This window comes from Haemaphysalis longicornis, unplaced genomic scaffold, assembly GCF_048455015.1.
Source record: "Haemaphysalis longicornis isolate Haplotype H1 unplaced genomic scaffold, Haemaphysalis longicornis Haplotype H1 scaffold_7, whole genome shotgun sequence".
Lineage (NCBI taxonomy): Eukaryota > Metazoa > Arthropoda > Arachnida > Ixodida > Ixodidae > Haemaphysalis > Haemaphysalis longicornis.
The window spans coordinates 75145763-75217580 of NW_027526422.1; the positions used below are offsets into that span (position 1 = coordinate 75145763).

Consider the following 71818-nt stretch of genomic DNA (forward strand, 5'->3'; position numbering starts at 1 on the left):
TCTTTCCTTTTAATCGGTCAGCGAAATGTCGCCAACGGTGGCTGGTTTTTATTTATTTTTTGACGAAGCTGTTTGAACTGAAACGATTCCGTGCAGTGCACCGCGTAGCTGGTGCACGTCTTCGCGCCCTGGCTGGCCGCGACAACAGCGTATGTCGTACTTGCGCCTCGCGCTTTTGTAGAGTTGACCGGTCACAATCTTGCAGTGCGCCACACAGCCGCCGTACTCGTTCGCGCGCCAATGCACTGACCAGCCGCGCCAAGAACGTATCGTCTCGCATAAGCCACACTCGTGACTCGTCGCGTGCTCTCGGCGTCGACCGAGAGCCTGCCGCCGCCGTAGCAACCACAAAAGCGGCCGTTGCACAACTGCCGTACTCGCTCGTTGACAGTTGATCGCCTCGCGTCGATCGGCCCCGGCACTCTTCGAATTTGCTCTTTTTGTCTCAGCAACCCAGACCTGCTCCAGCTGCTCGCATTTCGGAATTCACGTAAGAGGCATGAATTATAACGCTGCGCGCTTGCGTGAGGCCACATGTGAAAGGGCTGCTGAAGAGAGGCGACGGCTGATAAGCTCAACCATTTCCACTAGTGAAGAATACTAATCACTCAATGCAGAAGCACTAGGAAAGTCTGCACGTGTCCTCTGAAGACCACCACAGTGTTACAGGCCCCCAGAATAGCACACTCGCTGTAAGGTACTGGAAAATGCTTTACAAGCAGGCATGGCTAGAAACATGTTACCAGTAACTAGTAACTTTTTTCAGCAAGTTGTAACTGTCACTAGCAAGTTTTATGTTATTAAAGGAACTTGCGACTGTAACAGCGTTACTTTTTTACAGAGTAACCATTTCAGTTACTTCCTTTTTTATAGAAAAGTATCCAATAGCAACACTCGTTAAAGGCCGATGTACAGTTCGTCTTTCTACTTCTTGTGACTTTTTTCTCTCCACCTTTCCCTTTCCACAACACGGATCCCCTCGCAGTTTAGGAGAGGAGGCTGCTAAGATGATGAATTATCTTTCTTGCAGAAGACCGAGATTTGAGGTCGGTCTTGCAGGGTTTGCACAGGCTTCAAAAGCAAAAATTCAAGGGTTTTCAAGGACTTTCAAGGACAAGAAAACACATTTTCAAGGTCCCCATCTAATGTTTTATCTGAGATTATCTATAGCTTTTTCAACACAATGCAACAGTTTTTTTATTGCACAATACCTAAGCACAATATTGCACATTTAGATAGCCACTAACAGGTGCGTGAATGTTCCCCCAGCTTTATTTTTCATTTCATGGTTGGTATTTAGAGGTTTTTTTTTTTTCATGTTGTTTTGCTGAGGCTGTTTGATTTCAAAACTTCGTTAATGTTGCCTGCATGTCCTGCTTTGTCAGCAAGAGTATCAGTTGAAACTGAATCAGCAAGTGTTGCTCTAAGGCAGGACGAACTGTGTACACGTCCACCATTTGCACGTAAAAGCAAACGTCGATGGAGAGTATGAGGAACAGCAAACATGCAAACGTCCACAGACTTGGAAGATGCAAGATAGAGAACAGAAGCTGGCTTTCACTGGATTGTATTGTGACATGGATTGGATTGAGAAAAGCCTGCTTCCAATGTTGCCTCGTAATAACGAAAATCCACAAAACTTTTTGAAATTTCAAGCAATACACTGAAGCTTGATTGCTACAATGTTTCTTTAGATTTGTTAACACCTAAAATCCACGACAAACGCTTTAAATTCTTGTGAAAAGACAGGGCCATTGATTCTCTCCATAAAAATCAAGGATATTCAAGGACCATTTAAAAATTCCAGGACTTTCCAGGCCTTGAAATTGACACTTCTGAATTCAAGGGTTTTCAAGGTTTTCAAGGACCTGCACGAACCCTGTCTTGAAGGTGATGTCTAAAACTATCATTTCACCTCGAGCGAGCAGAAAGAAGAAAAAAAAATGGCCGCGTATCTGCTCCTTTCGTTGCCAATGCTGACGAAAGACAATAGTTGACTGGCACCCCTGCCGAGTAAATGCCTCCCTTCTCTTTCCCGCTCACCTCTCATGCTGTTCTTCTCCCATGTCGTTCCTCCAAAGATAACACGCTCGAGGTTTGCTCAAGTCAATTAAAATTTACCTTGTTCCACTGCTCCAGGCCGGGTGCCTTGATGCCAGCGCTGCCGTACGGCGGAAACGCGCGTGAATCAAGGCGCGCTACTTCGACGTTTACAGAACTGTGTTGCCCTGCTCCACGTGCATTCCAAGCGGAACGTGGAACCTCTCTAGTGGAACCGTCCGTTACTATTGCCATTTGATTTCTTAAAATCCTGCCAGGAGCTATAGTGGCGCGGGCAGCAGCAGGCGATGGTTATCTGCAGTTGTAGTATTTCATTTGATATCGCAAAAAACAAGCACCCACGAATTTCTTAATAAAGAAACACTGCAAATATCACTTATGAATTAATCTTCTGCCTCACATTTGTGTAATGTTTTGTTCTTGTTCAACAATGTTGGCAAGTATGAGGACTGCCACCGGACTCGGGCGTTTAGGTTTGATTGTGGGTATACTATAAGACTATTGTGCTGATTCAGTTTCACTTTGGCCGGGCGGCTGAATCGAATCACAGACAGACAGGCAGGCAGACAAACAGACAGACCAAAATTTCTGTGTTTAAGTAGCCCAAGAAAGACAACAGTCTTTAAAAAAAATAATCTAGACCTCGGAAATTACACCTCTGAAAAGAGGGAAGCTCTCGGACACCAACTTTGAAAAACAACTTATCCTAAGTTACAACGAGTTTTGCAAACAAATTCCCGGCACCAAGGGAGCATCAACAAAAAAACCTGATGCAACAAAATGAGGCGCTCGCAACAATTGTTGGTGTTGGGCTTGAGTTCCCTTCACCAAGGGTTTTAACTGTAATTGTGACAGAGTTACTTTTTTGGCTTTGGTAACAGCAACTGTAATGCTGTTGTTACTTTTTACTGGTAACATGCCCATGACTGGTAAGAAAGCTGCTTTCACGTATTATTCTGCGGTTAATGCAGCCAAACCGCCTGCCAATTCCTTCCATATCCATTCCCTCAACATAGCATGACTCCAAATTTGTGCCAGCTGCATTGAAAGTTACCCTGACTGCCATGGCAATCATCCAACCCTGGCCTACTGGATCAGCCCTACTCACAGTCGAACTCGTGCTTGTACGGGCCCAGTGTCAGCTGCCTGGTGCTCGTCAGCAGCTGCTGCATCATCATCGTTGGTTCCGAGAATATCTGCACAGGAGGTCGCCGGAAGCAGAACAACGGAGTTACGACTTAGTGCAGCGCATAAATGCAGTAAGCTCAGAGTGAACAGGTGCGCACTACTAGTTATGGGTAGCGCCTTAGAAGCTCGGTCGGCTCTACAGTGAGAAACGTAACAGCTACTGCGCTAGCCCCGTTGAACTCTGAAATAAATGGGCTAACTAGGCACCATGCAACAAGGCCGAAGACCCCCACCACAGGAAAAACACATTGAAGTGCATCTCATCAAGTACAAACTCCCCCCCCTGCGATGGTGGAGAGAAACTACCACATTCACTCGTTTGCAATGTGCCCTCAATTCGAACACGCACACACCTGAATCTTCACATCTGGGAAAAGCGTGAAGTGCAAAAAACTGTCAGCACAGGACAAGCTGTTTATGGAGGCTAAAGATTCACAACCTGCTGTGTGCACTGGTATGTGCATGTCGTATCCCTCCCTCGGCACCGGAATGAGATTCTTCTCAATTCACGTTTTATTCCTCTTAGAAAAGAACTGGTCAGGACACAGCATGTGATGACTCAGATGATATCCCCGCTCTCAAGAAAGAATGCAGTAGCAGCATAAGTGAGCGTCATTAGAAACTCAGTCTAGAACAGTGTGCTCTAGGAGAGTCTGCTACTTCCCTTTTGGCTCTGGCCAGCATGCCACTACAAAGGGCGCACTGTGTGCAAGAAAGTGGACTCAGGGGGACTATGTGACATCTGCAAGAACGTGCACACAACCTCTTCACTAGAGCTCTGCACACACCACATTCTCTGATAAAAAAATTAAAAACATGTTTAGCCAAAGGCTGTCACAAAATGGCAACACCTAAAAAAGGCAACTGTGAACTGCAATGTGAAAGCATTATGTTGACTGTCACTTCTGTGTCAAGGTGAAGCCTGAATACTTAAGGCCTACCTGCCCAGGTTTTATCAACCTTGACGGGCACAGACGGCGCTCGGTAACACCATTGAGCTCGACCGATTCCCACTCTTGGGAAGTGCGCGAAAAATGCAGCAGTGGCTAGCTTAATGCAATGCAGCAGTTGCATGAAATTCCCTTTTCTTTTGTATTTCGGGTTTGAAACAAGCCCTACCATGCAGTTTTTGCCAGTGGTACGGACAGAATGATAAAGCGCGTGTGTACGTTTTGCTGTTCTTGCTGACCACAAGAAAAGCAAACATTGCGAAGTCTGCAAGAACAGCAAAATGCTGTTCTTGCAGACTGCGCATTGTTTGAAATCTTGCTTGTGCACACATGCAGCTGCCCTGCCGCATGTGTCAGAATCGGTGCAAACTGAAACCACACTAGCGGTTTCGGTTTGCACCGATTCTGACACGTCAGCAATTTCTGAACAGATATGTATAAAAAACATTCAGTGCCTTCTACTCTGCGAAGAAGGATGACCAGGAAAGAGCCCAAGGAGTGCACGAAACAAAACACCTTTGTTTATGATCGAGCACACTTCCTAGCCAATTAGCTGAACGAAACTTGGAAAGACTCAAGCTTTATTCTAGCGTACAAACAAGGGGCTGTCCGTTCCCCTCCCGCATCATAGGCATCTAACATCACTGTTACACGGGCATTTCAACGGCCATTTAAGAAAGCGGCACTTGCCGTTAGGCGAAGTTAGGCAGCAGCGCGAGTGTTGTTGAAAACCCAATGCCGATTGAGCCCAACGGAGTGCGCCAGTCTCGGTTCCGCCGCTGTTTACGTCTGTTCCATCACCAGACAGGCAAGATGGCAGCCCCCAGCAGCAATGCGTCCCCGATGCAAGCAAGCACGCTGCCGCAAAAACGCTTCACGTGGACATCGTTGCTGACACATTTGCTAATCAACTTGTGGTAGGACAGTGGCGCTGCGGCCAGTACAAGCGATGGATTGTGAAATGCAGCGCTTCACCTTGCTATGATGTACTGTAAGAAAAAGGCGTGTCGTTCGGGTCTGGTGGGGGATCCCTTTTGCAATGAAAATATCCGCTGTGGAGCTCCTTTTGTAAGCAGCGCCCCTGGTGGCCGTTGCTTACCAGATGGCTTCAGAGGTTTTGTTAGTTCAATTCATCCTTACATATATGGCATAATGTTTTATAAAGCACTTTAACTTTTTTTGTTATGGCGAAAAAAGGCCGACATTGTGTGCTTCCACAAAACTTTCTTTTTTCTCTTGAGCTACTGGACACATTTAGCATTGCTATGCATGAAATTGTAGCTTATAGATTGCTCTTACAAACACACAACAGCAGTTTCGTGAAAGGTGCAATTATTTACCGTTTATCTGGGGTACAACAGCCAGAATAGGATTTGGGGCAATTTTTAAAGCCCGAAAATTTTGGTTTCGGAGCAAAAAAAATCCAAATTTGTAGCAGGTTACAGGAACAAAACACCTTCATTTTGGAGCGCCAAATTCCAAATTTGGGGCAGATCAATACAAAAGATGTGCCAACAATTCAACGACAGTGCACACGTGCCTGAACTTCAGGTCCAGCGAAAGCAACCAACGAGTTCTGCAGAAAGCGAAAAGACGTGGCGTACTATTTGATTTGTGCCAATCACCAAAGCAGGCTCGTCTAACCACTCAAAATATTTACAAAATCAAACAAGGAATGGAATGAAATGGACTTTATTATAGGCGGAGGCCAATAGGCCCTGTTGGGGGACATGGGAAAAAGGGTAGGGGAAGATGGTTCGTATGAAGTCTTTTCACTGCACTGTGAGGGTTCACTTAGCACGGTATGCAGAGCTGAAGTTGTGGCGAGGACACTCTAATACGACCATGATCGGATTGCACGATTGGAGCCGTTCAGGAGCCAGAAAGGGTGTTTTTGGGGGGCCATCTAGAGAGTGGGTGAACGATCCGCCCTCATACTACTTTATAGAGACCTGTTTTGAGACCAAACTCTGTAATTTCCTGCAAAATTTAGGAGGATAATGGTATAAAAACTGCAAACAATATTTTTAATACTAGTACTCTGAATAGTAACCCAGCTGTATACCATATAGCACTCTTACCTGCCTAGAATAGATACAAATAAGACAAAAATGTTCTTCAATACCTCCAGAAGCCAACTGGTAGAAGATACATGACTCGTGCAGACATCACTGACATGATATCAATGCTTTGCCTTCAACGTTTTTGAGTTTGCCGAGCCATCGACGAGTCTGGCCAAGGCTTCCGACTGCTTGCTTGTTTTGTAGAGCGTGTCGCCCACTAAGTGTACGCCACTAAGTGTACGGCTGTAGGTACTGTAGGTACTGTAGGTATGTAGGAGCTGTAGGTACTGTACCAGCGTGCCTTTTGCGACCATTCTGCCCGCGACTGCGTGCACAGATACAGCGAGCTACTCTCATTACAGCAAGCGACACGCACTCCATGCCTCCGCGGTGCACTTGGCAACCAAGCGCAAGAAGGCGACAGCAACCGCCAAATTTGGGTTTCCGCCTATTATATGCGTGCAGTACATTTACAGTAGCGCCTGCAACGCAATGCTACACACACGCTTCCGAGCAGACAGCTGAAGAAGCTTATCGAGATCAGGTTGTTGGCGATAAGCCGTATCAGTGCGCTCGTTCATTTGCACGTTCATTCGAGAGTGCGGTGACCCGTGTACTTAGCAGTGCACGGGTCACCGCACTCGCGCTGAAGTCAAAAATCATTATTCGACCCGTCTCGGCATTTCAGCCGATAGCACTTTTGCGAGACTAGTTTTTTCAAAAATAGCTAGGCAAGCACTCGTGCTTTTTCAGTGACTTTTAGAGACGGAGACTCCAAAACGCTGAGGCTCGGATTTCAACAAAGTCGCAACACCACAACAAAGCAGCATTGCTTTCCACGTGCCTTGCAGTCCAAACAAAGAAAACACTAGTGCTACTTACCAGCTCATCGTAGGACTCCGTCACAAGCTGCTTTTTTCCCAGCATGATGTTGGTCTCACTCTGGAAGAGCTTCAGGATGTGGTACACGGTCACCTAGACCACGAAGGATACGGAGGACCGCCACACATGAAAAGACACACACAGTGTTGTATAGTACCTGGCGTACACATGTAGCTGGCAACCAACATCATGCCAACGGCAATGGGAAACAGTTGAAGGGTAATCTTTTCATTCTCAGTAAGGCTTGTGAAACTTTTAGCACCAACATTCTCTGCTCTGGGGTCTCATTAAAACACTTTTCGTAAAAAAAAAAAAAAAAAAACACGGAACTTCGGCACTTTTTACCCACCTTGGTTTCTAGGCAACAACAACAATAAAATTTTCATATAGTAAAAAAAAAGAAACGAACACACCATCAAGTTTGGCAAAGGCTATTTTGTTTCACTGTGTTTATTTCAGCCCGAAAGGTCATAAACATTGCTGTTTCTTTGAGTGGTTCAATATAATGGACCCACGAGGCGTAATACAGGGTGTCACAACAATAAATAAGCGTTTCTGAAGTTGTTTTTTTTCCCTCAGAGCCAAGCGCTTGTTTGTTCGTGCTCAAAATTTACACAGAGGTCACACTTCACGCCTATTTTGTTTAGCACCAAGAATGGCGGTGGTGTTCGCCCGCTTAGTCAGAAAACTAATACACATGATCACCGCTTGTGGGAGTGCCAGCAGCCATCATGAAAAAAATGGCTACCTCAGGAGTGTGGTGCCGCAAGATGGAGCCACAATAATGAAACGCACGATGCTCAGAAGTGGGAGAAAAAAAAAAGAGAAAGAAAGAATGCACACACTTCACATCCCTTGAGTGAAGGCAATACCTTTTGAAATGCGTGCTGACAATGTTTGACACGTTATGGCAAGAGGATATGTAAACTCCACTAATGCCCAGGCTACAGGCGCTATAGGAAAGTCCCAACAGACAGTCTGTACAAAAATCTGCTGCACAAATATTGGTTTTCCAAGAGTTTAGGAGCTTCTTTATTTCTTTTCCAATCGAATGCAGCATAATGTTACTTCCCTTACAACAAACACAACACGAAAGACTTTCCCAATGAAGCAAACAAAACGTGCCACCTCGGTCAAATTCAGTGCGAAATTCAAGGCAAACAGTCTCCGTCGCTAGCCGTCTGCAGTGTGCTGTACATCGGAAAACCGCCTCTGCCTCACAACTTTCAAAATGTAAAAAACGATGCTAGCAGTCTTCCACGGCCCCATTATGTGCAGCGCAATAGTTGCCACCCATTGGTGGTGGCAGACTGATGCTGAACGTTGCTAATGGGGTGAGAAATTTTTTCGAAACCACCCAGCAATTGTGAACACCATTCATGGAGGCACTGGAGGTTTGACTGATTGTAGGGTTTGACACGCCGAAGCAACGCAAGCGGTGAGGCGCGCCGTAGTGGAGGGCTCCGGATTAATTTTGACCACCTGGGGATCTTTAACGTGCGCCGAAATCTCGTACACACGGGCGTTTTTGCTTTTCGAAAGCCTCCATCAGAAAAGCGGCCGCCGCAGCCGGGAATCGAACCCGCAACCTTGTGCTCAGCAGCACACGGGGGAGGTTTCGACAAGAGAGTGGAGTAATAGATTGCAACGAACCACCAGTTTTCTTGTAAGGGCATTAGACAAACAGGAATTTGTGTTTGAGCCGTCGAAAGCTCCGAGTTGCGGCAGTTGCTCCCCATTTCAGAAAAATGTTTCATTTCACAAAAAGTTTTTATTACTACATAAGTGCCGATTGGATGAGCGAGGCACTTGCACTTCACGCCACTCAGCTTACAACGTGCCCCACGACACACCATCTGTGCCAGCCACGCTTACGACAGCGTTCTCTTATTAATCGTAATACAATGAAGTGTGATCTATCACTGTACATGCATCCACATCTCTTTGAATTCTTTGCCTCTATGTATAGCAGAATCAAAACACCTAAACAGTTGCGCTTAAATTACACATAAAGAGAGCACATGGGCCTTTGATCAAAAACTTTATTTTTACAGTTGTGATGATGAAAATTGGGGGACAGATGCAGTTTTTCATTTTTATTGTAGCTATTAAAGTCGTTTTTTTTTGTGTATAAAATGACTACGTTCATATTTATATGGATTTTTATATTTAATTGTTTGACAGCTTTTGTAAAAAAACTGCTGGAGTGATGCATCTGAATAAGGCAATGGTGAACTGTGCACAAATCAAGGGGTGCTATAAGAGTAACATCATCATTCTATCTGGTCTGTAGCAGAAGTTACAACTGTTTGAAGTTTGGGCTTGGAAGACAAAACCAGTTTTTCTGGTTCCCACTTTCGAAGCCCAAAGTGTACCGTAATCATTGGTGCATATGACAAGTCTTCCCGCCTTTCCATCACATGTTCGAAGTTAGCGAAAATCAGCTGACCCGAATTGATATCCCGTGGCCAATGTTCCTTGCCCAGTACTCAAAACTGCCAGACACTACAGAAAATGCAAAAGATTTCACCTGCTCGGCATTTTATTGCAACAGTGGGAAGCTCAGCATGTCGAACTCCAACTCACCGGCCTTTCTGTTGTGTCCACAAAGTATATTTTGATGACGATTTCAAATTCACCCCAGCCTGTTTCTGTCACTTCGTATGGAGGCTTCGTCACCACTGTAACAAAGGGAATGGAAAGAAAAAGATAATGTCGACATAGAATACAAAAAATATGAATTTTAAACCTTGTACAGCTTTGCAACACTCTGAAAATAGCCAAACATACAAAAATCTCTTCACAAGTTTCCCGTGAAAAATTAGCCGCTAGACACTAAGTTGCAATTGCAAAGTCCACTACTCATCAATGCTTGTTGCCCCAAAATGCACCCTATGTTGCATCCTACGTAACCAAAAAAACATTTTGTCAAGGACTGAATTTGTATTACAGCCAGCACAATATTTGGGACAAGCACGCGATGCGGAATAACATCCACGAAGTTGAAAACGAAACTCCGTAGTTGATGCTTGTTGACGTTCGCGGTCAGTTAGCTCTCAAAAACATAAAGTTGAGCTTTATTATCATCTTCTGACTCCCAATTGTAGCCTTGCTTGCAGGAATGAGGTGCAATGCGCTAGAATCGTGCCCTGCAAACTTCGGCCGAGTACCTGTGGCGCGATAAAAAAGATCAACACAACGAGCCTCCTCCACTGCAGTGCAGTGCCACCTAACATTTTTGAAATGAAACAGTACAAAAACTTATCGGAGACTCCATCCGAATAGACAGTTCAAATAAGCAGCAACACTAGACCCCCGGAGGTACCCTCATATGGAAACGAAACTGGCAGACGAACAGCTGGCAGTGTGTAAGGCCGGTTTGAAGTGCTGTCCTTGTTGGAACAGATATCTGGCGACTGGGTGTGATCTTTTGACTTGCATCTGAAGTTCTTATCACAGAAATCGGGTTAGGGTTGGGTGAAATTAGGAGCTGCATGCTTTGTCCGAGGATCAGTCGCGTACACTCAAGGCGCCATGGCAGGTAGCCTTGCAGTTGGGTAACTGCGTAGTAGCGGTAAATATGGTCTTGTGGTAAGTAGAACTACAACACAACTTGGAACAACGTGCGCAAAGGCAACAAAACTGCCTAAAATCATGAAGTAGCTTCGCAAACAAGCACTGCTTGGCTATTTCAGCCGATTTGTGGGATTATTACTGTCAGAGTGCAAACCTGACGATTGTAAATCGTTTGCTGGTTCACCATTCATGCGCTGGTTCAGCTGATGCAGTGGTTCAGTTGATAAGAGTGGCACGCACTCTTCTTTGGTAGCAGTGACACGCGATAACCGCGCCCCTTTTTCACACCCAGCTGATTCAAACGCGTGCCAAAAATCACCTTTTTGTTGCAAAATTGAAAACAAAACTGATTTTGAAAGGCCATTTTTTGATCTAACACCAAGCAGATTTACTTGTTTGAGCAACACCTGGAACGCTATGAAAAGGTGCTCCCGAAGTACCGTTCAAACTGAACGATTTTGACTAGGTGCGGTCGCGAAAGAGTTAAACTGCACTCCATTGCCATCGAAGTTTTGATAGTCAAAGAAAGTGGTTCAGCAGATGCAGTCCACTGAGCCAGTCCGACATCCTGCTTCTCACCAACCAGGAAGTGCAGCCTTCTTGACAAGGTGACCTGAACCTTCGCCACACACAGATGAGTTCGATCTAGTCTGCTTTTCACTGCTTGCATTTGCTCTCTGTTGCTCGTGAAAGCGCAACTCATCTGGTTCAAATCCTGTCAGGTGTAGTCCACGTGCTGACCGTGGTAGGAAGAGCTGGTCCGGCTGTACATAACTGCTCGCACAAACTTCATTTATGCGACCTCGGGTAGGCTTTACCAATTGTAAAAGTAACGTCCTTTTGCAATTTTTCCCTCCCCACCTACAAAACTAGTCACCTTCAGGCTACAAACTGCAAGCGAAAAGGTTTCCCGGCATCTGCTACAGCAAGCGAGTATGCCCAGAAAACTGCACGTTTCTGGATTGTGGCAATCTCTGGCTTACAAAACGGGTAACATCACTTTTCAGCAATTATCCCCACGGACAATAAGAACTGTTCCTATACTCGGTTACAACTCAAGAACGGCACCACCTCATGTAGTGTATCACTCCGCCAAAGTGCCAGACCCGTGACGTCAGTGCGCGCGCGTTTTGAAAGGGGTTTGCTATGAATGCGTGGTATCGTCTGCCTTTTCCCACGCAGTTTGTTTGTCATCACTGGAGTCGTTTATAAGCATATGAAGTCCAAAAAATTGCGGGAACGGCTCACGCCATGTTCAAAATATTCCCAGTAACGCCCTACTTGCGCCGCGCGGAGAAACATCCGGCTATGGTGATAAGGCACAGCGGCAACTTCCGGTGCCATTCTTAAGTTGTCACCGAGTATAGTACAGCATTACCTGCCCCTCAAAATGCCGAGGACAGTTCACTAGGGCACATTGTGCAGTCGTCTGCACAGAGGCTTGAAAAAGAAGAACCAAAATTGCAACCACGTAGCACGCTGCTACCAAAACACCCCAATCAATACTACTATCCTTCAGCAGAGTTCTAAGCTGTTGACAATTAACAAAAAAGTAACAAGTAACAAAAAAGTAAAAAAGTAACAGGCACACGCTCACCCCGGTTCTGTATTGGGTAGCTCTCGTGCAGCTTGAAGTGCACCTTCTTGACATAGGTCGACATGTCCTACGAGGAGGAATAAAGACACAACAGTTACAGCAAGCATGCAAGAGGGACAGAGAACTGGGAGAATTCTTCTCACTGCTCTCACGCCCAGCACCAAACAACAAGGTCTCCTCCCTCTCAGTATTTGTCTATTTGCACACTGGCCTTACAGCGAACGCTGATGCCCCTAGAAAAATAGCGTGCACTGGAGAAACTCCACTCTCGTGCACTTGCACTAATAGGCACAGTAACACTAAAGCTGCAGAAAAGCCAGCGTTCCGATGATTGTGCACCCTTTAGAACGAACAGCTAACATCAGGCTCTGGACCCACCCTGCTTTCAAGAGGGCCTAGTGTGGGCTGAAGCAGGCAACACGGGTGGGCTGGTTAGCACAGTTTTTTAAGTGCAGAGCACTTTAGGGGCACGCATTGTCACCGTAGCTTGCTCGCTAACCCAAGTAGAGCCACACGGCCTTCTGTCGTCGCAGCGTCCCACAGAAGCTTCGAAAACCAAGCGGTTTATATAGTGGTAAGCGCTCGAAACTCTTGAACCTCTGGCGCTTGCAATACATCTCCCTGTTGTTTAGCACAAATAAAACTGCAGGTACATTTGAGGCAAAGTATACGTAATTAACGGGCAGCGCCCGCATCCATTTAGTTCGGAATGCTCGTTGGGTTGGTTCTTACGTAAGCAAAAAAAAAAGTGGCAGTGCAACGCCGGCACGTGTGGGAGGAAAAGCAAGAACAAAAAGAACAGAACTCCCGCTGGCACAGTTTCAGGCAGGGGGCACGCAAGCACTGCGAAGGTGGGAAATCTGAAAGGCGTTGGTCAAACCTCTGTTGATTTCATCAGGAGAAGAATGAGACAGGGCGGCGAAGGTGGTAAGAGTGAGCGGATAACGGCACCACAGCCCATTGTGGCGCATCACTGCTCTGCACTTCCGACAGCTGTCACATTGAGTGGAACGGCTTGAATATTTTCTGTGTGCACGCAGAGGGAGGACACATCGATGCGCCATTGTGGCCAAGGCCGTACGCAGTGCAATCTTGATGAGGACACGAATTTCAAGACGATACAAATATGAAGAATTTATGGGCCAAAGCGTGTTGCATCCAACAATCTAAATTTCAGCCGTTAAAAACAAATTCTGAAGCCGCAATGAATGATGTCAATCGGCAGGGCTTGTGCAGTACTGATGCGGTCTCAAAAAGCAGCTACAACTCAGTCGCCCCCGCAAACAAATCTTTGGGCTTTTTTAAAGCATCATTTGTGTCCATCTGTGTCATTTTTAACTATAACATGCAGCTCCCACCAGGTACACTTAATTAATCAGAATGCATGCGAAATTGAGTCTCAAGGTTAGCACACTCTTCATATTCCTATGACTCAAGCATACACTCCCTCAAACTTGTATGAGCTAAACTTGTATCTTGTCTGTATGGCCCCTTTAACTCTCTCCTTAAAACGCGCTAGGCCATCTAACACGGAGTTCCCATGATTTCAAACGTCCCGCGAAAGCTGAAAACGGTGCCTTGCAGACAACTAGCGCCATTCTAGAATATTTATGGACAACTCCTTTTTCGATTTTGTTATCTCTTGTTGACATTTCCCGTGCGGAGACGACGCCGAGAGTGAAATTTGAACCCGCGATGGTGGCGGGTAGCGCGAAAGTGGCGTCCACTTCATGGCACGCTCCTCAACCGCAGACAGCTGTGGCAGGGACTTTTGCAGCTGCTGCTGCTTATTTTTGCTACCCAAGCAGCAGTGATGACTCCACCAACGACGTGGATTCGTCGGATTTTAGTTTTGATGAAGACGCTCCCATTCAATGGCCTCAGACTTTGACGGGTGTTGCAGGCAAGGTTCGTTTTTGACTTCGCGCTGTAATAATACACAAAACAAACTTCCTATTTGATGACTGCGGTTCTGGACAACGTGCGGAGGGGATACTTAGCCAAATACACTACAGTGTTATCACGTTCAAGATAGCCCGGCGCTCATGTCAGATTAGCGCTGCGGAGAGACATGTGCTGCATCTCAAGAGTGCTGAATTTTTTTTTATCTGGTTTTTTTCCACCGCAGTGATAAGGATTTTGTGTGAGAACACAAAGTAGTATGCTTAGATGCATATTTTAGAGAGACCGACTTACTCTCAAGTGGCTTCGCAGAGTGGCACAACCGCCGGGGCCGCTAGGTTGACGGGACCGCAAAAATTCAAAACTTGGTGCACAGCATAGATGTATACAGTTGAACCCCTTTATAAGAGACACGTATCAGGGAGCAGTTTCTGTCTCTTATACGAGATGTCTCTTATAAGCAGGGAACCATGTTTTCACTTACAAATCAGACCCTAGTTCCATGTGGGCACCGTATGACTAAGATAAGCTCAAAAGAACGCTACAGCATGTTTCAAAAGATTCATTCTAATTATTGTTTGGCCCCAGAATTTATGAAACTTTGTTTGCTTCATGACTGTATTTACTGTTTTTTACAACCAATTCTACAAGCTTTTTTTTCTTTCCTTGTTTGTGGAAGATGAATCGTATATGTTGAGTTCACAAGCCTGATGAATAGCCAGAGTGCACAGCTTCTTCCGCTGTGTGCTCAGACTATTCATAGCTGACTGAACCACTTTGTGTTTGCTGAAGTTATAATAAATAGCGACTGCAGGTGTCTGTCATCCCCCTGTGTTTCCACAATGGAAGCAACTGCAATTAGTTGCGCTGCTGAGCACGAGGTCGCGGGTTCGATTCCCGGCCGCGGCGGCCGCTTTTCTGATGGAGGCGAAAAGCAAAAACGCCCGTGTGTACGAGATTTCGGCGCACGATAAAGATCCCCAGGTGGTCAAAATTAATCCGGAGCCCTCCACTACGGCGCGCCTCATCGCCTGCGTTGCGTCGGCGCGTTAAACCCTACAATCAATCAATCAATCAATCAGCAACTGCAATTAGTGACTGGTGGCACTGCATCTGAAGTTCATTTGTCTGTTACAAGCAAGATTATTGATTAAACTTCAAGGATGACTTGTCTCTTATAACCAATCTCCTACATCCAATGTCTGTTATAAAAGAGGTCGATTTAATGGGAAAGATAGGGCAGCCAACCATGTGGGTCAATAGCGTCTCTTATACCCATTTGTCTCTTACATCAGTGTCTCTTATAACGAGGTTCAACTGTACATTGAATCATAGCTTAGGAATGTAGGAACAACTTAAATATAAGGCTCGGTACATTTGCCTATATGCATTGCATGTATACTTTTTTGCACATTTTTGCATGTATACTTGCATGTATACTTTGTATACATTGCATGTATACTTGCATGTATACTTTTTTGCACTTTTTGCACATTTTGAAGGAGCGATCTAAAGCTACAATTTCATGCATAGCAATGCTAAATGTGTCCAGTAGCTCATGAGAAAAAAAAAAAAAAAAAAAAAACAGTGTTGTGGAAGCACTCAAAATCAGCCGTTTTTCCGCCGTAACGGAAGAGTTAAACATGCCCCCATGCCCAGCACTGTAGCCACAGCCAATCCCTTGAATGGCCATTTGTTAAGCCATTCAAATCGCAATTTTTCAATATGCCGAACCTATAAACTTTACAACTGTTCTGCTATTGGCCACTCAAGAAGTCAGGCACCTCAGGGAATACAACAAAAGAAGGGCAGGTCAATTGGGTCCCACTACTATGGGCTCAAACCTAGAAATTCACAGTAGTACTCCCTTTGAATGCTAATTCGCCCATCCTTCTGACGACAGCCAGCTTTCACACTGCCGGCCCCAGGGTGGCCCCATATTATTTTTCCAGGAACTGGAACTGCACTTTGTTCTCCCTTTGGCGGCCCCGAACTGCTCGAATTCCGATATGGTATTTACACGAGAGACACAACAGAGCGACAACGCCATCGACATTGTTAATGCTCCCGAATGGGTGGTCTCACAAGATTAAAATTGAAACGAATGAAAAAGACAGGAGCAGAGTGATGGCGATATTTGAAACGCCAAGATTACAGGCACATTCCTACTTGCGACTCGGGGTAGGTCACATGACGGTGCACAACGCGTGTCGTGAGACGAGGCAGTGTTCGCCCTTGCAACGAGCGACTGTGCGACTGCATTTCGCGGAGTTGTTGCCCGACTTGCACGACTTTCTTGGTGCTTCCACTATTGCGCTCGGAGAAAAACAGGTTACACTACCGCGACAAGAACACGCAGAAATCCCCACAGAACAAATGCTGCTAACCTGGAACAGTGCCGAAAGCACTGCGGGTAGCGGGGTGTGCTGAAAATAATGAACACAAGCAGACCCTTTTCAGCGTATTATTTCGGGAAGAAATACACACAACTGCTTTCACGCCACAACATTCGTGTCCCGGCACGAAACGTCCGCTTCTTTTCAGACATAGAAGTTCTGGCCCCTCTGAACAGGGCAGAGGTAGGCAAAGGCTGCAAATCAGCCTGCCGCCCTGCTATCCATATAGCTAATACAAATAACTCCTGCTTTTACAATTCAAGCACGTTTCTCCGCACTGATGAGCCCCACGCGGTTCGTTGATTCGTATACGCCGAAGTCACTGACCAAAGAACCGAAGTGCACGGGAAGTTGCTTGCCGGCGAGACGGGCCGGGCAGCAGCAGCTTGCCGCCGTTTGCAATACTGGATGTGAATAAACATTTTGTTTCCGGCTATGTCCGCTGACTCCATGGCCATGATTGGCTATCTGGTTTGGCGATGCCATCGCGCGACCAGAAAATTCGGTTTGAGAGCGATCGGCTACACCGCTGCGAAGTGATGGCCCGTCGCAAGTGGGAATGTGGCTTTTGCGTGTTGCACCTTAGTTACCTGGGTCATAGTGGAGGGCTGTGGATTAGCCTAAGCCCTCTCTTAGACAATGAGTCAATCCAAGCATTGTGGACAGTACTTTGAGCGCATCTGAAAACTTGCCGAAGAAGTTACGTGGCACACTCAACAGATATGTTGTAGAATCAACAAGCATGCACCATGACGAATCTTTCTATACGGTCCCCCTCCTCCTCCCACTGAGAGAGTGACAGTAACCTCGCCCTCACCTCATTCTTGTACGGCTTCACGTAGACGGTCCACTGATGAGTATGACCATCTTCCTCGCGCTTCTTGCCGAAATAACGGGCAACGTTGCCGTACACGATGGGCTTCACAATTGTCAGCCCCTGCAGGTCAGGCATACGGAAAGCAGGGTGATGTGGTTCACTGTCTCTGATACTCAGTCAACTAGATGCACCCAAGGTCCATCCTGATTTGTGATGGGCTACCAAGTAAGCCCCAGCAGTTGTCAAACACAACTATTGCTGTAACTATGTAAATGTAAATGTAACTACCTCTGCCAAATTCAGAAGAGCCCTATCTTTTCATAGACAAGTCAGTGATGCCAGGCACCAAGCTGTTATTACATGCGTTTTTTTTGCGGACCACAGCAACAAGCCAATCAAGGGCAGCCAAACTTTAATCAATGAAATTGTGCATGCTCAACATGCATGGTTCTCTAAATTTTTATTTATTTATTTATTTGCAAGACACTGCAGGCATGAAGCCCAAGCAGGAGTGGTGCAGCAATAAAGAGAAAAAAAGAATAAAAAGGCAATCAAGCTTAACATCACACACATACAACAATGAATTAAGGGGGATTCCGTGAATTACATTTTTTAACAAAAAAAGAAATAGGGGGAAGAGGAACATGGCACTGAAAGAAAGCAATGCAGCAACACAATGGAACAGTGGAGAAGATAACTGCAAATCATTTTCACATCACCAGGAAAACATGCGCGTTAATAGAACTTGTTCCACTCGCAGATCGTGCGTGGAAAAAGCGAAAATTTGAAAAGATTCGTTTTGGCGAAATATGGAGTTAAGGCAAGGGCATGTAAATAACAGCCGCGGCATGTTGCCAGGAGACTAATGTAGGGGGCTGGAATCAAGTGAGAGCTTCTGGTTAACAAATTGCTCAGGGTAACCTTTTAGAGCAACGCCCTAGCAGTGAAAACAAGTTATATCCTCTTAGTGATATCAAGCAATTATCCTAACACTTTACCGCAATATGTGAATACACCCGACAGCAGCGCAGCACGATGTTCATTTGAAAAGCCTCGTGTCTTTTAACAGACCACCTGCTGCTAAACATGACAAAAACAATGCACACTGAATTGCTGTGTTAGGACAACTTTCTCACATCCCACAACACCCCGTGACTATACCAGCGAGGTTCTTTTCTGAACCGTGGCATGTTGCAATGAGCATTCAGCACATTCACTGCAACTGCCCATTCTAGGCCAACCTGTGGAAGAGGTGAGCCACTACATCAGCCCTCTTCGATAAGTTGAGCGTGAGGACGTACTGAGGAGTCCCTGTCCACTCGCAGACAACACACAAAGGCATTCAAGGCTGTGCTCATGTCTTTGCAAAGCACCAGAGTGGCAATTGTAGCATGCAGATATCTAGACACTGAGAAAGGACGCCCTTCTTAGGCCTTGCCTTGCTGAGCTATTCTGCATACCATATGCGGTCGTGCCCTCCCCTCCCGCTTCCATCTCTATTTCTTGCTAAAAGCATGTGGCTTTTGCAGTAGGGCTGTCATGATTCAGTGAACATCAACAGGCTGATGAAAATAACAATCTCGGAACAGTTGCTTCTTACTAATTGATTGATTGTAGGGTTTTAACGCGCCGATGCAAAGCAAGCAATGAGGTGCGACGTAGTGGAGGACTCCAGATTAATTTTGACCACCTGGGGATCATCGTGTGCCGAAATCTCGTACACAAGGGCGTTTTTGCTTTTTGCCTCCATCATAAAAGCGGCAGCCGCCGCAGCCGAAAATCGAACCCGTGTCCTCGTGCTCAAGTTGCTTCTTACTAAGCACAGAACTAAGGACTTGTGTGTCCACCAGCTGTGTCTCGTTTTAGCACTTCGACACTAGTTTTTTTTTAGTGTTAGGGACAAGGAACCTCGTTTTGCCTGTCACATCACCCTCCAGCTTCTGAGGTTACTGCGCACGCTAGCGACTCTTTCAAGCTCGTCACAACGAACAGGAACGGATACAGTACAAGACATTTGTTTGCATACTTGCTCAGAGTGCTAAAGTATGGTTACTTAACGCTGTACCTAACCCATACTCGCAGCATTATAAGGAGTTATTTTACCACAAATATTGGAGCGTGTGCACTTTCTGTCATATATGCGTGTTCCTAATTCGTGTTATACCAGCTGCACATGTGCGGTTGGACAGTATGGGGGCAGTTCCGCGCACTTCCTTTTCACAAGAGTCCTATTTCCAACACTTGCTCCGGTCGTCGTTAAAGGAGCCATGAAGAAAAAATACAACTCCGTTCAATTTGAAAGAACTAGGATTCAGTATCTCACTTAGCTCCATTAAAGCCACAAAAGATGTTTTTTTAACGAAAAAAAAGCAAGATGTATTTAAAAATTTCAAATTTTGCGCCACAGTGACGTGATGAGCAAGAATGACGTTACGGGCCAACAATAAATCATTATTTTCAGTGTGTTAACTGCACGTTAGCATTCAAGTGATGCGGTCAAATGGAACTAGAGGCCCCATTACAGACGTCCAGTCTTGTGTCGTCGCGACAGGTCAGTTAGGCGGCCGCCAATCACACAAACAAGGTTCCGTGACGTCATAGAAAAGTTGCGGGAAATTGGCTAGGTGGTCGCCACGGCTTCACACGTTTTATTCAATAACTCCGTTATTTGTTCAAAGATTGCGATGATATCGGTAACATTGTTATCGGGACTAAGCAGTCTTTCTAACAAACCCAACCTGTATTTTGTCTTCATGGCTCGTTTAATGCAAGAGCAGGCCATGTGTGACCAAAGCCTGCAACGGCACGCAATTAAATCTTGAGAGGATGTTTCTGTAAGGATGCTTCTCTGTATTTCTGCAATACTTACCATAAAGTTCCGAAAGAACAACCACCCAAAGTACAGAGATATGACGCGAAAAGTACGGCATGGGCAATCTTTCGGGTCAGGTGCGAAAAATTAGAAAAAGTGGCCTCACCGCCAACCAAAACTACAGAGATATATATATAAAAAAAAACCAGATGGGCAAACTTTCGGCTCAAGCGCGGAAAGGACGAATAAGTGAACACATCAACACATGAATATCTAGATGATTCGCGTTTACTCTGTTCACTCATCGGCGCTAAAGCCACCGATTTTAGGGGGTGGGTGATCTTTCGGGTCTTTTAGTAAATCGAATGTTTCACCCATAAAAAGGGGTGGGCAAAGTTTCGTGGGTGGCGTTCACTCAGAACTTTATGGTATGGCATAAAACAATCCCAAAACAGCTTTACGAATTGTGGCATTGTGAATCTGAACGAGGTGAGGTATAGCCAAACTAAGTGCGTTATTGACACACACAAGGTGACAAAATCTGCGCATAAAACGCAATCCATTGCGTAGTAGATACGAAGCGGTCTATCTGAATCGGTCGCACCTTCACTCTTCCGCCGGGCTCTTGGACGACTTCTGGTATTAAGCCCGGCATGACGACGGCCATCACACGCCAGCCGGCTGCCCACAGAGAGACCTGGCGCCGTTACTCAGTCCCAGGGTGAAGATAACGAGAGGGTCACAGCTGCAGAGGATTAGCAACACAATTTAACAGCAGAGCGACACCACCAAGTGAACACAAAAATCACCATGTTACTAGTGACTACTATACTGCTAAATGTCCACAGTAAATTATCTGTGGCCGTTATTTCCAGGTATGATGCTGGTTCGTGCTCTGGGAGGAAAAGAAAAAAAAACCGGTTTTCAACAAATGATGGAAAAACACACAGCAAAACGGCAGTAAAAACGAAACATAAATCTAGCCTGCGTTCTTATTTTATTGCTAATACACTGCTTGTTAGAATGGTATAGACATGGTGCCTGAAATTACAATGGCAGTTGCTCTTTGCTACGCCCTGAAAGTGACATTAAGAAAAAGTGGACGCAAATCAAGCATACAGCACTCCACCTGCCCTGCGCTTGCTTGAAGTTACCTAGGCATCCGAAGGACGTACAACATCTTTAAGGTACATTTGTACACACATGCGTTGTTCTTTAAAGATAATTTACTTTTATTCCTTTGCATTACTCGCATAACATTTAACATAAAAAGTTTTGTGTGGTACTTTTGGGCCTGCAGCCCGTTCACGCAGACTGCCATCTGAGAGCAAACGTTTTGAAGTCAACTCGCTGCTAAAAAGAAGACAGGTTTGTGAATTCGGGAATACCTATTAAGTTTGTTTTTAAGCACTGCTCATCAGCTGTTTAACACGACCCGGTACAGCCGTCGACGCGGCGTTTCTTACTTCAGGGTGTCTGTTTACCTTGAACTTTAGAACCGCTACACTTCTGCAGAGTTAACACACACTTACTAACAAAGGTTTGAGGCCGGAGATGTGTTGGGCGCTTTTCAGATGTTGCCAGCTTACGTGCAACTCGGTCGTGTGTAAACAGCGTCGTCTGCAGCACATCCCTGTACTCGGCACTGCATAGTTATTCTCCAAAACCACACTAACAATGGAAGGAACAAACCTTAACTACCCTTAGCATTCAAACTTTATGAAATCAGCGAACAGTGTCGACTACGTTCAATAAATCTTTACTCGACTCCTTACCGGCATAAGCAGCGACAAACTTGGCGCGGCACTGCTCAGACAGCTTAACTTCTTATAATGACACCCAAACCTGTAAAACCTCATTCTTTGCGCCTTCATGGTAGTCCCTAGAGGAAATTTGGAGCTGAGGTATTCAATCACCACAACAAAACAACGAAAAAGTTCAACTCACGCCGACTGCAATTGCTTAGGAATCCATGTTCGGCGCCATTTTACACAATGTTGCCGCTCAAGCTGCAGTGGCTGCAGCATCCAGCGCTAGTTTTAACTATACTGCTTTGCCATGGACGCTTTTATAATATTACAATTAGGATTACGAGCCAGGTTTAATAACACGAACCATAGAGTTTTATACGAAATAATTGTATGAAGCTCTGTGACACGAACCTCATCGACACCTTATCCGTCACGGAAATGACGTCAACAGAAACAGTTCCATTTACGCGGCGCCCGGATTCGAGCCCATGAACGCAACGGGAAGCGAGAAACGCTCTGCCAACTGAGCCACGAGGTCAAGCCCGGATAGCTGTACGAATGCGCCTTATGTCCTTTAATCTAAATTTCTTCATTCAGATGGTGCTGCCGTCTGAGAGACGAGCGCCGATAGTAGGCGCCTCGACAGGGCAGTGTAAGCGGTGTTAGCAGGGGGATGAAACAAAAAAGAAACTCTATTGATACGTAGGGGATGTTGATGTTTTAAATGCAGCGCATTTCTTTAACTCACGATGTCACCCGGCGTTGTCGGCGTTGGCGTTCCTCGGCGTCCGCAACAGCCCAGAGCCTTCTATACAACTACAACAGCCGTTCCAGGTGCGCCCTCTCCCCCACTCCTCCTCTCCCGCATCACGCTACCCTCCTCGCTCTCAACAACAGGTCCACACCCCTCCCCCTACACTGTATAAAAAAATAATACTTACCGGCGCCTGGTTTCAATCCCACGACTCTGCGGGCGGAACGCAAGGTACATGGTGCTCTACCCACTGCGCCACAAAGCCGACACAGAATGGAAGGCTACGAACGCGCCTTATATCCTTGACTCATTCAAACTACGTCAAGAAGCTGCTGATACAACGCATTCACTACCTGTGGGCGGAACGCGAGGTACATGGTGCTCTTCCCACTGCGCCACAAAAGCGACACAGAATGAAAGGCTACGAACCCGCCTTATATCCTTGACTCATTCAAAGTACGTCAAGAAGCTGCTGATACAACGCATTCACTACCACCAACTCCCCAAACACTAAACGTTAACGCAATACACCCACCCCCTATGCGACGCATTTACTCGAGTCCCCCTCGCGGGGAGATGGGCCCTTTTTTTACCAGGGGCGTTGGAAGGTACCCTCTGCCAAGCGGGTACTGCCAGAAAAGGATTTCGAGATCGCATCCGAAAATTGAGAAATCTGTTTCATGGTCCTAAAAAATTCGTCAATTTGTAGATTGTTGTAGCTGGCATCACACAACGAAATAATTAAATCTTGAAGTGCTAATTCTTTTCCTGTTACACCGGCAACTTATGCTTGGCGCGGCGGAAACGAGCATGCGTAATGCCTATTCTATATATGAAGTTTTCAGCAGAGAAAGCAACCGGCGTTGCTCCTGAACGTCACGCTGATCAGCTGGGTGTTGCTAAAATATTTTTTTTTTCACTAAAATGTGAAAAAAAAAAGTGCATGAGACTACCGGGACGACGACTTCATCCTCAGCCTCACCGCGCAGGCCGAATTCATACTGCACCTTATGTGTGGAGTACTCAGCAATTGAGTGGACGGAATGGTGATTGTGCGCGGAAAACTGATCTCGGTATGAAATATCATCGAAATGATTCGATATGAACCACAAAACTGTGCTTCGCCTTGTTATCGCGATGATATGGGCTCACATCAACAAGACCATGAACTTTGATGACTGCCGTTGTGGGCGGGGGCGATGGACGGAGAAGATGGTCGCCCTTGAGGAACTTTGAGGCATTGCGTCTGGCGTCTGATTGACGAAAAAAACAAATCTGGGCCGTAATGGTAATAAACTGCCCCTATTTGTCCTGCACAAATTGTTTCAGTAATGGTAATAAACTGCCCCTATTTGTCCTGTACAAATTATTTCAGTCGCTTACAGCTATGACGGCTTCCCGTAGGCGTCATTATTGTCAATCTTGAGCTACCTCCTTGTCCGCTTTAGGTTGTGAAGTGTGAACAGCGTAAAGCGCATTATGACTAGCTCTTGTCGCTGATGGCGTTCGCTGCTGGTGAGCTCGGGAGTAAACTATACCCCTGTGACCCGTCCCCATGGGCATATGTTGGCGCAATCACTCATGAGTGCACTCATTTGTATTGATTTGTACTCAAACTCTCGAGTTAGTTCAGACCGAGAGAAAAAATTGAATACTATGACTAGTGAGCAACGGCGTGAGTACATGTCCTGAGTGCAGCATGCATGAGTGCAGCGTTCACAAATACTGTACTCGTGACTACGTGCAACCGCAAGTAGACTAGTACTCATGGGTACACTACTCGCGAGTTCAGTACTTGCGAGCGCATTTTGATGACGCCTCCATCTCCATGATAGCGGTATTTACCGCGGTTGTAGCAGGCGTTGCTTGTATGTGAGCGTGTCTAGGCTGTAATTTCTTCATTGCACCCAGAACATTTGGCGAAGTGGAGGAGGCGTGGAGGCAAATTTTGCGACAATTGAACCTATGATAACTACAACAATGCTTGATATGATTTATTTTGATATTCCACGTTTCAAAATACATAGAAAATTTACTGCCATCATTCCAACCACTTCTGAAAGTAGTAAGGGCACAACTTGTAAGATTACACTTGTTCTACTCAGCTGAGTGCATATACGTAGTGTAGCCCGGGAATGCAAGTGGTCGATTGCGGGTATGAATTGGTAGAAACACTTTTGAATGCGAATATAAATGAGAAATTCGTGCACATTGAGTACTAGTACAAGTGAGTAGAGATTGAGTAAAAGTACAGGTTAGTACGAGAGAGTACAACTCAAGTAATTGTTCTTTTAAGTACCGATTTAGTACGAGTACAAGTGAGTACAGATAAGTACGTACACTCGTGGGGATATATGAGTTTGAGTATAGGTGAGTACAATTACAAATGCGTATGATGATGATGCTGATGATTGCTATTGGTTTCTCCTTTGAAGCGGGGTGATGACATGTCATCTTACCAAAAAGGACTAATATAACCATGTTTTACACTCTTGGTTTAATACTAGCGCTGCTTAGGGCAGGCACTAAAGCTTATTAGGCCCGAAATACTTTTTTTTTTCCCTGTTACAGGTGGTAACTGTCCTAGGCAATATTCCCCTCTCTGCTTTTCGTCCACCAGCATTCTAATCTTCTTTTCGTCCCCTCGACAGCCTTGAAGTTAACTTCCTCTCTGATACCCTTAAATCCTAGGGCTTCTGGAAACCAAATATTCCCTTCATGTAGATTTGGATGGATACCCTCGCATTGTAACACTATGTGCCGCATAGTTTCTGTATCTCATGGGTGACTGCGAGTTATTTTTAGTACGAACCAGCTTTTTGAGTGTGCGCAAAACGAAAGAATTGTTATTGACTTTGAGCGAGTTTTCCTGTTTTGCCGACCTAAGCTTCCACGTGGGTTCAAAGTGGTTCAAATGCAAACTGACCAATCAATCCGGTAGGATGGAGCATCATAATCGTAAGGTTTATGTTCTGCAAAAAGTCTGGCTTCCCCAAAAGTTTGCGAATATTCTTGGCCTTCCACCAGACAAACCGTTCCTTGCTTTGTTTTTCTCGGGGCTTCGATGCTTAACGCCGCATCCGAAAGATCAGCTTGCTTTCGACAGTATTACATCGCACTTACAAGCTCTAAAGGCACATCATCAAGTATAGCTTCGGTGGGTCATGCCTACTGCGGTATAACTGGGATCGTCAAAGCGGACATTGCGGCATTGATCGCACATTGATCGCGGCATTGATCGGCATTGATCGTGCGCCCCCGGAAATGCTCTGCATTTGATCGTGCCCCTCGCGAGGGGGATGTTTCACTGCGTCGCCATGCGAACAGTTTGCCACGCTTTAGGTTTACTTGCGCGGATACGTACGCGGCCCGGATAAGCAAGGCACCGGCAGTGCCCTCGGCTCGAGGATCCGGACAGGAACAAACGAAGCCCAGGATGCTGCTCACCGCGGAGCCCGGCCGGGCGACGACAAAAGCAAGGACTTTTTTTCAGAAGGCTCAGAGACCGTAGTCCCGTCACCGAACATTAGGAGAGTGTAATGGGCACACGCGCACACACATACACTGGACTAATGGGCCCTGTACAAGATCACATTGCGGCGGCCATCTACCGCTAGTCTCTTTTAGCGCCGGTTCCCGACATTGGTGTGGTTGGTCGGATGACCCGGTGCCAGTATGGCCCGATGAGCGATTTCTTGAGGTCAATCGCCGACCGGAGTCTTTTCAGCGAACATGAGCCGTAAAGGTACGTCCTCACTTGCGGCGCCGCGCGCGCGCAGCGCCGCGCGCGCAAAAAGCGGCGCCGCAAAAACCCGTTTGCGGCAAGATTCCTCTGCCGCAAAAAAATAGCGCAGGACCCCATTTTTCGCGGCAAGGCGCTTTGCGGCAAACTCGGCGAGCCAATCAGCGCCGGGTCACGTGAGCTGCGAGGTCAGTGCTCTCCTCGGGGAGGTTGGACGGCGTGGAGAGACGGCGAGGCCTCAGATCCGTTCTTCCCTGCTCCCCCGTTAGGAGTGGGTGAGGACCGGTTTGCAGAGCCGCCGCCGCCGCTTTTGCGCGCGCGCGCTCCCAGTAGTGTGGTCTCCAAAAAGCGGCGGCGTTTTGCGCGCGCGGCCCTGCGCGCGCGCGGCGCCGCAAGTGAGGACGTACCTTAATACTCTGAAACCTGCGACGATGATGTGCACGAGTACTTTAGCATTTTTATAATATTGTACACGGTGCCGACCATCACAGAGCTCGCACAGCTGGCTCTCTCGACCGAGAGGATGTCACGGGGCTCATATGTGCACAACGTCCCAATTCGCCTTGTCCCAAGACAGACGACGATAAATAGGTAGCTGGCGCGCACCCTGCGCTGATTCTGTAATGGCAGCATGTGCATTCTGTAAATGCGTCCATCGCATATTTGTAAAAAGACCACTCCCCCCCCCCCACCATGGATTTCCTCTTCGGTTCTGCCATTGTTAAAGAAACCGAAGCGGCGACCGTGGGACATGAATGATCTCTTTAACGGCGAATGGAACTGCAGCATGATGGTGACAATATTGGGCAGGTGCTCAAAGCCACCTCTTCCTCTTGTAATATTTTTTATATCCTCGCGGCCGGCCGATAAGTAAAGCAAGGTTAACTTAATATGAAGAGTTAACGTTTAAAGAAACGACGCGAGCTCCGTGTTAGCAGCACATTGATAGTTTATTCTTCTGCTTCCACTGATGTTCCCACCTTCTGTGGCACATGCGTTTTGTGGAGTTGGGCCAGGACACGCGGCTTGTCTTGACCGCCGTCTGTCCTGGACGACCTGGCAGTGTTCGTGCATGCTTCGTGTGGCGTGAGCGTCGGATCGTTTGTGGAATTTACGTACTGTCTGGCTCTTTCCATGCACAGAACGATCTTTCTTCGTGAGGCTGCTCTTTTCTTTATAGTTGTACCTATCAGTCGGCCTTTGGTCACAAGCTTTGGTGAAGCCGCGTTTGGAAAAGTTGCGCCTGCACATCGTAGGCCCTTTCTGTTTTGCCGTCTTCGCGGCCTTCGTTTGGAGGTAGGGGTTTTCAGGTCTTTTTTACGTTCTACCTTGCTAAACGAAATGCCCTCTGAAGTGGTGCTGCTGTGATGGCATCTATTAGGCGTCTCCATGGGTGAGCCAGAGTTTCTTTTGTGGTTTCGATAACTCTGCTGCGATTCTGCATTAACCTGTGGTTTTTGTCGTCCTTTATTAGTCCGTTTGTTGCGCATTGATCTTGTTGTCTGTTGTCGCTAATACCTCGCACACAAAACGGCTTAGCAGGTTCCTGCACAGTGGTCTCAATGATCTGATTATTCGTCATTTTTGTTTACAGTAATCGAGAAATTTCATCGTTGGGGTCACAGTCGTCTGAGCGAGCCACAGGAATGGGTGCCTCAACTTGGTTATTTCATGAACTAATCCATTGCTTGAAGGAAACAGCTTGTTCGCTGACTTCTGACTCATGGTGAAGTTTTTTCAGAGGCGCCGTCAAATAGCTGTTTTCGTTCAGAAGGTGGCTGTTCTCCAAAGCCGATTTGTTGACGTTTACGACACCATCGTGCTTTATCAGGGCTAGTGTAACAATGCCGTCGGTAGAATAGTTTTGCAATTCCGGGAACAATCGCTCCATTCTAAATTTGGTCAAGAGGATAAAATCTTCGAATTCATAGGCGGCTTCATAATCTTTCTGTAAATCATACAAGTCTATAATTTCTTGAATCTCGTTGTCCAACTTCTCTAGATCGCATGTTTTGCCATTAGGCTTTTCGACAGGAAAATAAGCTCACTGATTGATGGTGTCCGGTTGATCCGTGATTTTGTGTCGTTGATCAGTGTGGTGGCGTCATTGCGTATTTGGCTTCTTCAATCGAAAGGGCCTCCATGTCGTTAAAATCTGTAGGTCGCCGAGAAGATTCATAGTAGACGAAAAACCTAAGCCGTTTCTTCCATTGGTCCCGGCATCCGTCCGCCAAGAGTCGGTAGCGTTGGTGAGGGCGTCTGATCGTTAGTCGCTTGGAAAGCCCTCATTTGTTCCTCGGTTGTGCATCAATTGCGCGAAAAAGTAACGAAGACAGGAGAGAGACGACAAAAGACAGAGCGCACTTTCAACAAACTTTATTAAGAAGAAATCACAGATTTATACTGCCCACTCTCTGTCAAACACACTCATCAAAAAAAAAAAAAAAAACCAAAGAAAAAACTCCTCCTGCCCTCTGTGCATTATCGCACTCTTAGGGCACGTGCCGCTGCTATTGCGGTATCACGATAAATCGTTGTCTTGCCCAAAGAAGTACAGTGCGCAACACCCTTGTCTATAACACTGTGTTCAACTTCAACTAGTTACTTCTCAAAAATACGGCCTCAAACTTTTCACAAAAAACGTTCAGGTCAAAATATATGGTTAAGACTTAAAAATAATAGTTTTCCTCAAAAGCTTTTCAGCCGAGGCAAGATAAGGCTAGAAGTACGAAACCTGTGTTATAGACAAGTGTGTTGCCCTCTGTACATCTCCTTTTCCATAAGGTCGAGGGAGGGAGTGCTTATACAGCTGTCCCCAGCGCGTGCTATTTCATTGGCCTCAATGATCTCGCGGGTCGTTTGGTTCTTGTTCATTGCTACAATATAACACTTATCAAACAGGGGGGTACATTTGCAATCCCGACAGTGGATAGCCAAATGACCTGAGTTGGCATTTTTCACATTGTTGGCATGTTCGCGCAGGCGGTCATTGATGCACCGCTCCGTTTTCCCCACGGATATCTGTTTGCAGTCTAACGGAATGACATACACTACACACGTAGCGCAGTCAACAAACCTAAGCCTGTGCTTGACTTCACAAGGTGGTTTTTTGTATTTACAGTAGCTCCTTTTGCACAAATATCTAAGCTTCAGAATGCGGAAAAATTGACATTAGTTGTCGATCCAATCTTTTTTACCCGTTGCGATAACCCATGCTTGTACGGAATGACTGCATATTTTTGTTTTTGCTGTTCGTTTTCACAGTCCCGCTCACGCAGACCCTTCTTTGATTCTTTGAGGACATCATGCGAAACAGCCGTCAAAATGTGCTCGGGAAAACCTGCTCGCTCAAGGCGGCCAACTTGCACGGTTAGGCTTTCGTTCATTTTGTGAACAGATGATTTTTTTAAGACTGTTTCTGAAGCACAGCTTGGCTACGCCCCGCTTCACCACTTTTGAATGCCCCGAAGAATAAGGAAGTAAAGGTTTTTCACCCGATGCTCATACTGCCAGCACGTACTGCTCGCGAGGAAATGAAGCTTTAAATCTAGGAACTTTATGGTGCTATTGTCCAAAAGTTCGTGTATCACACCAAGCGGTTTCAAACATTGATTAAAATAATTTAGTACGGCGCGCACGCTAGGTTCATACTGCACTCTGCCATCCAGAACAACGAGGTAATCATCAACAAAGCGAAAGATCTTCACTATGTTCAAGCTTTGCTGCAAGGGCTCCAACCGCCTATTCATGCCGGCCAAAAACAGGTCGCTCCACACTGGTGCAACGCACTTACCTATGCACACCCCCTTTTTTGAAGGTAAGTGTCGTCATTCCACTGTACATAGGTCGACTTCAGATAGCACGACCGAAGTTCGATAAACCCTCTCGAGGTTACACCAGCGGAGTTTTGGAATTTCACATTACCAAACCTGTCAATGCTTTCTTCCACACACTGCAACAATTGTTCATGAGGAAGGCTATAGTATAAATCTTTTATATCAACTGAAAAGGCCCTGTATGGAACGTCATGATCGCTCTGAAGAAACGTGGCTATTTCGTCTGATTCCCTTATCAGAAACGGGTCACCCAGGTAAAGTGTTTCTAGCTTGCCTTGAAGAAAGCGGGCAACTTCTTTTTGCCATGTACCCTGCTCTGTAATTATGACCCGAAGAGGCTTATCCACTTTGTGGGTTTTGGCCGAAAAGAACGACCTCAAACTGCTGGTTTTACTGCTTTCAACGGATTTTGCCAGGCTGTCTAAGTTGAGTTCTATGCAGAGCCTTTTGGCAGTAGATTTCACCCTCAGTATAGTGACACATATTTATGCAGATTGAACACACTATTCACAGCCTCCAAAGCCTTCTTTTTTAAAGCGTCATCCGGAAGCACCATAAAGCCTCCCTCCTTATCAGCGGGCAACAAGCAAAGGTTATTCTCTTTTAAAAAATTGGAGACACATCTAACGGGTACACGGTTCTCAGCTGGCTTATTGCGCAAGAGAATATCCACACCTGCTGAAACACATCGGGAACTTTCTGCCTCAGGGCATAAGAGTCTTAAAAAATCATGTTCACAATATGAACAAAAACTTAAAACATGCAAGTTGGCCGCCTTGAGCGAGCAGGTTTTCCCGAGCACGTTTTGACGGCTGTTGCACATAATGTCCTCAAAGAATCAAAGAAGGGTCTGCGTGAGCGGGACTGTGAAAGTTAGCAGCAAAAACAAAAATATGCAGTCATTTCGTACAAGCATGGGTTATCGCACCGGTTTAAAAATATTGGACCCACAACTAATGTCAATGTCGTGTTTTCCGCACCACTGAAGCTTGGATATTTGTGCAAAAGGAGCTACCGTAAATTCAAAAAACCACCTTGTGAAGTCAAGCACAGGGTTAGGTTTGTTGACTGCGGTACGTGTGTAGTGTATGTCATTCCGTTAGACTGCAAAAAGATATACGTGGGGCAAACGGGGAGGTGCATCAATGATCGCCTGCGCGAACATGTCAACAATGTGAAAAATGCCAACTCAGGTCATTTGGCTATCCACCATCGGGATTGCAAATGTACCCCCCTGTTTGATAAGTGTTATATTGTAGCAATGAACAAGAACCAAACGACCCGCGAGATCATTGAGGTCAATGAACAAGAACCAAACGACCCGCGAGATCATTGAGCCCAATGAAATAGCACGTGCTGGGGACAGCTGTGTAAGCACTCCCTCCCTCGCACTTATGGAAAAGGAGATGTACTTTCTTGGGCAAGACAACGATTTATCGTGAAACCGTAGTAGCAGCGGCACGTTCCCTAAGAGTGTGATAATGCACAGAGGGAAGGAGGTGTTTGTTCTTTGGTTTATTTGGATGAGTGTGTTTGAGAGAGTGTGGGCAGTATAAATCTGTGATTTCTTCTAATAAAGTTTGTTGGAAGTGCGCTCTGTCTCGTGTCGTCTCCCTCCTGTCTTCGTTAGTTTTTTGCGCAATTGAAGTACAGCATGGATTACCAACTCGCGCAATCACACAGCCTACTAAGCTTGATCCTCGGGTAGACACGTCCACCTTCGGTCGGTGAGTTAAGTCCCATCGGAGCCGTGTCACTCACGTCATCGTTGATGGTGGTCCACACACTCCGTTCTTCAACTGTGTAGATCTTCCCATCCTGGTCACGGCACCATTTTGTTCAAGAAACTGAAGCGCGGACTGCAGGATATGAACGATTTCTTTGATGGATGGAACTTCACAATGATGGTGATAGCTGAGGGCAGCTGCTAATAGCCACCTCTTCCTCTTGTAATATTTTGAACAGCCACTACGTAACATTTGGGTGGAGGGTGTGGTGTCATCCTCCTTCTGTCCCCAACTTCGCTTCATCCAGGCTACTGAACATCGCTCAAGCGCTCTTGGATCACATCGGCCCACCCCAGCACTGATGAGCCATGGACGCACCATTTCCTAGCCCCGTGTCTCATGCTTATGACTAGAGACCGGAAGTTTAGGCACTAAAAAAAACGGGTTTTAGGCGCCTATTGAAGGCGCTCAAAATTGAAATTTAGGCATATATAGGCACTAAGTACTACCATATAGGCATATATAGGCTCGAATAATATTTACTCAGGCGGCGTATTTCAGTGCAATTTTTCGGTTTAGAGTAAACACAGGCTACAAACATCGGTATTTTGAAAATGCAATTTTATTTTCTTCATAAAACACTCAAGGGTGACGATTTCAAGATATCTAGGGTGACGCAACACTGTGCGAAAGGCTGTGGAAGCAGTGGCAAACAAGCACCATCTCCAGGTTTTCGGGCTTGAAGTTGTGCCTTCTGTCAGTCAATATCGTCTTGTACGCAGAGAAAGAACGCTCCACATCCACTGAGGTTAGCGGAGCGTACTTGTACTTTGGCACGTTGGATGTTTTGATTCCATCTGGAATCGCGGTATGTCCGCCGCTCAAAACCTCAGACAGTTCCGTCAGCGTCGAAAATCCGGGATTTCTGTCCAACACAGACTTAAGCTTCTCTATAGCTCTGTCAGCAACCGGTCCCCTGGGAGCACTAGCGAACCTTTCCTGTGCGTCCAAAATCAGCTGAATATTTTCAGTCAGCGTTGTGCCCGAACTTTCAAGTTTCTGTATTGTTGTTGCCAAGAACGTGAAATGGGCACACAAATAGGCCAAGTCACATGCAAGTGTAACATCATGTAGAACCTTCTGGGCCCTTCTCACGGCGACACTCTCATCTTCAGCAAAGCTGCTTACAACAGCCTTGACACCGTTTAAGTGTTGGTTGTAGTATTCCACTGCCGTCAGCCAAGTTCCCCAGCGGGTAACAACAGGCTCCGGTGGAAGAGGTACACCCGGCAGCTGCTCCCTGAAAGCACGAACGCGGGAAGGAGCCTTGAGGAACACCGCCTTCCCTACAGCTATCAGTTCGTTGACCGAACTGAACGACTTTCGTAGCTCTTCACACACCCGATGAATCCCGTGAGCAAGACAAGTGACGTGCAATAGTTCTGGGTAAAAAACCTTGAGAAGTGCACCAGCCTTAAGCATATAAGCTGCTGCATCTGTGTAGAGCAGCAGTACTCGGTCGTCGTGGGCTCCGGAGGGGTACAGAAGCTTCAATGACGAGTTCACGAAGCGGGCGATGGTCTCTCCGCTAGTTTTTTCTAGCTCTTTTGAGCAAACCAGGAAGGGTGTTGTTTTCTCTTCTGCGTCAAGCTTTCCGACTACAAAGTGACCGAGTACTCGTCCGGTGACATCTGTCGTCTCGTCCACAGAAATCCAAATGTGGAATTCACCGATTTCTCTTCTAATTTCTTGTAGCGTCTTCTCGTACAGTGGTCGCAGGTACTCCTTGCGAAGAGTCGACTCTGATGGTACCTTTTGTTTGCAGTACTTTTGCAAGAAATTCTTGAAAGTCTTGTTTTCGATTTTCGCCCAAGGGATGTTAGCAGCGACTAATGCTTCGCACAGGTCAGCGCTGAATTCACTTTTTTTTCCTTGAGCAATACTTTCAGCCAGGAACGATTGTCTTGATGTCGACGGCTGGTTGCGCAGAGCATTGGCTTGATGCAGTGCTGTTCTTTCATGCTGCTGCAAGTGGAACTTTTTTTCACAGGGTACCTGCGCGAAGAAAACAGTAACGAAAACTAAGATATTGCGTAAGGCACGTGAAACGTTGCTAGTGTACTTTTGCTTTTAGTCATGTAGAGTTGTAAACCTGACAATAGCTCAAGGAATGGCGAAGTTGGCCAGCTGCGCAATAGCAGGTAACCGTTTTTAAAATCATGATGCTTATACAACAATCCGACCAACACTGTGCCGGAAATTTTCAATAAGGAAGCCAGTTCCCGAATTAGGTTGCAAACATTGCACAACAATGAATAGCAGTTACCGTAAAAAGTTCTTAAAACGCACATTATTGGCAAGTTCTGAGCATTCAGAATAAATTTAGCGTAAGCACTGTTGGAGGCGTCACGTTTACGGTTGGTCCAGTGTTCACGTCAAGTGCATGATATCGTTAATTAAGATCAAGTGGAAAGTATTGTATTCTCACCTGCTTTCCGCAGGGTTGGCAGAATACTGTTTCTCCGTCGACGGTGTAGCACTGCGATCCACTGGTCCATTGCCGGATAAGGACACTTTTCGGCGTCTTAATCTTCGGCATTCGTCGGCAGGCTTCGGACGGATTACGGAGAGAGCAGAAACGCCAACTACGCTGACGTGCTGGCTGTAGTGATAGGGTCAATAGGTTTTCTCTTAATCTTGCCACAAGCTAGCCTCGCGCTGCCTCTCTAGGGCACGCTCTAGCCTCGCCCGCGTGCAATCTGCGCTGCAATATTCTCGACACCAAACAAATCCGACCTTTTTTTTTTTTGGGGGGGGGGGGGGGAGAGATTCGCGAGCAATTTGTAATTGTTTTGCATTGTTTAGAAAGGCTTTTCGAAATCCCGTCCGAGGTAAATAAGTGGGAAAGGGTTCAGATTTATTTGCAATTTTTTAAGCAGAAGGAAAGGCGTGAAAGTCAATGTTGCGCATCTTGCCGAGAGAGTAGCTGTGCTTTCCCGCAGTACCGTCCTGGCCTTGAGAGGTAGGGCTTCCATTGGCCGGCTCCCTCGCAGGCTGGCGCTTGCGCGCTATCGTTGGGGGCGCTAGCAGACGACGCGCCGACGGAACCCGCAAGAATCTTTTTATGCCGCTAGCATTCAATAAAAACCCTTAAAAATGCTAAATACAACGTTTTCAATTGCTCTCTTGTTTTCTTCCAAACAAGCCAGTGCGAACCCATTTCCAACGCCAGCGCGCCTCGTCATTTTCATTACTTCATACCCCCATTCACAAACATACTGTTTTCTATACTCGCTGCACGCCGACTGGTTGGGGGACAACGCGTACTCTTTATTTTCACCTTGCATGCCTTGCAGACTAAATTCGACGAGACCATTCCTCAAAACACGTGTTCTCCTGTCTGTGACAAAACAATTTATGCCACTGTTAGCACTGTATTATTGCGCGAACAATATATAGGGCATTTCGGGTAATATTTCCGTCGCTACGCGTCACTCTGTCAAACAGCCAGCGACATAAACCCAAAAACGGTAAAGTGAGATAGCGCTTAGAGATCGCCGGCTGCGTGAGTGACGAGAGCGACGGTGCTAAGAATACTTTAACAGGAGTGCGACTGAGCGGCAGCTGCCTCTGCAGACGTGCCCGTCAGTCACGGGGAGTCTCGGCGGGTCTCTGTGACTCCTGCCACTGATTGCCCGCGTTGTATAATTATCGAGCACGCAGCCAGTTTAGGGTGGCAAACGAGGAAGAAATGAAAAATACTGCGGCTAATGGCGATACTGGCAGACTACAAAAGGAAAGACAGGCAGCCAAAGCCGCTGCTAGAGCGAGAAAACGAGACCGCTGAGATTATTAGAACGCTAAGCATGGTTGGCATAGTGTAGGAAGAAGATGATGATATTTTTGTGGTTATACGCTTTACTGAGTGGGGTGAAAGAAACTCTGCGTGGCGGATGTCTGAAGAGAAAGGAATGAGCATCGGGCGAGGCCTCAAGTTAGCAATGGAGAGAGACAAGATGCTCATGCATTCCCATCAGTCCAATCTGAGCTGTCGCGACGAAACCGAACCTGGCCCAGCCCAACCTGGCCCAACAACAACGAACGCAATCTACCTTACACTTTACGCAGTAGAAGGCCTGCATGCCGATCTCGCGCTGATTGTAAGAATAACCCCACAGGCGCACAACCTACCTAGAAAGCCCCATCGAATATATCCTGTCAAACTGTGCCAACAGCTATTCTCATTTCAAGAGGCGTGCCATACCGCACGTGCCCGTCTGCGCGTGTGCAGAGCGACTCGCCTTCTCATTGCGCGAACGCCGAGCAACTTCTCGCAGCTGCATCCGTTTTGTATGTTTTGTGTTGGCGTGCATGAAACAGGACCAGCAACCGATCGGTCGGCTAAAGCCGTACAAGCCGTTGCCCTGCAAAAAAGCATACATTGGCCGCACACAGACTTCGTGAGTGCAAGAATTAGTTGATGGTTGTTTGATTGATTGTAGGGTTTGACGCGCCGACGCAACGCAGGCGATGATGCACGCTGTAATGAAGGGCTATTAATTTTGACCACCTGGGGATCTTTAACGTGCGCCGAAATCTCGAACACATGGGCGTTTTTGCTTTTCGCCTCCATCGGAACAGCGGCTGCCGCGGCCAGGAATCGAACCCGCGACCTCGTGCTCAGCAGCGCAACGCCTTAGCCACTGGGAAACCGCGGCGGGTCGTGAGGGCAAAATAATGTTAGTAACTCGATAAGCGGGCACCTTGGCATTCATTGCCGTGATTGTAAGGGTTCGCCACTTTTTGAAAAAACTAACGTGCTCGCTAGGAGCCGTGAATCGCTCTCGCGTGAAATAATAGAGGAGCGTGAAATTGGGCGCGCGTGTGATGTTTGCATTAGTGTCGCTTCACTGTCGTTGTGGGGCAAAGATATCGCGTTTTTTGATGGGGTCTAATCTGTTGGAGACGGCATGTGTCTCATGGTGAAAGTGTGCGGTTTTATTGCTTTTTTTATTTCCGTTTTTCTGTGATTTTAGTTTTGCATTTTAGACTTCCCTTGGTTCCACGTGTCTACTTGATAGTAGTATATATGAGCGTGCAAATCAACTCAGTTCGTTAGTCTTCGCTGTGTGGAGTTATTCTGTTCGTTCTGTCCTTATAGCGCAATTTTATTTGCACCGTACAAAACCCAAACTGAACATGAAATTTAGCGTACTTTCGCGTGAAGCGTTAAAGTTTCGCCTCTTTTATGTCTAAATCTTACAGCACCGTTTTCTTACATTTTAACTGAATTAATGCGTCGCTAGTGTTGTCCATCTTCGAATTAACGTGTAGCCAGCCCGAATGTGGAACGATAAAGCTGTAAGCCTTAACCTGGAACTGACTGTGCGCCGTGGTAATGTAGTGTCTAACTCGCATACACGTAACCACCCTTAACAGAGATCTAACTTGCCGATTCTATATATATGGATAACCGAGAACCACCCAGGAGCGGCACCGCACTACCGCGCCTATCTTCAATTCACCCCGTGAAATGAGGGAATTCGCGGCGGCCCGGTAGTAGTTGCTTCACTTTTATTCTCTTTCCTCTCCCAGCCTCCGCTTCCCTGTTGATCGCATGCGTCCACATAGCTGTTGCGCCCCCTCTATGCAACGTTAAAGGGACCCTGCAACACTTTTTCAACTTTTTTCGATATCTTAAATGCTTCCAAAACGTAGTCACCCAACACACCCAGTACTTGGGCTAGGGGGTCGCAAGTACCGCAGCCAAAAATTACTGCTCTATATTTGCCCATCAGATAACTTGAAAACTCGCTCAAAAAATTTTCTCTCTTTCCCGGTCTTGACGTTCTTCGACGGCCCGCATTACGTCACTGAGGCCATGCAGCGGTTGTTGAGTGGTTTTCCTTCAGTTGCAGCAATAGGCGCTTTTCGATAGCAACTTTAAAATAAAAGCAGAAACAGAAGGCATATCTGGTGCGACGAGCAAATCACGCAGTGCCGCTCCGTGCTGGCGATAACTGTATATAGCTTTCACGGTGCTTCGAGACGCGAAGGAAAGAGTGAAAGCATTTCAGATAGGTTCAGAGCAACTAAAGATTTCATGGGACATTTTTTAATCTTTTGTTTCCCACTTGCCGGTTTGCTTAAGTAAAGAAGACAAGGTATCCGAGAAAACATCGTCCCTTCACTTTCGATTGAGGAGCGTCGCGGAGGCGCGCATGTTTAAATTTTCGTTGAAGGCAGAATGAATTCCCCGATTTAGGCGCTCTTAATAAACACGGCGACCTGACTCTCCGATCAGAAGTGTTGCAGGGTCCTTTTAACAAATGCGCACTCTTCCTTGTGTACGCCGATGTTTAGCTGACAACCAATGGCTTAGTATCATGATGACGCGGTGACTATAGACGGTTTTTATGCCTGATACATTGAAACTACAGCACAAGCCGGTTGCGGAAAAGTAAAGTACACGGAGGTTTGCGTACATGATGGCAAGCCCACATCACCCACACCGCCCTCTCCGCGTGCTGCCCTGTAAAGCTCCTTCGTGCTCCCACTGCATCTCCCGCTTCCAGTAGCAGTTACCGTCATGCCGAATCATTCCACCCGTAACTACAAAGTACGACTGTCAAGGTTCAATTCACGGCCGCTCGATGAAAGGGCCCTGCTCCTTGGCTCGTGGCTCAATGGCCAATGGGCCGCGTGTGTGAACAAAGCGGTGCAAAGAATATAGCCGCTTGTCGTCAAAGATTGTCAGCTCGACGATAATGCCAGCATCGAGAGCCAAATGGTCCCATTGAAGGGGCAAGTTTAAGAATTTAACAAATCGGTGGCGATTGGCAAGTACTCTGAGTGGATGCACAGGGCGAGCTTTGAGGGTCAGCTCTAAAAGAGGGGAAATTTAACGAACGGCTTGGCTTGATATAATAAGAAAGGTGGCACATGTTTTACGCCGTCTTCACAACGAACTCCTTACGGATGCTCTGAAGACTGAAGTTTTTCATTAGCTCGCTCTTATCTTCCTTTCCTGCATAGGTAGATCTAGATACTTCTTTTGACGAGCATCAGAGACCTCTACTGTCAGCATTACATAATTTGTAGCTTCCGGATAACGGCAAAACTGGAACTGGTTCAAAAGTTTTTTTCTGCATTAGACAATTGCGCAACACCACTGGCATGCAGGTACGTTTGCGCAAAAAAAAAAGGATCAATGAAATACTGTTATAAAAAATATTAAAAGTTTGAAACCCTGCACAAATTTATTCCAGCAACAGAACGTGTCTAAAATACATCTGACTAGCCGGCCTGTTTATTTCCCGGAAACCTGCTGAGCACACCGAGAAGCCCATTCGGGTCTTTCCGTCTCCGGTTATCTTATCTATACAGCAGCAGGCACCTTGAGGCAAGAATTTCTGAGACTGTATTTTCTGGAATCTACGCCTTCTCCTCCATCGCCCTTCTAAACGCACCCACAGAGCTCAAACTTTTTCGTGGCGAGGTTTGCTAGGTTCAGAGCAACTAAAAATTTCATGGGGACATTTTTTAATTTTTTGTTTCCCACTTGCGGGTTTGCTTAGGTAAAGAAGATAAGGTATCCGAGAAAACACCGTCCCTTCACTTTGGATTCAGGAGCGTCGTGGAGGCTCACATGTTTAAATTTTCTTTGAAGGCAGAATGAATTCCCCGATTTAAGCGCTCTTAATGAACACGGTGACTGAGCCGTGTGCTGCAAGATGTTTGCTGAAAGTAGAAATCGCCGTGAAATTCTAAAAGTATTGCCCACGCATGTGGGAAAGTATAAGCATATGTTCTGGTGCATGTGGTGGTCTAAATGTGAATGAAACAATCGTAAAAACGTTACAATGCTCACCATCGAACTCCGTTCTCCGTAATGCAAGTTCGACGCGGTGCGATATTCTGCAACCGAGCTGGCCGATTGGGGTGGTTCCGATGAACGTTAAATGAATGTGTTCAAGCCAAGCCACTATATATGGTGCACGCGTCAGTAGAGTTCCTCTGTATAGCTCCAGTTACGCCAGTGATGTGAATGAGCGGCACAAACTCAACTACCGCAGGTCGCGGGGCAGCGTCCCGGGAGGGCGACCCCGCTGGCCGTGCAAACAACTGTCATCACCCGGCCAGCACCGAAGTCATCGCGTCAGAGGAGGTCGTCGTCACGATCTCGTACAAACTGCTATGTGAGCGTCTCTTGACGTGCAGCATTTGCCTGGAGAATTACAACCGGGAGGACCAGCGGCCTAAGCTTCTGCCGTGTTCCCACACGGCTTGCTTGCCCTGCATGCAGCAGATAGTGGCCCAAGCTCAGGTGGGTATTGCAGTCCTCTTCACTTTTGGTAACAACTTGGAGAAAGGGTAGGAGTTCCGCCAGAACAACAGGCGCAGCTTCTCCACCGCTGATTTTTAGGGGCGAAGCTCCTTAGGGCGTGGGTCTGTCCATCATCGACGTATGTATGTAGCCACCTCTAGTTTAGTTCTTGGATTGTTTACTAGATGGCGTGGCTATCTCTAGTTTAGTTCCTGGATTGTTTACTAGATGGCGGTACTTGTATATGATGAAAAGATGCGCTTGGATTGTTTACTAGATGGCGTGGCTACCTCTAGTTTAGTTCTTGGATTGTTTACTAGATGGCGGGGAGCGTTGTAATAAAATCCGTTCGCTGTTGGCGCGCGCTCGGAGTCGCCCGATGGATAAGGCTGCAGATGTGCGAGCCCGCGAGGCAGAAGCGCTCCGTGAAGCTGCGCGACGCCGCCGCCAAGATCCTGCCGTACGAGAGCGGGAGGCCGAAGCGTGTCGCCTGGCTGCGCGACGACGCCGCCAAGATCCCAGCGTTCGAGAACGAGAGGCCCAAGCGTCACGGCAACGGCGCGATGATCCTGCCGTACGCGAAGCGGCACGGCTGCGGCGCGAAGAGGATCTCCAAAACGTCAGAGAACGGGAAGCGGCGAGAAAGCGCGCGTATCGGCAGGCAGACCCCGATGCAGTGAGAGCTCGTGAGGCGTCTGCAAAACGCATCAGGCGAGCTCAGCCCCAAGGTGCCGACGCGCGGTTTAAGCGAGACTTTCTAGACGTTACGTTCGGACACAGATGTAGTGGGCGAACGTTCACTGAAGACTCGCGGTTTTACCGATGATTTCCCCTCAGGAGCTTCGCCCACTCATCATCATTCACCCCGTGGATATGCTGTGAATTTTTTCAACGGTCGTTGCTATACCGACGCCATCACTGGAATGACGGCGTTTTCTTTAATTAAACTGCAAAGCTCTCCCGAAGGCAGTCTTTCGGGGCACGCATGCGTCAGCAAGGGTGCATAGCTTGGGCGTTGGCAAGGTAACGCGGAGGCTTGCAGCAGAGAGTACTTGCAGCATCGAGGTCTTTTCTAAATGATTGGCATGGCGTGCGACATCCTAGACCAGTCTGCTCAGCCAGAACGCAGACAAGCTAACCTGGAAGACCTTTTTTCATGAGTGAAAAACGCTGAAAGCGATAATGAATAAGGCGGCTGTTGCGCTTACACGCCTCCTTTTGGGTAGACAATATCCCCGTTTTTGTTTTACATTTGGCGGTTTTTGTGAACCGAAGATGAATGTTTAAGGCACGCAATACTGTGCCGCCTTTGCTGTCACTGAAAATTGGTTCCCGTACATGTGTTTCAGAAGGTGTACTGTCGGGACTCGTGAGCACGAGTGTGGATTTCACCACAGATGTCGAAGGGCAGCTCAGTGCGACCACATCAGCGCATCTCCTTAACTTCACCGTCACTTGAAGTTACTTGACTGTAACTTCACCGTCACTTGACTGTAAATGTTCACATTACGCCTGTTCGCTTTCTCGCCCAAGTGGACGCACGTTTTGTCCGCAGAAACATCATATGATTCCGACCGTACTGAAATTCAAACTTTTGCTCCCGACTGTGCGTGTATTACAACGTGTACATATTGTCACGAAGCCAAAGACGACGCAGCTGTCTTGAAGGAAAAATTGGCAGCGTATCTGCTCCTTTCGTCGCAAATGCCGTCAAAAGACGATAGTCTTTATAGGCTTTTGCGAAGTAAATGCCTCCCTTCGCCTTTCCGCTCACCTCTCATGTTGTTCCTCTTGCGTCGCGCTCCTCCCAAGGTAAAGACGCCAAAGGTTTGCTTAAATCATTTTAAATTTCCCGCATTCCTCTGCTTCAAACCGGGTGTCTCGATGCCAACGCTGCCGTACGGCGAAGACGCGCGTTAATCGAGGTGCCCTACTTCAACGTTTATAGAACCGCGTTTCCCTACTCCACGTGCGTTGCAAGCAGAACGTGGAACCTATCTAGTGGAAACTTGCGTAACTGTTGTAGGTTGATTTCTTAAAATGGCGCCAGAAGCTATAGTGGCGCGGGCGACAGCAGGCGACGGCGGAGTGAATTCTTTTTCTGCAGTTGATGAAGTATTTAATTTCGTAAAAGTCAAGCATGTTTGATTTTTTTTATAAAGGAACACTGCAAATATCACTTCGTATTGATTTGTTGTCTCATATTTGTGTAATGTCTTGTTCTTCTTAAACAATGTTGACAAGTATGAATGTTACACCGGACATAGACGGGTAAGATTTAGCTGTGACTATATAAGACTATTGCTCAGGCATTGTTTTGCTTTGGCCGGGTGGCTGAATCGAGTCACAGACAGACAGACGGACAGACAGACAGACAGACATACAGACATACAGACAGACCAAAATTTCTGGGTTTAAGTAGCCCAAGAAAGACTATCGTCTTTAAAACAAGTTTATTGGACCGAGCGTGTGCTCCCCTAACAACTCATAACTTGCACAGGCGCCGGAGCAGCAGTCAACAAAGTCACGTGCGCAGGCGAGTGTCCGCGAATCGTATGCCGCGGCGTCTGCTCTGCGGGCATTCATCTTTCGGCGTGGGTGTTTGTCGAACCATCGAATTGCATCGAGAACTGTGTGGATAAAACAAGGCTATTCCAGGCTAGTTGCGTTATGGCGAAAGATTCTCCCTATCAAATGAGATAATCCGTGCAGCATAAAGAATGGAACATGCGCTTAACTCGGGACAAAGATAACAGAGCCCGGCGCAGCCGGGCGGTAAAACCAAAAGCATAAATAAACAAATCCAATGCACGGCTCGCGGCAATATTTACACACTAGAAAAAAGAAAAGTAAACATCCCCCTCACGAGGGGCCCGATCAAATGCAGAGCATTTCCGCGCGGGGCGCGCCTGCAAGTCGTATGGATTACGTATTGGTTGTTGTTGTAATTGTTGTCTTCCAGCGTAGACATTGTCGATGAAGTCGATGGTGAAACGTGAAACGTGCCGTGAACCCCCTGCCGCGGCTATGACGCAACGTGGCGCGGCTATGACGCAACACAATCCAACACAATCCACTTTAATCCAATCCAATTCAAATCCAAACCAATCCAAGCCAATCCAAGCTAATCCAATCGAATCCAATCCAATGCCCCTTGCGAGAGAGTGTTATAGCCACTGGTCGGCGACTTTGGCTAGTTTCGGTTTCCGAAATTGTGGCGATCCTTGCGGCACGGTGCTGCGGCGTGGCCCTTCCCTTTCCCTCGGCGTTTCTTTCTTTCCACACCGTCAACGCTTCCTTGCCTCCTCACGCATGCGCAACAGCTCACCGGCGCCAATATTTTTTTTTCTTTCTCTCGGCGCGCACGGCGGGCCAGTTCGGTGCGTGCGTGAGCGAGCCGGCGTGCGAAGGGTTGCGCGCGTTGCCTAAACGCCTCCACGGGCTGAAAGTTTCGCTGAATTATAACATACATTCGAATGTATTCTAAATATGGGGTAGCGGAGGAAGGAGCGTTACCACTCCTGCGCAGCTCTGTGGTGCAGCAACACAGGGCGGTAAAGTTCGGCCAAGTTTCTCGCCTTCTCCAAAGACGACAGGTAAGCAAATTAGCTTTGTACAAGTTATAGTGAATTCCTTAAAAGCCAACCGATTGCACTCTTCTGTTTTCAAATTAATTCGCGCATGTAACGTGAAGTTAATGAGACATGTCACTCGTCTTGGAGTGGACTTTTGGTAGAAGTAAACGCGTCTTTGGCATGCACACTCTTGCTCGCCAGACTAATCTGTGGTGGCATTGCCGTCTTTTGATTGCCTTAGTAACTGCTAGAATGTCGATTCAGTATACTTATCAAGGTATTTTTTGTTGTTTCGTGCAGCAGGTATGAGTCTAGGTTTGGGCCCCAAGTCGAGGACGGTTTGCGACTTCATTGGACGTTTCCTCCGGTGACTCTCCTCAATCCATCCAATGTCATCACGACGCACCTGCTCACAAAGAAGGCAAGCTCAACTGTACGGGCTTCTTGCCTTTCACGGCGTCCCTACTACCACAGCGATTGGTGGCATGGAGGGGCTGCGCCCTAAGCATTTTTTTCCTCTGCCGTCTTGCTCCAAAACGTATATTTGCGGCGAAACTACTGCCTAGCGTTGCTTCAGTGCTCCGAAAAATCTGGTGTAACACCGCGGTGTTCAATGGAAGTCGATTTTCACATAAAGCAGGGGAAGGCCGAACCGAAATACGTGCGTTGTCTGCAGCCGCCATTGAAAGCGTTTCGCTCTTTAAAAAATAAATAAACAAAACCAAGTAGCATTGCCGTCTTTGCTGTTCAGTATAAACTGCGCGCCCGCGCCTTGTCATCTTATCGCGAGTGGGTTTGTTGTTCCATAGTTCTGAAGTTAGAATGGTCATGCCGTATCGGGCAGGATGAGATAAGAGGCGCTGCCCGAGCTACAGGGTAGCTTGTAACAACCTGGCCGATATCGGCGGCCTACAATATAGGAAAGCTTTTATTTCTCTGAGTGTCTTCTCCCCCTCCCCCCCCCCCCCCGCCTTTCCTCCCACCCGCGGTAAGCAGACTTCACGCGTCAAGAAGGGTGCGTTCGATATCTGTTCTATGTTCTACGACGTGCACATGATTGCGCATTGTTTTTGTGCGTAGATATAATCCAGCAATGAGTGTCTACAGTGCGGTCATTGTGTTGCTACAGTTTTTTATGGCTGCATTTTGTTGGTGTGAACGTGATTTCTCCGAAGTGTATGCAGGTTAATGGGCTGTTCAACGCTTTCTTTCAGAATTTGCGTTAACTCACCCGAAAGGCAGGGCTTGAAGCATACGTGTGCATGCTTTCGTTTAACATATAGGTTCCCAATTATTGTGTCTCTGAACTGAAACGAATTTTTTTAATGTTTAAGGAACATTCCTTTCTCGAGGTGAGCCCAAGAAATAAGTATACACTGAGTGGAACTTTCAAGTTCTTTTCTTCTCCCGCCGAGGTGTGCGCGAAAAAAAAAAATCTCTGTACGGACTAGAACTTTCGGAGTTCTTCTTTCGTAATCAAGTATTGTGTACCTAAATGTATATTCATGGCTGTCTATTTTGCGCAACTTTAGACGGAGGCAGATTCAAAAAGGTACACGAAGACCTGTATCTGTCTCCGTCTAAAGTTGCGCAAAATTTACAGCCATGAATTCAAATTTACAGCCATGAATTCAGAATACCAACTAGCCCGCCTAACCGTGTTATTGTAAATGTGTATGTAGCACGTTTTTTTCCTATTGTACAATATTGTATCCCTAAATTTGCATATGTCATATTTTTGCTTAGTCTTATACTGTGTACAAAAAATGTATGTGAAATATATCATTGTAGTACATGTGTTTTCATGACTTCGAATCAAAGGCGTCCTCATATGAATTTTGAATAAACGCAAAGCAAAAAGAATGTTTGTGTAACACTCCAAATAATATCGCCACAAAGACAACAATTCGACACCAGAAAACATACTATAACCTACATGTTTTCTTCGTTCAATTATTAAACACGTTACTTCACACATAACAAACGACGGGCAGCGGCCATTTGGAGACATCGCCGCCGCTCGTCCAACTTTCGCGCCTAGTGTCATTGCCGAGCGGCCCACGAGGCAGCGACCGGCGGCCGGCGCGAAAGTTGGGCCAGCGTCGGTTTCAAGGGCCGGCGCGCGGCAGCCCGGCCTGGCTGCCACGGGAAAAATGACGTCAGCAGCGTCCGCGACGTCACCAACCTCCTTTCTCCCCTCGCCACTCGTTGCCATGACGATAAGTACAACGTTTTTCAGACGCCACGTACTACTAGGGGAGGATTTGGCGCTGTTGTTGCGAATTACGCGGGACCACGGTGGATGCTAAAGAGGCCGCCCCGTGTTATAGCGCCGAAATCGCGCCACCACACGAACGCGTGATGTTGACGTCACGATCACGCCACAGATGTTAGCGACCGGAGCGGGCGCGAACGACGTATGTGGTTTAAGCGCGAACCGACCGCGGCGAGGGAGTGCGATGCGAGCGCCCCCACCTGTTCTCGCCCGCGAACCGACTGTTGCTCAGCGCGAACCCAACGCAGCGAGAGAGGGTGTTGCGCACGTCCCCACCTGTTGTGCGCCCGAACCGAACGCGGCGAGAGAGGGTGTTGCGAGCGGAGAGAAGGGGAGGAGGACGCGGGGGAGAGGGCGCACCTGTGGCCGACGGTTGAATGAGTCAAGGATATAAGGCGCGTCCGTAACCTTCCATTCTGTGTCGGCTTTGTGGCGCAGTGGGTAGGGCACCATGTACAGTGCTCAGCGATTGAAACGCGATACTCGGAGCGCGTGGTTGCGGGTGCCTGTTGCGCCACAGGTGAGCGCTTGTGAAAGCGAGCTGGCGCATTGTGGTATACGATGAGGGTGAGAGCGTTCGTGACGCATGCTTAGTGCATCCGGGAGACAGCCCTTCAGTGTGTGGTTCTTGGCGGCGCCATAGGGGTGCTACATGCCATGGCTTCAAAACGCTGCGCCTGCGTGCCGTGCGCGCCACGATAACACATCGCGATAAATGTGCATTCAAATTCTTCATAATGCGCGCGGTGCCAGCTCACCCAGCTTCACGCGGCGCGGCGCCGCGCGGCACGCAGGCGCAGCGTTTTAAAGCCATGGCATGCAGCACCCCTATGGCGCCGCCAAGAACCACACACTGAAGGGCTGTCTCCCGGATGCACTAAGCATGCGTCACGAACGCTCTCACCCTCATCGTATACCACAATGCGCCAGCTCGCTTTCACAAGCGCTCACCTGTGGCGCAACAGGCACCCGGAGCCACGCGCTCCGAGTATCGCGTTTCAATCGCTGAGCACTGTACATTGCGTTCCGCCCGCAGGGTCGAGGGATTGAAAACCGGCGCCGGGAAGTATTTTTTTATATAGTAGAGAGGGGTGCGGTGCGGACTACGGACGTCAACGCGGGTGACATCGTGAGTTACTGAAATGCTCTGCATTTAAAATTGTCCGCGTATATATATGCTTGCTTTGGTCTGAATGTCGTCACCCCTGGCACGTAATACATTGTCCTTTGTATCCCTCCCCCCTCTCGCTTCTCCCGTAAATCATGCAGCGGAGCTTTTTCTTATTTGAATCAAATTTTCCCGCTCTCTATCTTCTTGCGGGCCGTATGCTTGGTGCGACAGATCCCATCTTGTCCTGTCTTAAAGACCAATAAAACGTGTATTCTTAAATGAAAGGACGCTATTAATCTGCTGTGTACTCACGTCTAGCCTCGAATATGCCGCAGGTTTCCTTTGCGCCACAAAATGTGGCCACGAGTGACCGGTGCCAGCGGATTTAGTTTTTTAGCACTGGGACTTTCGGCCTGACAGTTGAATGTAGTGACAGGCGCCTTCCAGAAATTCGTGCGATTGTGTAGCCCAGGAAAGACTTCTCAACGCGTCCAGTATAACAATTCACATTTCTAGCGCTGTTTATCGAACGCGAGAAGCAGATGAAAGTAGGCGGCCGTACGAAACGGGTGCTACTCATATCTTCCCTAATTTGTCTGGGCATACGCACGCGCCGACGGCAGCTGTTGTTCGGGAACCTCGTCGTCGGGAGGCGGACCGCCATTTCGTCACAGCTATGCATGCGTGCGCGCCCTCGGCGACAACGCGGCCACTCCATCCTGTTCAATCCAGTAACGCGGAGTCTCCAGAAATCCGACATCAGGTCCGGTCTAGCCATGCTCGTCGACAGAACGCTCGACAAGTACAGCGACGCCACCGTCGAGCCCACCAGACAAAAGCCGAGGGCGGTGCGTTGTAATGACGACGCCGTTATCATTGCCAAGTCGTCCTCGTGGCGGCGTTCAGTCGTATCGTCGGCGTACGAAGCAAAGGAACGTTGTAAGTGTGATGAAGGGTAGGCACTGATGGCGATGTGATGACAACTGGGCCAAGACTTCGTACGGCATTGCTGGTGCCGCTTTCAGCTTCAACTGTCCAGCATTTCTTCGTCGAGGAATGGTGTTATTCTTAATCCCGCCTTTAACGCCCTTCGGCCGAGAACAAAAATGATCGCAAAATAGTTTGTGTGGATGACATTGTCGTGAACCAAATTCGGCATCAGGAAAGAATCACAGTGGCGTTTTACTTCGCGAGCTTGTGCCCCCTGCGGTGTGCACGTGACCGGCATCATACCCTGCACGTGTACGCGGCGTGACCTTGAATAAGAATTATTTTTCCGGGAGGGCTGAGGGGAGGTTTCATTTCTCTGTTTATTCTGCGTGTTTCATCGCTGGGGGCACGATCGCTTGGACCCGGAGCGGGGCGAGTCACCGCCCTGCTACCCCGCTCCCCCACGCGTTCCGCCTTAGAACTTTCTGGCGCCCCCAGCTCGGCGACCTCCGACCTCCGGTCATTAAGTTGCGCAATATTACGTAGAGTGGAGACTGTCGATGCAGTGGCATGCGTTCATGGGAATTGTGGATAGCGTGTGAATGGGACTGGTATGCATAGGTGTCGGTTCTGCTCTGCATGAGTATCGCGATGGCGTGGAGCGCCCTGTCTTGTGAATCCGGAGTAACAGAACATACTGGCCTATGTAACGACGGGTAGGGTAAACGTATCGCCTCCGTAACACTCTTGCGTCGAGTTTCGAGTGGCGGTGCGCGGCGAGGCTACTGTAGGCTCCGGCGAGCGTTAAATCGTGGGAGAAATCTGGCAAAGTTGTCCGTGTGGTCCGTGCAGTGCAGTTCGCCTGGCGGTTCGCGGCCGCCAGCCAGACCGATCCTGCCAATGCTGCTGCGAGGTAGCAAGCAATTACCAGACGGCCACATGTTACAGCAGGGGAACATCGCCGAATCTTCAGTGACAAAGAATTGAAGCGCTAGGAGACAACAGGGACAAGCCAGTGCACGCACACAAGGCGCCATGGTCCTAGCGCTTCGATTGTTTGTCATGTTCTACCAACAGGCCCGAACCGGCACACTCGTGAATCTTCAGTGGCCGTCCAACAATTTTCTGTGGCCGGGCACCTAATGTCTGCGCTTGTGTCGCCTTCTAGGTGCAGAACCAGTCTCCCCCCAGATGCCCGCTCTGTCGAAGGCCGGTGCCACTCCCCTACCAGGACGCGCAGGCGCTTCCAGCCAACTTCGTATTGAACGAGCTCATGCATGGATCTGTCAGAGAACCGACAGACGAAAGTGGTGCTGCGTTGCGCAGTTCACGCGAATGGGGGCGGACCTTCTCATGTGCGAGCAGTGCGTGGAAGTGTTCTGTCCGAGATGCCTCTCAGGGCTGCCCCCGCCACATGTTGGTCCTGGACACACGGTCGTCCCCCTCGCGACGGCCGTCCAGAGGATGAACGACATCCTGCGGTACAAGTTGCGTGCGACTCCTCTCACTTGCGCGCGACTCCCCCATCTCTTACTTAGTGCCACTGCAGGCGAGTGCGTCAGTTCGTCCTCTCAGAACGATGCGTGATCAGAGCCGGGCAGTCGACTCGGAACTTGCCTAGTCTGTGAGTGAGCTGCACCAGTGGGCCTCCACGCTCTCTTTTGGGACTTCTTTCTGGAGCCCGCCTTTGCGACCCCTGAAGGTACTTTGAGACCTCTTAATCTAAGAACTGGATGTGTTGGTTGGCTACGTTCTGCAGGCATTTAAGATTTCGAAAACAGTTTAAAAAACGTGTCGCAGGGTCCATTTAAACCATGGCAAGTACTCACACACTCTCACAGGAACAAGTTATTCTTTAGAAATCAATTGCTGTAGCCATGTATATGTATTAATATGAGCAATATGAAAGGGAATACATGTACGCGTGGCCAAAAGCCTCGAAACAGACTCTGAGCGATACGCGGATGGCGCTGTGAAAATCAAAGGGGGAAGGAGGGCGCTCTTCCACTAACTGTTGGCACTCCCACCCGCTTGGATTTCTACAAAGCAGCAGCTTACGTCATTTCGCCGATAATATGGTATCGTCCCACAGCCGATAGGACGCCCTGGGAGAATGGAAACGGTTGTTAGAACAGCGTCCCCCTTTCCACTTTGTTTCCGACGGCGGCCGCTGCGTATCACGCATAGCTGGGTCTGAGGGTGTTTTCTATGCGTTCCTGTGTTCCATTTCATATTGCTCATAATAGTACGTCACTCGCGAAAGGAAGAAAAGGAAGAGTATAAAACATCATATTCTGACGAATCTGGCTACTGATCGCTAAATGTAGTTATAGACATCTCTATGGTAGGCAAGCGACAGTACCCAAAATTTCTGCACATATTTATTAAAAAGGTAGATTGAATCAGTTTTCACGAAATAGGACAACTGGTGCATATTGGTTAAATTAAAAACCTGCAGCGAGGTTGAACCTTTTATACCCACCTTGCTGGATATGCTGCAGACGAGGCCAGCGACTTTAGGCCAATGCGGCTAAAAGGGAAGACAAAACAACATTTTATTAAAAACGACGGTCTTTCTTGGGTTAATTAAAGGCAGAAATTTTCGTCTGTTGTCTGTCTCCCTGTGACTCGATTCAGCCGCCCGGCCAAAGTGAACCAGAAGCTGCGCAATAGTCTTATATACCCACAGCCAAATCCAAACGTCTAAGCCCGGTTTCAATGTTCATGCTTGTCAATACTGTTGAACAAGAACAAAAAATTACGCATATATAAGGCAGAAAATCTACACATAAGAGATATTTGCAGTGTTCCTTTATTAATAAATTCACGGATGCTTGGTTTTTGCAATAGCAAATAAAATACTACATCAATGGCAGAAAACCATCGCGTGCTTTTGCCAGCGCTACTATAGCTCCAGGCAGCATTTGAGAAATCAAAAGGCAAACGCAATGACAGGTTCTACTAGATAGGTTCCACGTTCCGCATGGCCAAAGCCACCTAGAAAATAGGGCAACGTAGTTCTATAAACGTTGTAGAAGGGCGCCTCGATTCACGCGCGTCTCCGCCGTATACGGCAGCGCTGGCATCGAGGCGCTCGACTTGGAGCCTTGGAACACGGTGAGTTTAAATTGACTTGAGCAGACCATCGTGATATCTTGCGAGTAACGAGACCAGAGAGGAACAGCATGAGGTGAGCGGGAAAAGACGATAGTCGACTGGTAGGGGCGCCAGTCGACTACCGTCCTTCGTCGACATTTGCAACGAGAGGAGCAATACGCGGCCATTTTTTAGTTTGGAACCCGAAACCATGGTCACGCTGTAGGCAACGAAATAGGGTTTGTCACGGAGCTCTGCTTGCTTACTGCATTAAGACCTCAGCTATGCTTGATTGATTGTACGGTTTAAGGCGTCGACGCAACGCAGACGATGAGGCGCGCCGTAGTGGAGGGCTCCGGAATAATTTTGACCACCTGATGATCTTCAACGTGCGCCGAAATCTCGTACACACGGGCTTTTTTTCTTTTCGCCTCCATCAGAAAACCGGTGTCCGCGGCTGGGAATCGAACCCGCAACCTCGTGCTTAGCAGCGCAACGCATTAGCCACTGAGCCGCCGCGGCGGGAAGACCTCAGCTATACACCGGGCATTTCGTGTGCCGCTGAACGCGGTTTCCGTTTTTTGTTCTTTCTCAACTCAATGGGGCTGGCATAATTTTGTACAAAACGGTAACGTGTACAAAGTAGCTTCAGTGCTTGCTGCCGCCATCAATCGCAGCAGACTCTTATTTTGCCGTCTTCGAAATATCCGCTGCCCATACCTCTCTAACCTCTGCTTTGCTTGTTTTCTGTCACCAGCCGGGACGAAATCCTGAATGTCCGGAGTGTCGGCGTGAGTTCGACGTGCCGGACAACGGCTTCGGCGGCTTGTCGCCCAGCTTCCTCGTCAACAGCTTGTTGGACCTGGGCACCGAGACGAAGCGAACAGTGGAGACCAAGTGTTCACTTCACCCATCAGGACCAGCGCTGTTGTACTGCCAAGGCTGCGATGAACGCATTTGTATGCTGTGCGAGGATGATGACGCTGGTGCTCACGCTGGGCCGTCACACCGTGTTATCCCTAACGACACAGCAGTCGAATGCCTGAGAAGAACAATGGACTTCAACGTATTTTTTTGTATTTGTATTTTTATTGTTTCATTTGGGCAGTGCAGTACAGTAACGCCCACACGGCAAAGAAAAAAGGTGGTTCCCCCCTCACTAGGCTTCAACCCTGCTGGGGCAGAAACATTCTTAGTGCAAAAACAACACAGCAAACACAGAAGGCCTTCAGAAATATGAAGCATCGCGAGACAATATTTGAATTCCATTTCATTAACTGCAGTACAAAGTAACGCATTGCAATCACTTGATGATTAATATACTGGTAACTGCGTACATCAGCTCAGCAACCACTAAATGAATGCAAATTGCTATAAGAACAAAAAATTGCCCCGCAAATAATAAGTACTGGATCACGCAACGCTTCGTCTTTCTATTTATAATACCTCGTCTCTAGAACGAAACACGACTTGAACAGAACATGGGTATGTGCGAACAGTCCTGCACCACTTTTCAATTGCAATTACATCAAGGAAGTCATTACAAAGTGTTATGATCCGAGGATCCCTCATCTGCATGCTACTTGTTAGTGGCCTGTCTGCAACAGATGTGTGACGTAGCGCATATCCAGTACTTCTGTTCAAAATTTTAACGTAAACATCACAGTTCGTTGTTACTTGCTTAAATACGAACACAGCAAGTTTGAGCAGGAAAGGTTTGTTTTTATGTCCTGGATGAATGCGTCATAGCATCTGTTTGAATTAGCATCTTCTTTGACTTGTTTATAAGTGAACACGGAGCGGCGGCGGCACCGGTCTGACAGCGGAGCTCCATCGTTGCGTCGAGCATCCCCTTACCACCACATTTCAAGCCCTTCCACGGCAACGACGTGAAAATAGACACATCTCAACCCCAAGGAAGTTTTCCGGTGTCGCCTTCAAGTGCGCCTTCAAGCGGGTCATGCAGACAAGTTTGATTCGAAGGAGTACCTCGTTAGGATCATACTGACACCACTTTTAACACACACTGCGCTCAAATAAGCTGTATAATTACAAAGAAAAGGAATGGTCATGCGACCCACTATCTCATTTCCCGCAACAGTATCTATGATGTCATATGCGCCCAGCTGGGTGATGGGCGGAGTCCGGAAAAAGCAAACACAAATTGGGCAGGGCTTGTAACCCTATCTAACCAGCTATTTGCGCTTAAATCTAATGCATATTCATTTTGCAGCAGTAAGAATTGTTTTAGACCACACTGGCGGATTAGCGGAAGCGATGTTGTCTTACGTGACCCAGTTTGTCGAGAATACCCCATGTTTAACGAAACGATTACTTTCTACAGTATCAAAAATTTCCCCGCATTTCCCCGAGGGGAAGAATGTGAAAGTGCGAATGCACGAGTTGAATTTGCGCGGTTCGGTAATGTTCGCGAAATAGATCACACACACACACACACAACTACAAAGAAAGAAAGATGCATTTATTCACAGACACCTATTTGTGTTGTCGTTGTACTTGATTGCTAGAGCGGATCTCAGCTTTGAAATTTCGTGTCAGTACTCCTTTAAGCGGGTGCATTAGCCCTTCTCACGCCCGATTCCTGGCCAATCCCCCACGTGGGTATGTGCCATGCACAGACACCTATTTGTGTTGTCGTTGTACTTGATTGCTAGAGCGGATCTCAGCTTTGAAATTTCGTGTCAGTACTCCTTTAAGCGGGTGCATTAGCCCTTCTCACGCCCGATTCTTGGCCAATCCCCCACGTGGGTATGTGCCATGTCAGCGGCCAGGCAGCGCGCGCCCATCTCCCCCCGTTGCCAAGGAAGACGAGGAGATTCCTGGCCAATCCCCCACGTGGGTATGTGCTATGTCAGCGGCCAGGCAGCGCGCGCCCATCTCCCCCCGTTGCCAAGGAAGACGAGGAGCGCGCGCACCCGCAGCTGTTGCTATGTGGGCGGACGGCGGTCGCCGGAATTCAGGGTCGCTTATAAAGTGCATTCGCACTTAAAACAAGCGAGGTGCAAATACGGTCAAAAACAAAGCAACGGCGGGCAATGGTCTGTAGATGTGTATGGTAGCGCCATCTGAGAGGACTGATGGCAAGCAAGGCTGCGGAGCCGAATGACTCAGTGGAAGCTCTCTCAGCTCCTCGATTCAATCAACGAGGTATGGCTTAGGGGCGTCGCTTCTGGCAGCTGGAAGGCAGCGCATGTCGCTCCTATACCAAAACTTGTCAAGCCAGCGATGGTACTAGAAAACCTTCGGCCAACATCACTTACGGTGACGATTTGCAAGCTTGTGGAGAAAATACTAGCCACTCGCTTGACGTGGTGGCTTGAGCAGCATGGGTATTACCCCCCCCCCCGCGCAAATCGGCTTTAACCCATCACTTGGCACGGAAGAGGGGCTTAGTGTTTTAGCAGCGTCCACATTGGTGTCAACCCGCAGTCACGGTGTACAAACCATCCTGGCAATGGACATCCAAAAAGCCTATGACAACATCCGTCATGCTGCTATCCTGGACTCAATTCATATGCTCCACCTTCCCATGCGGGTGTGGCAGTTCGTCCAGTCATTTCTTCAAGACAGGACATTTGCCATACGCTTTCACGGAGAGGCTGTTGGGTCCTTTGTTTCTTTACATGGTGTGACGCAAGGATCAGTATTGGCTCTGACCTTGTTTAATATGGCGTTGATTCCAATGGCATGGCGCCTTCACGATGTACCGGATGTTAAATTACTCATTTAAGCCGACGACATCACTGTGTGGAGCACTCGCCATGACCTGGAAACTCACGCGGGTTGCCTGCAATCAGCCTTAGATGTGACCGCAGCCTTTGCCTCTTCGCTGGGCCTTCACCTTTCACCAAGTAAGACAACATACACATCTGTTGCAAACCGCTGGGGCCGCCGAAGGCTGGCTGCTTGTCCCATCCGCCTTCAACTGGCTGGGCAACCACTGCAAGAGAGCCCAACAGTCAAAGTCCTGGGGTTGATGATACACCAGTCAGGAACGGCGACAGCTTGGCTAGCTCAGACTAAACACTAAGCTGCTCAAACGCTAGCACTAATACGCCGTATCGCTCCCAAAGCTGGTGGAGCCAGCTCACACGGGGAGCGACAAATAGTGAGAGCAGTATTACAACCGCGCTTGGTCTACTCGGCTCAGTTCCAGCATTTGACGGCAGCGCAGTGGGATCGACTGGAAGCAATTAACAGAGAGGCTATGAGAGCAATTACTGCGCTACCACGCATCACCCCTATAGTTTCTCTCCAGGAACATGCCAAATTGAACATGTTGGATGAACTTGTTAATCAACGTCGCAAAGCTCGAGAACTTAAGGCTTCATTGTGTGATTCTGCGCGAACATTAATAGCTTACACAGTCTCGCATACGCTGCCAGCCCTACCACACCGAGTGCTTCCCCCGTGGCAGTTCGTGCGATTGAGCGGCAACAAGCCAACTGACCTTCGTTGCCCACAGTCGAACAATTCGACTGCCCTTCAACAACGCATCAACGACATGGATAGCCACCTTCCACTCGGCTCCACCATATTATATACAGATGCCAGTATTGAAGACACTGTGATTGCCACTACCATCCATTGTACTAGCCACCCAGCCCTCAGTAAGACATCCAGATTTAAGGTTCCCTAACCTCCAGCATCGTTCTGTGCGGAACTTGTAGCCATTAGAGAGGCTCTCCTGGCTGTAACCGGACTCACTTTGCGGCTCGAGGCTTGCATCGTAATTCGCACCGACGCCCTTCAAGCAGTCCGCTTACTACGGTTAGTGAGCTGTAGCCCTATGCTGGCCCAGAGTATTCAACACCTTGCGGCACGAATGGGTTCCGCGTGACCTACTGACGGCCTACTGCAAGGCAGACGCAGCAGTCCGGCTAGCAGTCTCCATTCCATGTTCGACTTTCCCGTTAGAGCTGGATGATGCGACTCTCCTGCTGACTAGAAAGCAACACCTCTGGCGCCGCACACCTGCTCTAATTCCACCGTGTGCTGCCATCCTCCCCCGGGTCTTACCCGTGCCGAGGAGGTTGCGCTTAGGAGGATCAGGGTGGGGGTGGCCTTAACTCCCGCCGTGACCCGCCAATGGCCTCACTTCAAAGATTGTTTTCCAGACCCCGGTTGCCCAGTTTGCCACCGCAGCGATGGAATAGCTGACATACACCACTTGCTGTGGTCTTTCCTCGCTTTGCGTCCTACGAGACTGCGACATCTTGCGGCCACGGGCCTCCGCGTAGACGACGCATCCGCATACAACACATGGTTATATGGGCCCCATCATCGTTCCCTCCTAGACTTTATACGCGAAGCGAAAATTCTCATGTTCATCTAACAAACTTTCCTCCTCATCAACTTATTTCCCTTATCTATGCCCTGTGGCAAAATAAGCGCTCAAAAAAAGTTCGTTTGAATACGCACACGTATGACATCATTGCTGACGTCCCGAAAACACACGATTTGGCGGAAGAATCAAAATTTAAACCTAGATTGATTAATTTTTCAGTGAATACGTCATCACTTGCTGCCGGACAAGCGCTGGGGGCACTATAAAACACAAAATCTTTGGAATAAAACAAACTTGTATTGACCACATGACCCCTTTAAGAGCCCGCCCGAGTCTACTGACCAGAATAGAATTGAACGCAGGACGAGTCAAAATTATCCCGCCCGTCCCGTATGTGTACAGCCTCGATGTCACTTGGGGCCTCATCGAGTAAAATTGTCATCAAACCCCCACGTGTCCACAGTACCCAATCGGCTGATTCAAGTGGCAGTGACCCCATGTCTCAACGTTCCATACGCTCGTGGTTTTGTCGCAGACGAACCCACCAATACCATCTCGGTATGGGTGGAGTCTTTGAAACCTGAAAACCTGTTTCAACCTAGTGAAGACCTGAACCTGTGAGTAATTTTGCACCGCAAAGGCTAGATAAGCAAATGGAGCAATTCCCTTGAGAATGTGCTGAACGCGATCTCCTTCCTTCCAACGTACTGCCATCCACACGTCGACAGAGGGCCGATACATGCTCTCTTTTTGGCGTCCACGTCTCTCCAGAGGGCTGCACACGCTGTACAGTCTTCACACTTCAGAACGTGTGAAGGCTGCTGCAAAAATCTGACCTAGTTGGGTAGTGAAGCACGTTCATCCAGATACGTCTTCCTCTTGGTTCAAGTAGCAAGTCTTGGCGTCTTCAGTGAGATAAAATGTGGCGTTCAGTGTTTTAGTAAAACGTCTAATCTCGTCCATGTTTGAGCACGTGTCTTTCAAGCACGAGGCGGGAAGCGCTAAGCCTTCTTGCGAGCGATTTTTTATTCGATGCTTTCTTGTTTCAGCTCCCTGTAGGAGAAAATAAAGCGAGATAAGTAAGCGTTTTCATTTTACAAGAGATGTTTATAGAAAGAACACGATCCCTTAGACAAAAGGGTCGCACCAATATTAAGTGTATACCGCGCACGCAAGAAGGCTGCAATGCGCTCTCACAAATAATCGGAGACAGGATTGGGTGACTCTTGCAGACATTGACGTCAGTCACCGTGTGCCCTGCACGAGAGTCGAAAAGATAATACCCGATACCGACTAAGAACAAAGAAGGCTAATTTCATCAGCGAAGCTAGAAAGACTAGGTTGACCACAACGTACCTTGTTTTCCCACAGACCTCAGCCGCCCCAGTCTTTATCAATGAACACTTGATACCCGACAACAAGCGCCTGTTTGTGCAGGTATTGCTCTCAAGAAAGAAAGAAACTGGAAGTTTTGTTGTACCGATGGGTGCCACATAAAGGTGAGGGAAACAGAGGGAAACTGTGTTTTTGTCATCGAAGTGCAAGGAACTTGTCTAAAATTTACTAGATGCGCCTAACCTTGTTTGACTGAGCTTGGTAATGTGTTATCTACATTCCGTAGGAAAACCATTAGTGTTAGTTTAAAACGCCGGAGATGACGTTTTCTCGTCAAAATGTTCGATTCCTTCCTAACAAATGAAACGACGTAACCTTATTAGTCGACACTTTCTGCGTACCGTTTCCAGTCATAATGGTAACGGAAGCTTTCTTCACGCCCACATAGCACAAATTTCGGATTCTTGGCTTTGGCTATTAATCGATTTACCGTAATCACTGGGTAGTGCGTGGGGGCATTGTCGTCCGTTTCCTCAAAGAAGGTGTCATTAAGGGGCCCGAAGATGGATCGCGCTACCGTTAGCATCGCGCACCGGCTGTTTGGGCATCACCGTGCTACCGAAACAGCCCTCTTGACTAAAAAATATTTCTAGATGCATTCAGTCGTAAACAAATGGCATTAGGAATATAGGTAATCTTTTTCAAAGGCATTGCAGCAGCATCCTCAAGAGCACCGTCATCATCGGTAGGTTCTTGTGTGGTCTGAGAAGAGGAAAGAACGAAGTAGACCTCTGGGCTCGAGCGCCAGCATTGCCTCCGTCTCCTTTCTCATGGCAGCTCAGGTGTCGGCCACAGGCGCCGTGCTACATTTGTGGGCTCGGGCCGTCCGCCTCTCTACGCGAGAATCGACCATGACTACAGCATTTAAGCTAATTGATTATTCCATTCTATCACCCTTACTAGCGAATTAAAAACTATGGTGCCCGCAAAAGCGCGAGCACTTCTAAAACCATACTTTCAAACGATCGAATCTGTAGATACCAACAATAAACAATTGCACGGAAGTCAGTTGTTGTTGGCGTGTCCACTTTTTATTTCCATAAATCACAATGCACACTGTGCAGACAACACATTATTTGTTTTGTATGCTTACGACACGACTTTAGAATGAGAGGGTATTTACAAACACAAGTAAGCTCGATGGATACCAAGGCACTATCTGACAGACTCCTCTCCTTGGCGTCGGTGATTTTTTGAAAATAAAGCATTCAAAACCGGAACAAGTTGTTCATTCACTGCGAAAGTACAAACGCCGACAAGCAACTGAATTTATTTCCAGGGTTTCAGCAGTTTTAGCATCCAGCATTCAAAAATGCCATCTGCAAATAGCGTCCTTGCAGGTTTGGGACGTATTCTTTCTAAGGAAGTGAAGATCATCGCTGTTGCAGTACTGAACAACAGCAATGTGAAGAAATGGTGTTACAAACTTGCGCAAGCTGTATTAGCTGCAAAAAAAAATCCATGTGACACTTTCCATCTCTTTCCAAGGTAAGCTATTTTCACACAATTACAATACAATAAGTGAAGACGTGTATCAAGACTTTGTAAGAATTATTGTATTGGTATCGGCTAAAGTGGGGCATGTTTTAGCGCTGATGCACCCGTAGCATGGCAGCCGATGGCACCCTTCCGCTCTTGTTCAGAATCCCTAAAAAATGCTGCTTGGGTGCTCCGTCACCTCGCATGCGCAGTCTACGCATGCGCACTGTACGCATGCGAACGGGCCCGCGGGGGTGCGAACGGAAGCGCGAACGGGCAGCTCCGCGGGGGCGCGAACTGCTTCTTTTTGTCTATTACAGCTATTGCGACCTACTTAAACGTGAGGCTCCTATTGTGGTGGAGGGACATTTATTAGGATTTTTTGAACATTAGTATAACTAAGTATTTGTTGCGATTGTTTGGGCCGTGTGTTTCTGATTCCCACAAGTGTTTTCTATTTGCTGTGGTCAATAACCAGTAGTTGCACTATCTGATGATGGTCTGAAATATTCGGAGCCTTTGCTGCCAAAGTATTGCATGTGATAAAGTTGACGCAAACTTGCAAAACTAAGCTATGGGCAGAGAATTCTCTGGTCATGAAACTCCCGGCCAAGTTTCGTACGGGGACAAAGGCTACCGCGAGGGGCGCCACCGCAGATCGGAGGGCATCGGGCGGCCGCCGCTGCTCTGCAGCCAGACGGGCAGGCAGAAAAGCAGTAGCAGCATGCCCGTTCGCACCAAATTTTTTCGCCACTCACACAATGATAAGCCCATTTGAGCGCCCCGGACATGTAAAGCGAAAGCGCTCTGCTGATAAGGCGGCGAGCTTCTATTTTATCTTACACCGTGGTCTGTTCCCTGCCAAACGCGCTCTGACCACGCCCCCGGCTGCCCCCCGATCAACACCAGCGCCGCGCCGCGGCAGCGAACAAAGCTCTCCCATAGCGTGACGGCGTAGTTTCATGACCAGAACGGCATTGAAGAACTCTGCTATGGGTGTGGTGCAGCGCTCGGACATGTGAAGCTTGAAACTAAGTATCTTTATTACTGAGCAGCTCATGTGAGTGCGTTCGCCGATGATATAGCTGTTGTAGAAAAATAAGATGAAGTAATATTTATTACTAGTAAATTATTAGTAAATAATAATTATTTATTAATGATTTGCCTTCACACGTGACATCTTGCATGCGCCTTTTTTCTGACGACTGCATAATTTACCGGAAAATAAATGACCCCACTGACCACGTAACGCTTGAAAAAGACCTAAACCTTATCTGCGATTGGTGCAACACATGGCAAATGTTTAAACTTAACTAAATGCCAGAAAATATCCTTCAGCCGAAAACACACTAAATCTAACTTTTCGTATTTCCTGAAAAGCCATTTAGTTTCTGAGGCACTAACATATAAATACCTAGGCGTGCTCCTAACGGCAAATCTTTCCTGGTCCACCCACATTAACGCCATACGTGCTAAAGCCTCACGATCATTAGGGTACTTACGTCGAAATTTGCATGCTTCTCCATCTAACATTCGTGAACTAGCATATAAAACATTTGTATTACCACAACTAGAGTTCACGTCCTCGGTTTAGTCCCCCTATCAAAATTATTTAGTTGACAAACTAGAAGCCGTACAAAATCGCGCAGCTCGGTTTATATCCAAATCATATGACTTCAGTTCAAGCATAACATAAATAAATCATAGTCTTTCACTAGAACCATTGCATATCCGATGGCAAATCGCGCTTCTATGCATGTTTCACAAATACATTATTCGTGCCAGACCATCCCCATTACCCACTGTAAGCCCTCTTTCCACATCACGCAGATTATTTAATCGACGCAGCTTCACCAGAATCTACGGCACCACAAACTCTGTCGATTCATCTGCTCTCCCAAGTGCTATGCGGTTGTGGTTCGATCTGCCGAATAACATCGTATCACTGACTAACCCAGAAACATTCCGTAATCATCTGCGCAAGCATTTTTCCATGTAAAACCACCAAACAGGATCGCTGGTGTTCCTTTCTGTTAGCGCCATGGTGTTTTCCTTTTTTCTTTTCTTTTTTTTTGCGGTTGCGGCTACCATACTAGATGTTATTATTGATTGTACTTATTTTCTTGCAACTCTTGCTCACTGTTATCATGTTCTTTTTCTGTTGTTTCACTGACTTGTTGCTGTATTATATATGTAGTTTTTGTCTAACTTCTCTTGTTATTTTTTGATTATCTGCTCTTTTTGCCCCCCTTACCCAATGCCCTGCTGGGCCTGTAAGGTATTTTGAATAAATAAATAAATAGTAAAGAAAGAAGCAACTTAGACTCTTCCGGAGATTATAGCCACCTTCGTCATGCATGGAAGCCGATGTTTTGTGAATCAAGGCTATGTGAGGTAGCAATCACGTGGTTGCAATTCCAGTCAAAAATCCTGCCGGGGCTTAGTCTTAACTGAGCGAACGAACCGCGACGACCCGCCGGCGGCCGGTCGACTGACTCTGTCGAAGGATACGCAAGCCGCGCTGTAACGCAGTCAAGCCAAGCTACCTCGTTTGAGCGTTATACGAAATGTCATAGTAACTCGGCACGGAGGGTGCAGAGAGGAGAATAGTACAATTTAATTGGTTTTTCTACTAAATAAAGCTGAGTAAACGCACCAAGAGTGGTCGAAACATGGCCTATAGTGACTCCTGACTACAATTTGCGCAAGTAATCCCACAATGTTTATAAAACCATTCAGTGTCCCTTTAACGTGCGCCGAAATCTCAAACAAACCGGCGTTTTCGTTTTAAATGCGAATGCATTTATTAGCCGGGGGTTGTCTTGCTCTGTTGGCCGGCGTGCGCCTGCATTCCTCCAGCGCGAGCGCACGTGAGCGCGCGCCTCGTAGTTCTGCCTTCGTCGTCGTCGTCGTCGTAAATGCGAATGCATTTCTTAGTCGGGGGTTGTCGTGCTCCGTCTGCGTGCGCCCGCAGGTGTTATCTCTCCGCGCTCCTTTTCGCCCCTAGCAACAGCTGTGGCGTGCCTAGCAACCGGAGCTGGTGGTAGCTCGGGCGGGAGTAGCGGAGGGCAAGGGGAGAGGAGGAGCGCGCTCGGGCGTGTGAGGGCGCTCGCATCGCGGAGCTCGGGCGGAGTAGCGGAGAGTGAGTGGAGAGGAGGAGCGCGCTCGGGCGTGTGAGGGCGCTCGCATCGCGGAGCTCGGCGGGAGAGAGAGCTCGCGCGCGGGGCGGGCGTGTTGCGCGGGTCTCTCTCTCCTCTCCGCGTACCCTCTCTCCGCTCGCTGCCGTCGGAAAATGTAGTGGAGCGCACGCCTCTCTCCGTTACTGCTTGCCGCAACGCACTCATCGGTGCACCCAATGCATTCGCATTTCCGCACGATCCCCTTCGCGTAGGTGGGGGGAGTTTTTCGCCTTTGTCAGAAAAGCGGCCGCCGCGGCCGGGAATCGATCCCGCATCCTTGGGTTGAAACTGTGAATTGGAAACGCAAAAGTTGCGCATAAGTGCCGTCGACGGGACATCTGAACGTTAGTACACTTCAGTAGAACCGGTGCACACCAGCCAGCAGCCGCGCAGAACCCTGATGCTAGGGAGCTTCTGGCGTGGGTCAATCAGCTTGTCGACGTCACTACCGCCGTAAGACGGAGAAACGAGGGCAAAGAAGGAGTCGCAAGCACGTTGTAGCGGTAAAGTAGCCGGTAGAAGTAATTGCCGCCAAAAGACGACGCAAAGGAAAGCAAAGAAGGCGATGCAACTGCAATGTTTCAGAAGCTGTTAATAAGTGTCTCCAAGGTTTCGCCTTCAAAGTACGTAAGCACGCTTAAGTGCCGCAAAGAATTTTTCCCCGAGCGCTCCGACAGCAGCGTCGGTGTAATACGTGTAATTACTCCGGCCGTAGATAAAACAGCACGAGACACGATGCCGACTGCTCACTGAAGATTCTGTTAGAAACCATTTGCCGCAATATATAAAAAATAAACTCCTTCCTACAAGGGAAATGCAGAGTAACAAACAAAAACAGCGAAAACATGTGCCAATGAAGCGGATATGAGCATGATGTGGAAGTTGTGTTTTTATCGTTCTTTTTATTTATTAAACTGCCTTTTCCTCACTATTTTTCTTGTACATTGCGGGCAAGTTTGCAACGAAGTCTTCAGCACTGTGTCTCGTGCTTCCGCTCTACATCTTCTTTTTAAAAGTTACGCGTTCTCCCTAGCTTCATTACACTTCTCGCCCTCGAAGGCACAGCCGCCAGTAAAATATGACATCATCGTCACAACACAACACATCATTTTGTCATCTATAGAAACGCATAGGCAGACACAGCCAGTGGCTTAAGGGATTGACGCTAGCATCAAGCACACTGACGCACCAGAAATAAACACGTAGCCCGGACAAAAGCGTTTGAAGCTCTAGTTATAAATGGTTCACTTACTCCGTAAGCCATGATGACGTTCGGGATCATCTCATGATGACAATGTAATACGGCAGAGCAGCTTCAGGACGAATACAAAGGGAAAAAATAAGAGTAAATACATTTCGACGGATGCAGCGACATGCAGTATCCTCTCGCCCAGTCTTCTTAACCCCGATTGAAGGACCATAGACTCAGTCTTAAAGGTTAATCCTACGCTCGCAAATTTGGACCCCAATCCCAACTTCAGCGCTGAGAGCCCTCAAAAATGGCGTGCTCACCCACACCCTCTCGTGGAGCAGAGGGTCCGTATCCGGAGGAAGAGAGAAAGAGAGGGACGGAGGGCGCAAGTGATGGAGGGAAGAGCAGCATCCGCTCTTTCGTCGGTCAGACGCTGGGGCGTCTGTCGCATCGATCTCGCCGCCGCGAGCCACCAACTTTTTCTGCTTGTCGAGCTCTGTACGGCGGCAGCGCGGGGCGGCGGCTGCGACGTCGGAGGAGTCGTCCCGATCTGGGACGGCCGAGAAAAGGATGCGGATGGGATGACCCGCCCGCGTCGGACAAATCGCTTGACTAGCCGAGCGCGCCGCAGCCTCACGCGCGCCGGGCTATCGCAGTGACCCACCCCCCTCCCTGGCCGCTCTTCGGTGGTGTTTGCCCGGCGTCAAGATGTTTGCTGAAAGGATAGACGCGATGAACTACTACTTCGACGAAGAGTGCCAGCTGCTGCCCGGTAAGAGTGCCTCTGGAAACACGCTCGCTTCTCTGAGAGAACATCTACTCTCCTCACATTCCATCCACTTATTTCTTTTTTCTGCTTTGCCGCCGGAGCCTTACGGCAGTTCCAATTTAAGTTGGCTGCTCGGTAGCTCTTTTAGGCTGAGTGGGTGAACCCAAACGTGAATCGCGCTCTTTCAACATGTCTAGAGATGTGTATCTCTTTAATGAGGGAAAACTTGAGAAAAAAAATTGTTGGAAAGTATATCTGAGTCATAGCACTTGTTCCTCACGTTAACAGTGAGATTATGTTGAACACTTGCTGTGTACTTGTCCTGGTCTTATAGACGCCCGAACGAAACACCTACGAGGCCCAGGGCTTCATCCTGGGGTACCCCCAGATCTCAAGCGCTGGATATCGGGGCCCCAGCACTGGTCTATTCTCGGGTTTTTGCGCGTTACTGGCGCAGTGCTGTACATATAAAAACTTTTTCTTATGCCGTAGGTCAATCTCTCGCAAAAAAAAAAAACAGTGAGAATACAGTGTCAGATGTATTTTCTGTTTGTTCTGCTCTTACTTCTTCAACTTCATCCCCCCTACGTCGAGCCCTTGCTTCTTTATCGCCTTCCTCCCTTCGTGAACTTCGTTTGGTCTGGGTACCTGGACATGCACGTATCTGGTTTAACGAATCGGCGGATGGCAATGGGCGGTCCAGTAGTGGAGGTTCTGCCCCCCCATTTCCCTAATAACTTCGGCTCGCTTCTGTAGGCTGTGCTTACATCAAAGTATGCCTGATTCTCCTTACGAAGGCTTGGAGCTCGAGCACTTCCGGTACTCATGGAAGTGCAGCATAAGCCAGTCGCAAGCTTGCTAAGTCACCCTCACTAGCCTTCGCTGCCGCGTGCCAAATTTAAATTATTACTTGCACCGCTCTAATCTGACCCCGTCGCCGTTATGCACCTTTTGCAAGGAACCAGAAACAATCGACCATTTCTTCTTCTCCTGCCGACGGTTTTCCTCGGTAAGACGAAGATACTTAGAAAGTACATGCGGCCGGCTAAACCTCCCGCTGTCTGCTACAGTTATTTTGTCATTCGGGGCGAAGGAACTGGGATTCTGCCACGGGGATCTTTGCAGTGCGCTGCACTCATTCATCCTGGAATCAGGCCGTCTGCCGTGCTACACATCATTTAGCCCTACTGGATTCTCTTGTCAAGTATATGCGCGCCCAGCTCACTGCTTCGTCTTTACCACTTTCTTCGTGTTTCTTACTTACAATTTTCATTAAATGGGGTTCGTTTTTACCTTTTTTTAATTTCTTTCTCTAATCTCCTTACTTTTATTTCTCTAGTCATCTACTGCTAATCCATCCTAATATTTAAATATTTTTCTTTCCCTACAAAAATTACCTAATTTCTTTCGGTAAGGCGCCCATTTCTTGGCCAATCCCCCTGAGTGGGTACGGGCCATTTCACTGGAACCACCGCCATAATCGACGATTGCACGTCGTGTGGTATAAATAATAAGCGCACGTTCAACGTGTGCATCCTTATGTGTTCCCTTTAAAAATAGCAACCACACATGCGGATTGTGTGACCGGAAATCGCCGGCCCAGCGTCCCTACGCTGATTGGGTTCCGGCATTATAGCGCGTTTTTTTACAGGTGTCAAAATTATTTATCGTTATCTGCTATTCTGTGACTGCGTAGTTTGATAAATAAATGTAGTTTTTTACCAACGTATGTAACGGACGAATTTAAGCGGGTGTGGTCATACGGGTAAAAATAATTGGCAAGGGGGACGGAAGGTTTAAAATTCGTCGGAGAAACAACCAGTGCATGATGTGCCGATCACGACATGAGGTATCAAATGTAACTTTCCAGGCACAATGGTAATCGAAATCCTTTAGGTGAAAATCTTGCAACAAGAAACTCTTATTGGCGTTCCGCATGTTGTTTTATGCAGTCTTACGCTAAAAAACGGGCGGAATTACAATTAACGCCATAAATGTACGAGCTTTCGCAACTGGGTTTTATTACTTTCTGTACTGGGTGGCTAAATTGGGCGAAATTCTGAAACTTACGAATCCGGGAAAATCTAGATTTCGAAATACGCTATATTTAACTCGAGGCCTTGTTGTCCCAAACAACCAAAAACAGCATGTAGCAGCATTAAAACTTTTAAGCACGTAAGTAACGCCCAAATGCAATGGCTATTCTGAGCAAATAAATTAGCAGAACTCGATAAATTACCGCAAGCGTGATTGCATAGGTCTTCGGGAAATGGCAACCGCCTAATTTTTTTTAGTGAACTTCTAACTCCGTGTTGTGACCTTCACCGCTACGCAACCCTGAATGCCGTGAAGCACCCTTTAACGGCAAACTTTGATCATTCTTGCGTTAGAGTAGGAATGATCGAGAAACGTGCCGCAAGAGAGGCAAAAGTACATATGATAAAAAGATAAAAAGAAGAAAGGGAGAAACCGAAGGGGATGCGGAGCGGGATGAGTAGGAGTAGAACGAGGAAGAGGGGGAGAAGAAGACGTCGATATGAAAAGAAAAGCTGAGCTAAGTGAGGAAGAACAACGTAAAGACGGAAAATGGGAAAATGAAAACCAGGCTTAATACCAAGCAGTACGCAACAGACAAATAAGGATTAATTGAATAAAAGACGTGAAATAAAAGACGAACCTAACTAAAAAGGAAAAAGAACCGCAACCTGCCTTCAACCAGGCAGGCAGGTGTGAGCGCCGTATTTCCTTCTAGACACACAAAAATAGCTGCGCCAAAATCTGAAGCTCCGTTGTAAACACGACGAACTACGAATCCCCATTAAATTTTATTTCGTCATGGAAGAAGGAACACGTCTTAGCAACCTCCGAATATTCCGGCAATTCAATTGGTCGACTTTCGACGCACTACTGTGAACAGAAAAAATGTGAATACAGTTTTTTTTTTTTTTGCTGTGCTTCAGGAGGGAACAGTATAAGATAGTAAAATCGAAACAAAAGGAACCAAGGGGGCAGAAGATAACCTGATTGTAAAAAAATAAATGAAGGCATTGTAAGAAGGACGGAAAAGGTGGGCAGGTGGGAAGTAATAGCAACACATAATTAAAGGAAGTAGAGAGGAAAAAAAACTAAAGAAAAAACGAAGCTCAAAACGAAAAAGAACATCTGGCGCGGGGATTCGGGGAAAAAAGACGCAAGGGATGGTAGAAACAAACGAAAGATGAGAAGGAGCGCGAGAGCAAAAGTTGAGATGGAAGCAAACCGAACTGTGCTTGAGGTGTACAGCTCCAGGGAACATACCAGGGATCATAAATCCAACTGGCAAAAATTACCAACGATACTTAACTGCAGCCTATCTTGTCCTCTTCGCTGCCAATTCAGTCAATGCTATCATGGTCTCTTCGGTTCAAAAAGTTGTGTGGTGGTAGCAGGTCACTTTTCGCCATAAACGCACACGGTGTTCCTAACGTCTAAGGCCGCGTTTTTATCACATTATTTTATTGATAATCGCACCCGTTTACCCCGAGTGGTAACAGCGATTGAGCCATCGCCAATCGTTATTGGCACATTCTACACTCCTAAAAATTGGATAGTCATCGTAGTCCCACTCACCATCATCATCGCCGTCATTGTCGTCATAAGTGATAACTATTATGAGAATAAAGTGCGAATATAGTGAAAAGAATACAGACAATATCAACGTCTGTCTGGCTTAAGATGCGGGCGCGAAAGCGTGCGACTAAGCGTTATATCGGATCTGAGCGAGAATGGGACAAGGGGTGAGGGGAGGAGGTGCGCCGTGCTTGTCCGCTTGGTACCACCCACCGTTCAACAGACAGAGCTTGCGGAGGTTACCTGTCCGCGGGAGATTCAAAACGCAATCTGCAAATTTGTGCAATTACACACGCTTACGCAGCATTGTTTCTAATAAGGACACATTTTAGTGCGTTTCTGTACATCTTGTAGGGCTGCTATTGGTTCTTGAGACCCTAACGTTATTTTGGCAACTTTTTTCTAGTTGGGTGACACAATGCTCGCACCGGCATCAATCAGTTCCGTTGGGAGGACCGCTTTGGGGCATTGGCGTCAGTTTGCCGCTGCGGTGGCTCAGCGGCTAAGTCGTTGTTCTGCTGAGCCCAAGAACGCGGTTTTGGTTCCCGGCTGCTGCAGCCGGTTTTCTGATGGACGCGAGAAGCAGAAACGCCCGTGTGTACTAGATTTCGGCGCACGTTAGAGATCCCCAAGTGGTCAAAACTATGGAGGAGCCCCCCAGTACGGCGCGCCTCGTTGCCTTTGTAATTTCGGCGCTTTAAACCCCACAATCAATCAATCAATCAATCAATCAATCAATCAATCAATCAATCAATCAATCAATCAATCAATCAATCAATCAATCAATCAATCAATCAATCAATCAATCAATCAATCAATCAATCAATCAATCAATCAATCAATCGTTAGCAATTGGTGTGCCTCCGAGCGTTCTTTCACCTGTTTTTGATTCCTTGAACTGTCGGCCATTCTGTGTATCATTTTTTGACCATGACGGCGCCGAGTTTCCTGCCTATCGAGGTAACTAAAGCTTTCACATGAAAAATCTGGCTGAAAACGTTGTTGGGACGGCAAGTCATAGCGATGTTGCCCTAGAGAGAGAGAGAAAGCTCTTTATTAGAGGAGAAAGCCGAGAGTTTTGCCGGAATCGTACCACCGACATGCTACTCGGCGGGGGAATGGGTAGGGGAGGGTAGAAAAGGCCCTATAGATACAGGGCAGAAGAAAGAGAAGAGAAGAAGTAAAAAAAAAAAGAAATGGGCATCATGTAGTTTGTGTGAACAGTTCGACGAACGTCATGTTCTCAGTAGTTTAAATCAGTTCAGTGACGCCGATCTCGTCCAGGTATTCAAACAACGCCTTTAGTGCTTTGCGTTGTGCTGAAGGAGTGTGCCAGGGGCCAAGGAGCACTTGTAGGCTGATTGGTCCTGGGCGTAGGTGTTCGATCTTCTGCTCCAAACGGCACCTTGCGAGCATGTAAGCGGGGCACTCTAACAGTACGTGTTCCACGGTTTCTGGCGATCCGCAGTTATCGCAGTAAGGATTCGAGGTGGCGCCAAGTCGAAACAGGTAAGTTTTTGTCAGCGCTGCATTGAGTCGTAATCGGTGATACAAAGTTTCTAGTCGGCGCGGAAGTCGCTCTGGCAGCTTAATCCTCAGCTCGGGGTCTATAAACAAACGTTGTGTCTGCACTCGGTTGATGGAACTGGCTTGTTGAGATCTTTTTTCTTCTTATTCGTGGTGTCCCTGCACGTTATGTCACCTGTACACCCGCATTACACCCGAAGTCGTAGTACAAACAGTGAATTGTGACGAACTGCGCGAGGTGGCGGCCGATATGCTACATTGAGCGGCTCTTCTACGCAACAACGATGAAGTCTTAAATAAATTACAGTAGAACAAAAGGGGCGTTCCCAATTTTAGAAAGCAAAATAAAGCTGTAAAGTACGCTCAACATGATGCGTGGTTCATTTTCATTTTATTTTCCGCGTGTGTTTAAGAATAGCAACGGTGGAACCTTGATGTTCTATGAATGGATGAGGACAGTGAGATGCAGTTGAATGAAATTCTGGAAGAAGTGGAATGACATGGCTGAAGGCAAACAAGTATAAATAGCCGCCGTACCAATTATATCTTTCCGCTAAAAAAAGCTTCTGTCTCATATTAGCTGAACTTAAAACGCGAGAATGGGTAGCTATAATGTGGAGGCGGCCTTGGGCTTTTGTAACATCAGAAGTCGAGGGTTTCTTTTCTCCTACAAAAGACGTGCTTGCATTGTAGCCTCGAATAGAGACTGAGATATATTCCCCGAAATAAAAACGAAGCTTGCTAAAGGATATGAACCAAAATCACGCAGAAGATTAAATGAGTTGGTTCGGGGTCTCAAAATTTACCACACAGTACGCTTATTCTAAAATAAATACAAAAGAAAATTGAGTACGAATAAATGAAAGACTTTGAGGTGAAAAAGAAAAAAAAATTAACACTGCCCGGAAAGTTATTTGAGGGGAAATGAGCGCACGGTACATTAAGCCCTTCGAAAAAGCCACTCACTCGACACCGTTGATCGCCCTACACATTAGGTCGTACGCGAACGCATACGCGTACTGTATTACAATAATTTCTTGAAACAGGAGTGAAGTCTCCGGCCCCACAAAAAGCAATAAGTAAAAATACGGTCCTCAGAAAGGTGGCTTCGTGTGAGGGATACTTTGGGTCTAGTGTCATGAGTCCATACGACGTTGCGGTACTGAACGGGAGGTCAAAATAACTACAAAAGGTCGTCATCCGCGTCCTCACGCGGGACTGCAAACTTGCCTCCAGGCCCTCCGTAGTATCAAGAGGGGCTGGCGGTCCAATGCTGTTACTTCTCTACCCCAGCGCAGACGACCTCTAAATTTAATTTCCCTTTAATTGTTTTCAATGTTGAAAATATCGGTGCAGACTACCTTTCACTCCTATACACTTGTGAACAAGTGGTTTTGTTCGCTTGTCCCTTTCAGGGTTCCCTCTTGGGACTCCTAAATCAGCGACTTAGTTAATACCCCACCTACCTGTATTTGGATGACTCACGGTTGACGTTGGCACGGGAATACGCATACAAAACGGATGGAACTTGCTTCGAGGGCAGTAGTCTGTGCTCATTCCAGAGACCGATTGTGAGGGAGCACGCTTGGATCTTATCTGCTTCCTCCTGTACATTTGTATTCTTCTTATAAAGACAGGTGAACACTCATTCCTTCTCTTTGGTATCATTTCTTATCCCTTAGCGGCACGTAGTCATCACTGAGGCGTACGTGCCATGCTCTAAACGTTGAGCGGAGTAGGAGCCTTAGGCCAAGGCTGAAGTTTTCGACCTCTGCCATTTTTTTGAGCGAAAGCTTTCTGACTGCGACCTATGGCGTCCTGTTAAAAAAACTAATGCATTTCTCTATAGACCGTTTGGTCGACCGAAAACATCTGATGTAATGTCTGGACACACGGCGCGTGCGTGAAACAGGGCGTCCATTGTGACAAAACGGTTACTTTTTTTTGCGATAGAATGCCCGTTGGCATAAAAATAACTTATTTACAAATATAC

General features: G+C 47.5%; 2 protein-coding genes and 1 long non-coding RNA gene across 3 annotated transcripts in view; 1 reads left to right on the forward strand and 2 right to left on the reverse strand.

Annotated features, from left to right (window-relative positions):
- LOC144145982 (YEATS domain-containing protein 4-like) overlaps positions 1–22327 on the reverse strand; it is a 24337-nt gene extending 2010 nt beyond the window's left edge. Inside the window, exons 1-7 of the mRNA XM_077677874.1 lie at positions 22192–22327; positions 20849–20989; positions 17433–17552; positions 12318–12384; positions 9731–9825; positions 7145–7237; positions 3170–3257 (exon numbers count right to left, since the gene is read on the reverse strand). Of these exons, the coding sequence (XP_077534000.1) occupies positions 3170–3257; positions 7145–7237; positions 9731–9825; positions 12318–12384; positions 17433–17552; positions 20849–20911 (526 nt within the window). The 5' untranslated portion in view covers positions 20912–20989; positions 22192–22327. The remainder of the gene's footprint in view (positions 1–3169; positions 3258–7144; positions 7238–9730; positions 9826–12317; positions 12385–17432; positions 17553–20848; positions 20990–22191) is intronic.
- Positions 22328–32658: 10331 nt separating this feature from the next.
- LOC144145983 (uncharacterized) lies at positions 32659–34855 on the reverse strand. The gene is made up of 2 exons (XR_013317636.1): positions 34543–34855; positions 32659–34109 (listed from the first exon to the last, which is right to left on the reverse strand). It is a non-coding gene; the product is annotated as an uncharacterized LOC144145983 (long non-coding RNA).
- Positions 34856–40071: 5216 nt separating this feature from the next.
- Positions 40072–49753, forward strand: LOC144144498 (uncharacterized). The gene is made up of 2 exons (XM_077675967.1): positions 40072–40380; positions 49440–49753. Exons 1-2 carry the CDS (start codon positions 40102–40104, stop codon positions 49737–49739), a joined length of 579 nt encoding a protein of 192 aa, XP_077532093.1. The 5' UTR covers positions 40072–40101; the 3' UTR covers positions 49740–49753.
- Positions 49754–71818: the final 22065 nt, after the last annotated feature.

Coding starts and splice junctions, on each gene's coding strand:
- LOC144144498 (XM_077675967.1), top strand. CDS start 40,102: ATGAGCGGCACAAACTCAACTACCGCAGGTCGCGGGGCAGCGTCCCGG. Junction 40,381..49,439: donor AGATAGTGGCCCAAGCTCAG/GTGGGTATTGCA, acceptor GTCGCCTTCTAG/GTGCAGAACCAGTCTCCCCC.